General features: G+C 37.5%; 2 protein-coding genes and 2 pseudogenes across 10 annotated transcripts; 1 reads left to right on the top strand and 3 right to left on the bottom strand.

Annotated features, from left to right (window-relative positions):
- Positions 1 to 15544: 15544 nt before the first annotated feature.
- Positions 15545 to 16291, bottom strand: LOC112786920 (mitochondrial adenine nucleotide transporter ADNT1-like; annotated as a pseudogene).
- LOC112786107 (uncharacterized) lies at positions 16252 to 59072 on the bottom strand (annotated as a pseudogene).
- On the top strand, positions 58692 to 63297 carry LOC112784353 (pentatricopeptide repeat-containing protein At1g71490). Of its 8 annotated transcripts, none has more exons than XM_072230857.1 (5): positions 58743 to 59077; positions 59549 to 59658; positions 60294 to 60397; positions 60612 to 60833; positions 60926 to 63297. In XM_072230857.1, exons 4-5 carry the CDS (start codon positions 60749 to 60751, stop codon positions 62968 to 62970), a joined length of 2130 nt encoding a protein of 709 aa, XP_072086958.1. In that variant the 5' UTR covers positions 58743 to 59077; positions 59549 to 59658; positions 60294 to 60397; positions 60612 to 60748; the 3' UTR covers positions 62971 to 63297. The 8 variants fall into 8 exon arrangements, with proteins under 8 accessions (XP_025683310.1, XP_025683309.1, XP_072086958.1 ...); XM_025827521.3 differs by having other exon boundaries at positions 58756 to 59077; positions 60294 to 60386; XM_025827524.3 differs by having other exon boundaries at positions 58727 to 59077; positions 60612 to 63297.
- A 995-nt stretch (positions 63298 to 64292) lies between these two features.
- LOC112784355 (small GTPase LIP1) lies at positions 64293 to 67483 on the bottom strand. 2 transcript variants are annotated; one of them, XM_025827527.2, is made up of 7 exons: positions 67045 to 67483; positions 66621 to 66712; positions 66388 to 66529; positions 65585 to 65889; positions 65076 to 65183; positions 64845 to 64957; positions 64293 to 64681 (listed from the first exon to the last, which is right to left on the bottom strand). In XM_025827527.2, the coding sequence occupies exons 1-7, from the start codon at positions 67133 to 67135 to the stop codon at positions 64483 to 64485; spliced, it is 1050 nt and encodes a 349-aa protein (XP_025683312.1). In that variant the 5' UTR covers positions 67136 to 67483; the 3' UTR covers positions 64293 to 64482. The 2 variants fall into 2 exon arrangements, with proteins under 2 accessions (XP_025683312.1, XP_025683313.1); XM_025827528.2 differs by having other exon boundaries at positions 65039 to 65092.
- Between the last annotated feature and the right edge of the window lie 4606 nt (positions 67484 to 72089).

The raw sequence follows: 72089 nt of genomic DNA, 5'->3' as shown, positions 1-72089 counted from the left end.
GCGATTTCTAGGCTGCTTTTGACCCAGTTTTAGGCTCGAAAATACAGATTAGAGGCTGTAGAGTGGAGCAGAAAGGGGGGATCATTCACTTCTCATTCATTCACAATTTTAGGTTTTAGATGTAGAATTCTAGAGAGAGAGGCTCTCTCCTCTCTCTAGGTTTTAGGGTTTCTACTCCAATTTCTTCTTAGATTTAGATTTAATTTCTATTTTTATTTATAATTCCTTGCAATTTATTGTTCTAGCACCTTTGTTCTTCAATTCTATTTGTCATTTCCTTCACTTTGTTATCCTTATATTTATGCACTCTTGATACTTTGGATCTTTGTTAATGCAATTTATATGTTCATATTGTTATTGCCTTCTTCAGTTGTCATTGTTAATTTCTTTCAATTGGTAGTTGTTGGATTTTATTAATGTTGCAATTTTACCATGCTTTTATTTTGTACCTACCAAGTATTTGATAAAATGTTTGGTTGGATTTTAAATTAGATTTTTGAATTCTTAGCTTGGATTGAATAATTTGGAGACTCTTGAATTGTCAAAGTCTCTTTATTGGATGGTGATTGAAAGTTGCTAGTTGGCTTGAGCTTTGTAAACCCCGCTAAAATTAGTAAATAATTAGTCAATAAATTGAATTTTAATTAGAAAAATTAAAAATGTAAATCTAATATCAAAATAGGATAGAGCTCTTCGAAACGAGAATTTTGACACTAATTTCGAAAAATTTGACCCAAAATTGGGCCGGATGGGCCGAACCGGGCCCAAATCGGACCCGTGAGCCCAACCGGAGCCCATAACTTAAAATGGGCAGAAGCTAACTCTTTCACCTCATGGTTCTGGGGAGCCTTTCAGTGACCATTTGGCACCCAATTGAGCCTATGCACTACATATCACCCTCAGACGGATGGCCAATCAGAAAGAACAATCCAAACCTTGGAGGATATGCTGAGAGCTTATGTTTTGGATCAACCGGCGAGCTGGGATCGATATATGCCCCTAGTGGAGTTTGCTTATAACAACAGCTACCATGCGAGTATTGGAATGGCTCCGTACAAAGCTCTGTATGGAAGAAAATGCCAATCTCTGCTATGTTGGTACGAAGCTGGGGAGAGGAGCTTATTAGGACCTGAAATGATCGTTGAAACCACTGAGCAAATAAAGAAAATCTGTAGCCGAATGCTTGTAGCTCAAAGCCGTTAGAAGAGCTATGCTGACCAAAGGCAGAAGCCTTTGGATTTTAAGGAAGGAGAACACGTCTTCCTAAAGGTTACTCCAACCACCGGAATAGGGAGATCCATTAAGACTAAAAAGTTAAATCCCCGTTACATTGGACCATTTAAGATCCTGAAGAAAATTGGACCAGTAGCGTATAGGATCGCTTTACCACCACATCTTTCGAACCTGCATGACGTGTTTCACGTATCGCAGCTTCATAAATACATTTTTTATCCGAGTCATGTCCTAGAATCAGAATCGGTTCAAGTGAGAGAAGATCTGACGCTTCCGGTAACTCCAGTCAGGATTGATGACACCAGCATCAAGCGTTTACGCGGAAAAGAGGTTTCTTTGGTGAAAGTAGCTTGGAGTCGGGCTGGTATTGAAGAGCATACCTGGGAGCTTGAGTCAGAAATGTGGAAAGACTACCCACACCTCTTTTCAGGTAACTAACTCTGAATTTTGAGGACAAAGTTCTTAATTAGGTAGGTAGGATGTAAACCTCGCTAAAATTAGTAAATAATTAGTCAATAAATAGAATTTTAATTAGAAAAATTAAAAATGTAAATCTAATATCAAAATAGGATAGAGCTCTTCAAAACGAGAATTTTGACATTAATTTCGAAAAATTTGGCCCAAAATTGGGCCGAATGGGTCGAACCGGTTGAACCGGGTCCAAACCGGACCCCATAACTTAAAATGGGCAGAAGCTAACTCCTTCCCCATTCAGCAACAAGCACGCTAAACAGCAAGGGGAGGAGAGGAGAGCTCCCTAACCCTCACCACCACCATAAACCACCATAACTCTTTCACCTGAGCTCCGATCGCCGCACCGTTTGAGACCACGTGTCCAGCGCGTCGAGCTCTACATTTCTATCGGATAAATTTTACGGGTAAGCCATAATCCTATCTCAGATTCTCTACCCCCTTTTGATTTGTGAAATTGAGCCCTTGTAATGAGATTTTGCTAAATTTGGTGTTTTAGGTTCGATTTAGCTTGCGCAGCTTATCGGGTTTGAATTGCTTTGTGCGTAGGTGTGGTAAGGATCACCTAACCTAGCCAACTCTTGAATTTATTAGGTGAATTCTGAATTTTGGAATAAATGTGTGTAATATGTGTGAATATATATATATTGGATCAAACGTGGTGATCGGCCAAGGTATGGTTTAGGTTTCGCGCATTTAATATGTAAGGCTCTGTGAAAACTTAGGCTAGAGAACTATAGGATAAGTTGAAGTGGTTAAATATGTTAAATGATTAGTTTTTATGATATTGATGGATAAATTGATGTTGGGCATGTGTTGAGGAATATGGTGACTTTATGATGTCTTCTTGGTGTTTGGTTACAGTTGAGCAATTGACAATGTGGGTTGAATATATATATATATATATACTAGTATAATGATGATGGATGGAGAATTTATGATCATGGAAATATAATGATATGGTTTGAGCTTGAGTGGTGTTTACTTGATTTTGTTGGTATTGATATAATGAATAATGATGTGATGATGGTTGGAGAATTTATGATGATGACAATATATGTATATAGATTAATATGTGAATTTGTGATTAAAACTTGTAAAATTTGGATTGAAATGGGATGTTAATGAACTAAGAAAATGATAGGGTTGCAAGGTTTCTTGTGCTATTATTGAGAGTGAGTTATATTGATGGTTATGAATATGTTGAATTGAGTGGGAATGAGTTTTGAAAAGAAAATGAGGTTTTGAAGTCTTTGAAAAACTTAGTTTTTTGCCGAACTTCGGCGGTTCATAACTGGAGCTTCAAATTTTGGTTAGAAATGGAATTTATTTCAACTCAAAGATGGTTTTGCAAGATTTTGAACGGTATAAATTTTGTAAAAAAGGAATTTTGTAGAAAAAGTTATGGATGTCGGAAGTTTTTGTATGAATTATGTATTATGCAGGTGGATATAACAGCTTTTTGGGTATTATACAGCTTTCTGGATAATCTGGGTTTTTTTTAAGAACGTACGGCACGCGTACGCGTGGCGTGGAATTTTAAACTGCGCGTACGTGTGGCATGGAATTTTAAACTGCACGTGCACGAGTAGCCCCATGCGTACACGTAATGAACCAGCGTGTATGACCACGCATGCGCATGGCCCACGCGTACGCGTGACATGATGTTCTCACCTACGCGTATGCATGGTAAGGGAATGCGCGCGCGGGCTGACTTTTAAAACTCCTACGCGTACGCGTGGCCCACGCGTACGCGTGACTCCTGTTTCCTGCAAAACCGGATTTTTGTGTTTTGAACCAGATTTTAGACTTCTAAACCTCTATTTTCATTCTTTTAGTCATAAAGTATAATTCCAAGTCTAGTAGCTAGTTGAAGATAGGGAAATAAGGTAACTTAGGGATGAAGAAAGGGATAAACATGATGAGTATAAGAAAAATATGTAGATGTTAAATGAAGTTATGATGCCTGATGAGCGGATAATTTATACGCTTTTTGGCATTGTTTTTAGGTAGTTTTTAATATGTTTTAGTCACTTTTTATTATATTCTTATTAGTTTTTAGATAAAAATCATATTTCTGGATTTTACTATGATTTTGTGTATTTTTCTGTGATTTCAGGTAATTTCTGGCTGAAATTGAGGGACCTGAGCAAAAATCTGATTCAGAGGCTGAAAAAGGACTGCAGATGCTGTTGGATTCTGACCTTCCTTCACTCAAAGTGGATTTTCTGGAGCTACAGAAGTCCAAATGGCACGCTCTCAATTGCGTTGGAAAATAGATATCCAGGGCTTTCCAGCAATATATAATAGTCCATACTTTTCTCAGAGATAAATGACGCAAACTGGTGTTCAACGCCGGCTTCCTGCCCTATTCTGGAGTTAAACGCCAGAAACAGGTTGCAAAGCAGAGTTAAACGCCAAAAACAGGTTACAACCTGGCGTTTGACTCCAAAAACAGCCTAGGCACGTGTAAAGCTCAAGTCTCAGCCCCAGCACACACCAAGTGGGCCCTGAAATTGGATTTCTGCCCTATCTATCATAGTTTACTCATTTTCTGTAAACCTAGGTCACTAGTTTAGTATTTAAACAACTTTTAGAGATTTATTTTGTACCTCATGACATTTTTAGATCTGAACTTTGTACTCTTTGACGGCATGAGTCTCTAAACTCCATTGTTGGGGGTGAGGAGCTCTGCTGTGTCTCGATAAATTAATGCAATTATTTCTGTTTTCTATTCAAACACGCTTTTTTTTTATCTAAGATGCTCATTTGCACTTCAATATGATGGATGTGATTATCCGTGACATTCATCACCATTCTCAACCTATGAACGCATGCCTGACAACCACCTCCGTTCTACCTTCGATTGAAGGAGTATCTCTTGGATTCCTTAATCAGAATCTTCGTGGTATAAGCTAGAATCCATTGGCAGCATTCTTGAGAATCCGAAAAGTCTAAACCTTGTCTGTGGTATTCTGAGTAGGATTCAGGGATTGAATGACTATGACGAGCTTCAAACTCACAATGGTTGGGCGTAGTGACAGATGCAAAAGGATCAATGGATCCTATTCCTGCATGAGTGAGAACCGACAGATGATTAGCCGTGCGGTGACAGTGCACCTGGACCATTTTCACTGAGAGGACGGATGGTAGCCATTGACAACAGTGATCCACCAACACACAGCTTGCCATAGGAGGAACCTTGCATGCGTGAAGAAGAAGACAGGGGGAAAGCAGAGATTCAGAAGACAAAGCATCTCCAAAACTCCAACATATTCTCCATTACTGCATAATAAGTACTATTTAATTTATGCTTTTTACTCTTCATAAATATAATCACTCTTATCATTGATTTCCTGACTAAGAATTACAAAATAACCATAGCTTGCTTCAAGCCGACAATCTCCGTGGGATCGACCCTTACTCACGTAAGGTATTACTTGGACGACCCAGTGCACTTGTTGGTTAGTGGTACGAGTTGTGAAAAGTGTGATTCACAATTCGTGCACCAAGTTTTTGGCGCCTTTGCCGGGGATTGTTCGAGTTTGAACAACTGACGGTTCATCTTGTTGCTTAGATTAGGAAAATTTTGTCTTTTGGGTCAGAGTCTTTTATTTTCTTTTCAAAATTTTTCCAAAAAATTATTATTTTTCTTTATTAATCTTTAGAGTTTTCTGTTTGAGTCTAGTTGCATGTTTTAAGTTTGGTATCCTTTGTGTTTTTGTCATCAAAAAAAAATAAAAAATAAAAAATAAAAATAAGTTTTTCTCTGTTTAATCCTTGCATTTGTTGAATGTGTCTATGTTCTTGTGAATAGTTGCTCCTTTGAGTCTTTCTTTCTAAAATCTTTTCAAAAATAATTTTTCTTTGATTAAATCTTGTGTCAAGTTTTAAGTTTGGTGTTTCCTTGTGTTTAATTTTCGAAAATTTATTTTTGGTTTTCTAAAAATTTTAAGTTTGTTGTTCTTTTTTATGTTCTTGAGTCCTTTGAGTCTTTGTATTTTTGTTCTTCGTGTTCTTGTAAATCTTCAAGGTGTTCTTGAGTCTTGCTTGTGTTTTGATCTTAAAATTTTTATGTTTGGTGTTCCTTGGTGTTTTTCCTCCAAATTTTCGAAAATAAGGAGCATTAGATCTAAAAATTTTAAGTTTTGTGTCATTTTATTGTTTTTCTCTTTCCTCATTAAATTCAAAAAAATATCTTTTCTCTTTATTTTAAGTAATTTTCGAAATTTACATAAGAATTTCAGATTTTTATTTTTAAATTTCTACTCTATCTTATCTTAGTTTTAAAAAAAAAAATTTGAAATTCAAATCTTTTTCAAAAAAAAATCATACCTTTTTCAAAATTTATCTTATCTTATTTCAAATTTCAAATTTCAAATTTCTACTTCTAAATTTCAAAATTCAAATTTCAAAATTTAAAATTCAAAATCTAATTTTCAAATTTAAAAATCAAATCTTTTCAAAATTTAAATATTTTTCAAATCCTTATCTTATATTGTGGACTTTTCCAAAAATTCAAAATTCAAAATTTAAAATTTCAAAGTTCAAATTTCAAAATTCAAAATTCAAATTTCAAATTTCAAAATTTAAATTTCAAAACTTTTTAATTTAAATTCCTTATCTTCTCTTACCTAGCTTATCTTATCTTTTCTAATCTCAAATCTTAAAATCAAATCTTTTTCATATCTTTTCTTTTTTATTTATTTTATTTTATTTTCTTACAAGTATCTTTAATTTTAAGACATATCTTTTTCAAAACTTCCTAACCAATTTTCCTCTCTTCATTTTTTCGAAAATCCTCACCCACATTTTTTTCAAATATTTTTAATTAATTAATTTAGTTTTCAATTTTCTTTTATTTCTTTTTCTTCTAATTTTCAAAATTATAGTCAATTTTTTATTTATTTTATTTTAATTTTGGTTTTCAAAATATATTATATATATATTATTTGCAATTCACAACATCTCCCTTTCTCCATCATGGACCTAAGTGGAAATGAACAGTCCAGAAGGACTCTGGGGTCATATGCTAACCCCACTACTACTTCATATGGGAGTAGTATCTGTATACCCTCCATCGGAGTCAGTAGTTTTGAGTTGAATCCTCAGCTCATTATCATGGTGCAGCAAAGTTGCCAGTATTTCGGTCTTCCACGGGAAGAACCTACAGAGTTTCTGGTACAATTTTTACAAATTGCTGATACAGTACATAATAAGAAAGTAGATCAGGATGTCTACAGATTATTACTGTTTCCATTTTCTGTAAAAGACCAAGCTAAGAGGTGGTTAAATAACCAACCTAAGGCTAGCATAAGGACATGGAAACAACTGTCAGGAAATTTTCTGAATCAATATTTCCCTCCAAAACGAATGACACAATTAAGGCTGAACATCCAAGGCTTTAAATAAGGAGATAATGAATCTCTTTATGATGCCTGGGAGAGATACAGAGAGATGCTAAGAAAATGCCCCTCTGAAATATTTTCAGAGTGGGTGCAGTTAGACATCTTCTATTATGGGCTTACAGAGAAAGCTCAGATGTCTTTGGACCACTCAGCTGGTGGATCTATACACATGAGAAAGAAAATTGAAGAAGCTCAAGAGCTCATTGATACAGTTGCCAGAAATCAGCATCTGTACCTAAGTAGTGAGTCTTCCATGAAAGAAGAGGCTAAAACAGTAACTGCTGAACTCAATCCTGCAGAACAAGTTACTGAATTCAATCAGCAATTAGATTTTCTAACAAAACAGCTAGTCGAATTCAAGGAGATACTACAAGACACAAGAATGGCTAATATGAATATGAAAGTACAGTTGAAGCAAACAAAACAGCAGTTATCAAAACAAATAACAGAAGAGTGCCAAGCAATTCAATTAAGAAGTGGGAAAACATTAAATACCTCACTTCAGAGTAGCAGGAAGATAAGAAATGAACAAACTGCTACCCAAAATCCCTCTGAGGATAGTAAGAGCCCTGATGAGCGGATAATTTATACGCTTTTTGGCACTGTTTTTAGTATGTTTTTAGTATATTTTAGTTAGCTTTTATTATATTTTTATTAGTTTTTATTTAAAAATCACTTTTCTGAACTTTACTATGAGTTTGTGTGGTTTTCTGTGATTTCAAGTATTTTCTGGCTGAAATTGAGGGACCTGAGCAAAAATCTGATTCAGAGGCTGAAAAAGGACTGCAGATGCTGTTGGATTCTGACCTCCCTGCACTCGAAGTGGATTTTCTGGAGCTACAGAAACCCAATTGGCGCACTCTTAATTGCGTTGAAAAGTAAAAATCCTAGGCTTTCCATCAATATATAATAGTCCATACTTTGCCAAAGATTTGATGGCCCAAACTGGCGTTCCAAGTCAGCTTAATAATTCTGGCGTTTAACGCCAGAACTGGCATAAAAGCTGGAGTTAAACGCCCAAACTGGCACAAAAGCTGGCGTTTAACTCCAAGAAAAGTCTCTACACATAAGAACTTCAATGCTCAGCCCAAGTACACACCAAGTGAGCCCCGAAAGTGGATTTTTACACAAAACACCCTAGCTTACTCATTTGCTGTAACCCTAGGTCACTAGTTTACTATAAAAACTACTTTTAGTGATTCATCTTGGACCTCATGACACTTTACATGTTTCATATTGTATTCTCTACGGCATGAGTCTCTAAACCCCATTGTTGGGGGTGAGGAGCTCTGTTGTTCTTCATGAATTAATGCAATTACTACTGTTTTCCATTCTATCACGCTTGCTTCTATTCTAAGATATTCATTCGCACTTCAACCTGATGAATATGATGATCCGTGACACTCATCATCATTCTCACCTATGAACCCGTGCCTGACAACCACCTCCGTTCTACCTTAGATTGAATACATATCTCTTAGCCTCATGATTCAGATTAGAGTCTTCGTGGTATAAGCTAGAATTATTGGCGGCCATTCCTGAGATCCGGAACGTCTAAATCTTGTCTGTGGTATTCTGAGTAGGATCTGGGAAGGGATGACTGGAATGAGCTTCAAACTCGCGAGTGTTAGGTGTAGTGACAGACGCAAAAGGATCAATGGATCCTATTCCGACATGATCGAGAACCGACAGATGATTAGCCGTGCGGTGACAGCGCATTTGGAACATTTTCACTGAGAGGACGGGAAGTAGCCATTGACAATGGTGATGCCCAACATAAAGCTTGCCATGGAAGGAGCCTTGCGTGCATGAAGAAGAAGATAGTAGGAAAGCAGAGATTCAGAAGACAAAGCATCTCCAAAGCCTCAACCTATTCTTCATTACTGCATAACAAGTATTTATTTCATGTTCTTTTACTTTTTACAATTAAATCTGAGAATTATTGATATCCTGACTAAGAGTTACAAGATAACCATAGCTTGCTTCAAGCCGAAAATCTCCGTGGGATCGACCCTTACTCACGTAAGGTATTACTTGGACGACCCAGTGCACTTGCCGGTTAGTTGTGCGGAATTGCAAAAGTGTGATTGTGATTTTGTGCACCAAGTTTTTGGTGCCGTTGCCGGGGATTGTTAAAGTTTGGACAACTGACAGTTTATCTTGTTGCTTAGATTAGGAATATTTTATTTTCATTGGTTTAGAGTCTTTTATTTGAGTTTAGTTTCATATTTTAAGTTTGGTGCCAATTGCATGCTTTTACTTGCTTTTAATTTTTCGAATTTGCATGTTCTTAGTTGTTTCTTGATCTTTAAAAATTCTAAGTTTGGTGTCTTCTTTGTGTTTTCCTTCAAATTTTCGAAAATTTGTGTTTAATTTTCTAAAAATTTTAATTTTGGTGTCCCTTGTGCTTTTATTTACTTAAAAATTTTTTAAAAATTTGTTCTTAGTATTCATCTTGATCTTCAAAGTGTTCTTGGTGTTCATCTTGACATTCAAAATTTTCTTATTTGTTCTCTTTGTTTTAATCTAAAATTTCTAAGTTTAGTGTCATTTTTTTGTTTTTCTCTTTCCTCATTAAAATTCAAAAATCAAAAAAATATCTTTTCCTTATTTTACTCATAAATTTCAAAATTTTGCATTAAATTAGTCAAAGATTTTCAAAATCATATCTTTTTTTAGTCAAGTCAAAATTCTAATTTCAAAAATTGATCTTTTCAAATCTTTTTCAAAAATCAAATCTTTTTAATTTCTTCAATCATATCTTTTTTTTAATAAATTGCAATCATATCTTCTCAATCATATCTTTTTCAAAATAATTTTCAATCATATCTTTTTTTCTATAAATTGCAATCATATCTTCTCAATCATATCTTTTTAAAATAATTTTCAATCATATCTTTTTTATTGCTAATTTCCAAAATCTTTTTAATCAATTAATTAATTTAGTCTTCAATTTACTTTTATTTCATTTTCTTCTAATTTTCGAAAACCATATCCTGAATTTTTTTTTATCTTTTTAATTAATTGAATTATTTATTTATCTTTTTACTTTTCCTCTCAATTTTCGAAATTTTTATTTTATTTTTCATTTATTTTGTTTTATTTTTTTCGGTTACTTTTAAATAAAAAAAATTCATATCAATTCCCTTTTCTCCATCATGGACATAAGCGGAAATGAACAGTCCAAAAGGACTCTGGGGTCATATGCTAACCCCATTACAGCCGCATATGGGAATAGCATCTGTATACCTCCTATCAAAGCAAGCAGTTTTGAGCTAAATCCTCAGCTCATTATCATGGTGCAGCAAAATTGCCAGTATTCCGGTCTTCCACAGGAAGAACCTACTGAGTTTATGGCATAGTTCTTATAAATTGCTGACACAGTACGTGATAAAGAAGTGGATCAAGATGTCTACAGATTATTATTGTTTCCATTTACTGTAAAAGATCAAGCTAAGAGGTGGTTAAATAACCAACCCACAGTAAGCATAAAAACATGGAGACAATTAACAGACAAATTCCTGAATCAATTTTACCCTCCAAAAAGGATGACACAGCTAAGGCTGGACATCCAAGGCTTTAAACAAGAGGATCATGAATCTCTTTATAATGCCTGGGAGAGGTACAGAGGGATGCTAAGAAAATGCCCCTCTGAAATATTTTCAGAGTTGGTACAGGTAGACATCTTCTACTATGGACTTACAGAAAAAGCTCAGATGTCTCTAGACCACTCAGCTGGTGGATCTATACACATGAGAAAAACGATTGAAGAGGCTCAAGAACTCATAGATACGGTTGCTAAAAATCAATATTTGTACTCTAGCAGTGACTCCTACATAAAGGAAGAGGCCAGGGCAGTAACTACTGATCCTAATCCTCAAGAACAGATTATTGAGCTTAATCAGCAATTACTCCTTATGACAAAACAATTAGCAGAATTTAAAGAGATGCTCCAAGACACTAAAAATGCTAACAAGAATACGGAAGCACAATTAAATCAAACAAGACAGCAGCTATCTAAACAGATAACAGAAGAATGCCAAGCTGTTCAACTAAAGAGCGAAAAGACATTGAATAAAATAGCTCAAAGTAGCAGAAAGCCAAGAAAGGAACAACTAACAGAGGATAACCAAACCACTGCCCAAAATCCCTCTGAGGACAGTAAGAGCCCAGAGAGGAATAACTCTGGCGTTCAAACGCCAGAAAAGGGTGAAAGATTGGCGTTAAACACCCATCCAGCACCCAATCCTGGCATTCAAACGCCAATGAGGGATCAGACACCTGCAAGTGCTGATAGTAACCCCTCTAAGAAGGCTTCTCCAACCACCTCTGTAGGGAATAAACTTGCAGCAACTAAGGTTGAAGAATATAAAGCCAAGATGCCTTATCCTCAGAAACTCCGCCAAGCGGAGCAGGATAAACAATTTTCCCGCTTTGCAAACTATCTCAGGACTCTTGAAATAAAGATCCCATTTGCAGAGGCACTTGAGCAAATACCCTCTTATGCTAAGTTCATGAAAGAGATCTTAAGTCATAAGAAGGATTGGAGAGAAACTGAAAAAGTTTTTCTCACTGAAGAATGCAGTACAGTCATTCTGAAAAGCTTACCAGAGAAGCTTATAGAACCAGGAAGCTTTATAATACCGTGCACATTAGAGGGTGCTTGCACCAAGATAGCTCTATGTGACCTTGGAGCAAGTATCAACCTAATACCTGCATCCACTATCAGAAAGCTTGGCTTGACTGAAGAAGTCAAACCAATCTAGATATGTCTTCAACTTGCTTATGGCTCCATTAAATATCCATCAGGCATAATTGAGGACATGATTGTCAAGGTTGGGCCATTTTCCTTTCCCACTGACTTTGTAGTGCTGAAAATGGAGGAGCACAAGAGTGCGATTCTCATTCTATGAAGACCATTCCTAGCAACTAGACAAACCCTCATTAATGTCCAAAAAGGTGAAGTGACCCTGAGAGTCAATGAGGATGAGTTCAAGTTAAATGTTGTCAAAGCTATGCAGCATCCAGACGCATCAAATGACTGCATGAGCACTGATATTATTGACTCTTTGGTGGAAGAGATCAATATAACTGAAAGTCTCAAATCAGAGCTAGAGGACATCTTTAAAGATGTTCAGCCTGATCAGGAGGAATCAGAGGAAATAAAAAAAAGCTCTGAAAATTCCTCAGGAAAAGGAGAAACCTCCTAAACCCGAGCTCAAACCACTACCACCATCCCTGAAATATGCATTTCTGGGAGAAGGTGACACTTTTCCAATGATCATAAGCTCTGCTTTAAATCCACAGGAAGAGAAAGCCCTAATTCAAGTGCTAAGGACACACAAGACAGCTCTTGGGTGGTCCATAAGTGATCTTAAGAGAATTAGCCCAGCAAGATGCATGCACAAGATCCTATTGGAGGATGATGCTAAGCCAGTGGTTCAACCACAGAGGCGGCTAAATCCATCCATGAAGGAAGTGGTGCAAAAAGAGGTCACTAAGTTACTAGATGCTGGGATTATTTATCCTATTTTTGATAGCCCCTGGGTGAGCCCTGTCCATGTTGTCCCTAAGAAGGGAGGAATGACAGTGGTTCATAATGAAAAGAATGAACTGGTTCCTACAAGAACAGTTACAGGGTGGCATATGTGTATTGACTATAGAAGGCTCAATACAGCCACCAGAAAGGATCATTTTCCTTTACCATTCATAGACCAGATGCTAGAGAGACTAGCAGGTCATGAATATTACTGCTTTTTGGATGGCTATTTAGGATACAACCAAATTGCAGTAGATCCTCAGGACCAAGAGAAAACAGCATTCACATGTCCTTCTGGAGTATTTGCCTACAGAAGGATGCCATTTGTTCTATGCAATGCACCTGCAACCTTTCAGAGGTTCATGCTCTCTATCTTCTCTGATATGGTAGAAAAATTTCTGGAAGTCTTCATGGATGACTTTTCAGTATTTAGAGACTCATTCAGCTCCAGTCTTGACCATTTAGCACTTATTCTGAAAAGATGCCAAGAGACAAACCTAGTTTTAAACTGGAAAAAATGTCACTTCATGGTGACTGAAGGAATTGTCCTTGGGCATAAAATTTCAAACAAGGGAATAGAGGTGGATCAAGCTAAAGTGGAAGTAATTGAAAAATTACCACCACCTGCCAATGTAAAGGCAATCAGAAGCTTTCAGGGACATGCAGGATTCTACAGGAGGTTTATAAAGGATTTTTCAAAAATTGCAATACCTCTGAGCAATTTGCTAGCTGCTGACATGCCATTTGTATTTGACACAAAGTGTCTACAAGCGTTTGAAACCCTGAAAGCTAAGCTGGCCACAGCACCAGTCATCTCTGCACCAGACTAGACATTACCATTTGAACTAATGTGTGATGCTAGTGACCATGCCATTGGTGCAGTATTGGGACAGAGGCATAACAAGCTTCTGCACGTCATTTACTATGCTAGCCGTATTTTAAATGATGCACAGAAGAATTACACAACTATAGAAAAAGAGTTACTTGTAGTGGTTTATGCCATTGACAAGTTTAGATCCTATTTAGTAGGGTCAAAAGTGATTGTGTATACTGACCATGCTGCTCTTAAATACCTACTCACAAAGCAGGATTCAAAACCCATGCTCATAAGATGGGTGTTGCTTCTGCAAGAGTTTGATATAGAAATAAGAGACAGAAAAAGGGACAGAGAACCAGGTAGCCGATCACCTGTCCCGGATAGAACCAGTAGCAGGGGCGTCCCTCCCTCCTACTGAGATCTCTGAAACCTTTTCGAATGAGCAACTCTTCGCCATTCAGGAAGCACCACTACAAGAAAACACGTCTGTTGCCACGCTTTTTGAGCTACCGCCACGCTTTTGAAAGGGTGACCTATGAAAGGGTGGCGGTTGCTCTATTGCCACGCTTTTGGTGATCTATCGCCACGCTTTTTATTTTGCCACGCTTTTTACAGCTGGCCACCCGTTAAAGCGTGGCCATATGTGGGAGATAGGGCCACGCTTCAAAAGCGTGGCCATATGGGTAGAGATACGGCCACGCTTTTGAAGCGTGGCGATAGAGAGAGATACGGCCACGCTTTTAAAGCGTGGCGATAGGGAGAGATACGGCCACACTTTAAAAGCGTGGCGAAAGCCTTGTTAAATTAAAAAAAAATTCTTTTCCTTACTTGATCTTAATTACTACACAATATAAATTTTCAATCCTTTTTTATTACCAAATCTATAAATATAGTATGCAATTTTTATTGCAAGACAAATCAAACAATAATTAGTGACATAATTTTTGCTATAATTATTTTATACATTAATAAACTAATATTCAAATACAAAATAAATCTCGAGTTCAAATTCCAAAACTAAAAACGGTAGAAAAATACAGAAACAATACAACTTAAACACTAAGTCCTTTGTTGTTCTTTCTTCCTCTAGCCCTCTCAAACTTCCTTCCCTTAGATCGTACACAAGGCTTGGTATGGCTGTGAGGAACATCAGGACCAAGACCAAAATGTTTCACAGTTTCCCTGAAATGGCAAAATCAACAAGGGAACAAAAAACATGTTTAAGTTACAAAAGATAAAGTAAGACATAAGACAAGAAGAAGCAAGAGTGTAATACTCCAGAATCCCCAATTTTCGGCTGAATTAGGACATAGCAAAGCCAAACTTACAATCTGACTGGGCAGAACAAGTCCTTTTCCATCAACACATCATTTCTGATTATAGTAATCCATTGACTCCTCAGCAATTGGAAAGAATTGCAGCACATTTAACTTACCAAATATAAAAAAAACTGAGCAGCATAAAAGGAAAGATGGAGTAAATGTAAAGCAAGTTCATTAAATTTAGAAGAAAATGTTTAGATACTACTCACCTTCAAGAATAATAGAAGACTAGAAATCATCAACCTTGTTCATTCCAGCCTTACGACAACCACAACATTCTCAATATCTAACTTCAACCACGAGTATGTACTATGACAGAAAGAGATAACCAGTTGAAGTGGTGGGCAATTATGATCATCAAATGGAAAGCTAGCCACCTGAAGAGGGAATATTGCAGATGAAAGCAGCAGTTGGTTTGTAAAACAAATCTAAGTGCTAAAAAAACCTAAAACCCAAGTGAAACAGAAAGCTGACACATGTAGTCTAGGTGTTGGAAATTAATCAAGACATCTGCATAAACACTCCATTTCCTCGGAACATTTATGATCACATTAAAAGAAATAATGTTGTTAAGTAGAGTAATATTATATGGTCTAGTAATCAATAATTATTCCACGATTTCCCAGGATGAGAAACCACGTTAACAATATGGGCTATGATATGTAACACCTAAAAAAATAATAAATAAAATTATAACAACATGCATGGATTGGCTTCTCTAAAATGATACTCACACCTTCAATCTAAAGGTGCTTCAAAGGGGATAAGCAACAGTTTGGCCAACAGTTTCAGGTGCAACACCACATGCCAGGCGAGTTGTCACACTCAACTCAGAATCTTGCACTAGACCAAATGGATTGGATTTAACTAACCAATCTTTCAAAGACTTATAAACAGCAAAGTTTAGACCTACAATGGAACCTGGAAAATAGGAAAAACAATTAAAAATAAGAAAGCATTAATTCTAATAATAGCACTACAGCCACTACAGCAGGAGATGAGGGGGTGGAGAACTTTAGGGAGTTAATTATATCAGTTGCATGAATTGCCCAAGCACAATATTAAGATTTTTCATATTCGCCATTATGATCATGACTGTAATCATCAACTTTGTAAAGAAGTAAAAATGAAAAGATTACTCACAATTCCAATGACTAAAGGAAGCCAACCCTTATATAAAGCACGTGGGCCTTCTTCCCTAAGCACAGTTGTCAAAGCATGGAACATCCCTCTGTACTAGTAAGGGGACTTCTCTGTCTGCAAATACAACAAAAAGCATACTATAAATATTAAGAGCAGTAGAGCACAAAGAACACGAAGAAAACCAATGTTATATCTTCTCTCTATGTGATTTGCAAACCAAGCAATTGGTAAACAGAAAAATAAAGGTAAAGATGTACATGTACAGTTATCCTGCCTCGAACCATATCCATTGGATAAGTTGCAGACATGGCAATTATTCTAGCACATGCTCCAGCTCCAAGATGTAAAACAGGAGTCAGCTGAGATCCTCTGTCAAAATCATAAGAAAAACAGTTAGACAAACAGGATTTTATAACTGAACCCACCCCAGCCCCTTTCCTTTCTTTGATTGAGAAAAGTGCTACTTCTTATTAATTTTTATCGTTAAGTTTTTATAGGTACATCTGTAAAAATATCAATTAATGAGAAAGCAGTAACTGGATACCAAAACCTGCAATCCCTCTTACCCAACACCAAAAAACTAGATGGGGAAAGAAAACAATAAATACGGACATACCATTTCCAGTTTTTTGCTGATATAGCTGCAGTATAGATCTGAGAGAAAACAATAGTCAGTGAAACAGGACAGGGACACTTAAAAATATGTCAGATGCAATGAACAAAAAACTGAAACTTGTTAAATGAAACTGCTCCCTATATTCTGCAGTTCAAATCAGACACTACAAGAAACTTGGTGTATTACTAATTACTTACAATCGTTATTTGGATATACGTGAATAACCCCATCTTGCATTTCAAAGTTATGCTGCATTACAAAACAAATTAACATTCATTTAATCACAGAAGATAAAATTAGGATATCTACCTCTTCGATGATGGAAAAGTATAAAATAAATTCATAAAAATTCACATCAGACTTTCCTTCATGTGCATAAAAGAATGGTTGTGGGTTAGGCTTTGGAGTACTGGGGTCAGATATAACTTCTTTGTCCCATGGAGCAACCGCTTCTTTAAAAACATATCTTTTTCTCATTTCAAGGCACTCTTGAAGAACTACATAGACTTCCACAAACTGAAATCATTGCAGTTCATATAACAGTCCAGATTCTCTAATTAACCACCTAATTCAACTAAACTAAATTAGTTGAACTAAACAAGCTATTCTGAATGCTTGTTCTTTATAAACTAACAAATATTTAATTTAACCTTACCATCCTTTACATTGAGTAAAACCAAACAGAATGCTGATATCAATATATAGAAAAATTTTCTTAGGGCAAGAAAAAAAAGTAGGCTACAGTTTAGGGATTGTAAAAATATATAACAGCTAAAATATCAAAATTCAAAAGCTAAGATCACACAAAACAACATTCAAAATTAGGTATCCATTTTCAATTAACCAGGAAGGAACATGCGTGTTGAGCATGCGATTGACAGAGAGAACGAATCAGGGATTGAGATTCAATAGATCAAGACAGACAGAGAGCGAACAATTATTGCAAAAACGAAACAAGAAGCGAGCATTTGAAAGCGATTTAGAGGAAAATGAAAATGGAAAGGGAAAGCCCTAAAATAAAAAAATCAAGAAAATAAAAAAAATAGAAGCGTTGGAAGTGGAAAATCGATCATACCTTTGGAATCGGAGGGCTTAGAGGAGAAGAGATCATCGGGGAGATTCCCCTTGCCGTCGCCCATATTTGGTGTAGCTCGAAATTTAATTTGTGGACTTCGAACGTATGCACAGAGAGATCCAGAAGAAAGAATGGAAGAAGAACGAGAAAGAGAAAAAGAGTATAAAGACGAAGATGAAGATTAAGAAGATGAAGAAGATTGTGACACGATTAGGGTATAGAAGTGGTCTCAAAGGTGAAGGGAATGGGAGGAGCTCTTCCAGGGGTAGCCAGGGTGAAAGAGCGCGATGAGGAGGGTAGCTAGCTAGGGTGAAAGAGCGTCGTCAATGGGTTGGGGACCGGGTCATGGGCCGGGTCATTAGGGTTTTTTTAAAAAACTTTTTGGCCACATTTTGTAAGCGTGGCTGTAATGAAACCCTCTCGCCATGCTTTTAAAATGTCCCTGTCTCTCTCTATGGCCACGCTTTTGAAGTGTGGCAGAAAAAAACCTTTTGGCCACGCTTTTAAAGCGTGGCAAAATAGTACCAGGATATGGCCACGTTTTAAAAGCGTGGCCATAATGAAACCCTATCACCACGCTTTTAAAACGTTCCGCTTTCTCTCTATGGCGTGGCAGAAAAAAAATGTGGCCGTTTCTCTAATAAATGGCCACCCTTTCAAAAGCGTGGCCGTTGACCCTTTTCGCCACGTTTTTGAAGCGTGGCAAGAAAAAACGTGGCCAAATCTCTATTCAATCACCACCCTCATAAAAGCGTGGCAAAAAAAACGTGGCCATAGGCCATTTTTCTTGTAGTGCACCATGGTTTGTAGACAGGAAAGGGAAGAAGCATGAAAGGCTTCTCTCAATACAGAGTCAAATAAAACCCCCACATTCAAACTCTAAGTTTGGTGTTGGGAGGCCACAACCAAACTCTAAGTTTGGTGTTAAGAGGCATTCATCATGCTCTGAGTATCTGTGAGGCTCCATGAGAGCCCACTGTCAAGCTACTGACATTAAAGAAGGGCTTGTTGGGAGGCAACCCAATTTTACTTATCTATGTTAAATTTCTATTTTCCATTGTTATTTTATGATTTTTGTAGGTTGATGATCATGTGACGTCACAAAAATAATTGAAAAAGCAAAAACAAACTGAAAAACAGAATGAAAAATGGCACACCCTGGAGGAGAAGCCTACTGGCGTTTAAACGCCAGTAAAGGCAGCAGAATGGGCGTTAAACGCCCAGTCTGGCACCATTCTGGGCGTTTAACGCCAGAAATAGGCACCAGACTGGCGTTTAACGCCAGAAAAGGACAAGAAACTGGCGTTAAACGCCAGAAATGGGTAGCAACCTGGCATTTAACGCCAGGATTGGCAGCAGAGGGTGTTTTGCACGCCTAATTGGTGCAGGGATGAGAAATCCTTAACACCTCAGGATCTGTGGACCCCACAGGATCCCCACCAATCTCAACTCACTCTCTCTCACTTCTTCACACCTTTTCATAATACTCTTCCCAAAATAACCTATACCAATCACCTCCATTACTCCTCCAAAACCATCCTACAAACCACCTACACCCACCCACTCAAATTCAAACCATCACTCCTTCCTTTTCCACATCATAACCACCTAAAACCCCCCTTGGCCGAACAATTCACACACCTCCATCTCCCCTATCTCTTCTTCTTTTCCTCCTTTCTTTATTCTTTTGCTCGAGGACGAGCAAACCTTTTAAGTTTGGTGTGGAAAAGCTCAGCTTTTTTGTTTTTCCATAACCATTTATGGCACCTAAGGCCGGAGAAACCTCTAGAAAGAGGAAAGGAAAGGCAATTGCTTCCACCTTCGAGTCATGGGAGCTGGAGAGATTCATCTCAAAGGTCCATCAAGACCACCTCTATGAAGTTGTGGCCAAGACTCCTCATTGAAGAGAACAAGCCCATCACTAAGAAAATGATAGAGCAAACAAGAGAGCCCACTCATGGACCTCAACAAGAGCATGAGGAAATTTCTCATCATGAAATCCCTGGGATGCCTCAAGGGATGTATTTTACTCCACAAAATTATTGGGAGCGAATCAACACCTCCCTAGGAGAATTAAGTTCCAATATGGGACAACTAAGGGTGGAACACCAAGAGCATTCCATCCTCCTCCATGAAATTAGAGAAGACCAAAGAGTTATGAGAGAGGAGCAACAAAGGTAAGGAAGAGACATTGAGGATCTCAAGCACTCCATAAGATCTTCAAAAGGAAGAACTAGCCGCCATCACTAAGGTGGACCCGTTCTTTAATTTTCTTGTTCTTTATTTTCTGTTTTTCGAATTTTTATGCTTTATGTTTATTTATGTTTGTGTCTTATTACATGATTATTAGTGTCTAAGTGTCTATGCCTTAAAGCTATGAGAATGAATCCGTCACCTTTCTTAAATGAAAAATGTTTTTAATTGAAAAAGAAAAAGAAGTACATGAATTTTGAATTTTAAAACAGTTTAATTATTTTGATGTGGTGGCAATACTTTATGTTTTTCTGAATGAATGCTTGAACAGTGCATATTTTTGAAATTGTTGTTTATGAATGTTAAAATTGTTGGCTCTTGAAAGAATGGGGGAAAAGGAGAAATGTTATTGATGATCTGAAAAATCATAAAAATGATTCTTGAAGCAAGAAAAAGTAGTGAAAAGCTTGCAAAAAAAAAATATATGCTAAAAAAAAGGGAGGCGTAAAAAAAAGAAAGAGAAAAAAAAGAAAAAGCAAGCAGAAAAAGCCAATAGCCCTTTAAACCAAAAGGCAAGGGTAAAATAAAAAAGGATCCAAGGCTTTGAGCATCAGTGGATAGGAGGGTCCACAGGAATAAAATCCTGGCCTAAGCGGCTAAACTAAGTTGTCCCTAACCATGTGCTTGTGGCGTGAAAGTGTCAAGTAAAAACTTGAGACTGAGCGGTTAAAGTCATGGTCCAAAGGAAAAAGAGTGTGCTTAAGAGCTCTGGACACCTCTAATTGGGGACTTTAGCAAAGCTGAGTCACAATCTGAAAAGGTTCACCCAGTTATATGTCTGTGGCGTTTATGTATCCGGTGGTAATACTGGAAAACAAAATACTTAGGGTCACGGCCAAGACTCATAAAGTAGCTGTGTTCAAGAATCAACATACTTAACTAGGAGAATCAATAACACTATCTGGATTTTGAGTTCCTATAGAAGCCAATCATTCTGAACTTCAAAGGATAAAGTGAGATGCCAAAACTGTTCAGAGGCAAAAAGCTAAAAGCCCCGCTCATCTAATTAATACTGATCTTCATAGATGTTTTTGGAATTCATTTTATATTCTCTTCTTTTTATCCTATTTGATTTTCAGTTGCTTAGGGACAGGCAACAATTTAAGTTTGGTGTTGTGATGAGCGGATAATTTATACGCTTTTTGGCACTATTTTTAGTATATTTTTAGTATATTTTAGTTAGTTTTTATTATATTTTTATTAGTTTTTATTTAAAAATCACTTTTCTGGACTTTACTATGAGTTTGTATGGTTTTTTTTGATTTCAGGTATTTTCTGGCTGAAATTGAGGGACCTGAGCAAAAATCTAATTCAGAGGCTGAAAAAGGACTGCAGATCCTGTTGGATTCTGACCTCCCTGCACTCAAAGTGGATTTTCTGGAGCAATAGAAACCCAATTGGCGCCCTCTCAATTGCGTTGAAAAGTAGACATCCTAGGCTTTCCATCAATATATAATAGTTCATACTTTGCCCAAGATTTGATGGCCCAAACCGGCATTCCAAGTCAGCTTAATAATTCTGGCGTTTAACGCCATAACTGGCATAAAAGCTGGAGTTAAACGCCCAAACTGGCACAAAAGCTGACGTTTAACTCCAAGAAAAATCTCTACACATGAAAACTTCAATGCTCAGCCCAAGTACACACCAAGTGGGCTCCGGAAGTGGATTTTTACACAAAACACCCTAGCTTACTCATTTGCTGTAACCCTAGGTCACTAGTTTACTATAAAAACTACTTTTAGTGATTCATCTTGGACCTCATGACACTTTACATATTTCATATTGTATTTTCTATGGCATGAGTCTCTAAACCCCATTGTTGGGGGTGAGGAGCTCTGCTGTTCTTCATGAATTAATGCAATTACTACTGTTTTCCATTCTATCACGCTTGCTTCTATTCTAAGATATTCATTCGCACTTCAACCTGATGAATGTGATGATCCGTGACACTCATCATCATTCTTACCTATGAACGCGTGCCTGACAACCACCTCTGTTCTACCTTAGATTGAATGCATATCTCTTAGCCTCATGATTCAGATCAGAGTCTTCGTGGTATAAGCTAGAATTATTGGCGGCCATTCCTGAGATCCGGAACGTCTAAACCTTGTCTGTGGTATTCTGAGTAGGATCTAGGAAGGGATGACTGGGACGAGCTTCAAACTCGCGAGTGTTGGGCGTAGTGACAGACGCAAAAGGATCAATGGATCCTATTCCGACATGATCGAGAACCGACAGATGATTAGCCGTGCGGTGACAGCGCATTTGGAACATTTTCACTGAAAGGACGGGAAGTAGCCATTGACAACGGTGATGCCCAACATAAAGCTTGCCATGGAAGGAGCCTTGCGTGCATGAAGAAGAAGATAGTAGGAAAGCAGAGAATCAGAAGACAAAGCATCTCCAAAGCCTCAACCTGTTCTTCATTACTGCATAACAAGTATTTATTTCATGTTCTTTTACTTTTTACAATTAAATCTGAGAATTATTGATATCCTGACTAAGAGTTACAAGATAACCATAGCTTGCTTCAAGCCGATAATCTCCGTGGGATCAACCCTTACTCACGTAAGGTATTACTTGGATGACCCAGTGCACTTGCTGGTTAGTTGTGCGGAATTACAAAAGTGTGATTGTGATTTCGTACACCAAGCCCAGAGAGGAATAATTCTGGCGCTCAAACGCCAGAAAAGGGTGAAGAGCTGGCGTTAAACGCCAAACCCATGCTCAGTTCTAGCGTTCAAACGCCACAAATAGGTAAGGAGTTGGCGTTAAACACCCAATGGAAGCTCAGTTCTGGCGTTCAAACGCCAGAAATAGGTAAGGAGTTAGCGTCCAACGCCAATCCAGCTTCCAACCCTGGCATTCAAATGCCAGTGAGGGATCAGACACACACACGTGCTAATAACAACCCCTCTAAAAAGGCTTCTCCAACCACCTCTGTAGGAAATAAACCTGCAGCAACCAAGGTTGAGGAATACAAAGCCAAGATACCTTATCCTCAAAAACTCCGCCAAGAGGAGCAGGATAAGCAATTTGCTCGCTTTGCAGACTATCTGCGAACTCTTGAAATAAAGATTCCGTTTGCAGAGGCACTTGAGCAAATACCATCTTATGCCAAGTTCGTGAAAGAGATCTTGAGTCATAAGAAAGATTGGAGAGAAACTGAAAGAGTTCTCCTCACTGAAGAATGTAGTGCAGTCATTCTGAAAAGCTTCCCAGAAAAGCTTAAAGATCCCGGGAGCTTTATGATACCATGCATATTAGAGGGTAATTGCACTAAGACAGCTTTATGTGATCTTGGGGCAAGCATCAACCTAATACCTGCATCCACTGTCAGAAAGCTTGGTTTAACTGAAGAAGTTAAACCAACCCGGATATGTCTCCAACTTGCTGATGGCTCCATTAAATACCCATCAGGCGTAATTGATGCGGGCAGAAATTGGCGAATTAAAAATTGTTAATTTATATACGTTGCAAGTATAGTTCTTAACTCGCCAGAAATATGCCTATCAATTTAAAAAGGTGTCACAGAAAATTGAAATTAAAATACTGGGAGTATGAGTCCCAGGTCGTCTCCCAACGAGTTGCAGAAAAGTGTGCTATTTTATTAATCAGATGTTTTCAAAAAGGTTTGAGTTGAGTAAACAGGAAATTAAATTGGTGAATTTGAATAATGTAAATAAAAGCCTTGACTGGGAGTTGGTTAGTTGGAATCCCTATTATTGTTGGAATACTCTCAAGATTAATTGACAATTAAAGGTTGTCCTGTTTAGTCATCCTTTACTAGGTAAGGAAAAGTCAAACAAGTTGGAATGCTACGTCTGTTCACAAGTTGCAATCCACTTAATTAAAAGAGATTGGTGTTAGTGACTAGAAGGCAATCCAACCATAAACCCAATTACAATCTTTCTTTTAAGCTTTCCAACTCAAGGGTTCCTTTCAATCAACTCCCCATCAAGTTAGGGAACTGCTCCCTCATTGTGAATGTAAAATTCATAGCATATGAAAAGGAATTAAAGAAAGACATTGTAAATAAAAATCAAAATAGTCAATTAAAAATAAAAGTGGTCCTTGTATTAAATAATCCTAAAAATATTCCAATGGTAAAATTAAACAAAGCAAAGAACATGGAAGAGTAAAGCCAAGTAAAGAAAATGAACTAGAATGACGAAGTCTTGATGAGGTAATAACTCTTCTCAGTGTTCCAATGCCAAAAAGTAAGAGAAAATTTAATCCTAAGAACTATGAATGTATGGAGAGAAAACCTAGAGGAGGAGTAAAACTAGATCTAAAACTAAAACTGTGTAGAATGAATGTTGTTTTTGGTTTCTGCATGTTCTCTGGCTCTAGTCTGCTGTTCTAGGCCAAAAACTGGGTCAAAATAAGGTCCAAAATCGCCCCTAGCGAATTCTGCAAATTATGCAGATCGCGCATGTCACGCGATCGCGTCATCCATGCGGACGCGTCATTCGCGTTTTCCCATGCCACGCGTTCGCGTCGTCCATGCCTCCGCGTCGCTTGTGCTTTTCCATTCCGCGCGGTCGCGTGAGCCATGCGGCTGCATCACTTCTCGCTAGTTATCTCCTCAATTTCTTGTGTTCCTTCAATTTTTGCTAGCTTCCTTTCCAATCTCCAACTCATTCATGCCCTATAAAGCCTGAAACACTTAACACACAGATCACGGCATTGAATGGAATAAAAGAGAATTAAAATGCATAATTAAAAGTCTCTAGGAAGCAGTTTTCAATCATGTAATAATTTCAGGAAGGAAATATAAATACATGCCAAATTAATGAATAAGTGGGTAAAGATCATGATAAAATCACACAATTAAACACAATATAAACCATAAAATAGTGGTTTATCAACCTCCCCACACTTAAACATTAGCATGTCCTCATTCTTAATTGAAGGAGATAAAATAAATAAGTATGAACATGTAGAAACCCATGCAATGCAATGCAATCCTATATATTTGAATGCAACTATATGATTCTTGCCTACTTGATCAAAAGTAAATAGGCTCTTCAAAACAATTGCAAATCAAATTCCACTAATTCTATCATTATACAGTAAGACAGATAAAAGTGCAAGAAGATAGCTCATGAAAGCAGGGAACATGGAAATTCAAGCATTGAACCCTCACTGATAATGTATGTACGCTCTAATCTCTCTAGTGTATAGGGTAATCACTCTATCCTTCTCTAATCATGCTCTCTAACTTTTGTTTTTCTCCTAACCAATCAACAACAGTTAATATACCAATGCAAATATCATGAGGTCTTTTCAAGGTTGTAATGGGGCCAAGGTAGGGGTAGAGATACATATATGGTTAAGTGAGCTTATAAATTGAATCTTTAATTAGCCAAAGCTTTAACCTAACCTATATATATTTAGTGTAACCTTAGAATTCATACCTAGCTACCCAGAATTCCCCTTTACATTCCATACTCATGTATCAACTTTTTATTTTAATTTTATCATATGTGCATTGATCTTCGAATTCTTAATTCAGCATTGGGGTAATTCTGTCTCCTTATTTATTTATTGATTTATATATATATATATATAGACATAAAAATAAACATAACTTATCAATGCACATAGATTTTTAATTCTTATAGTTTCACATGAGTGGGTATCCAAATTCCCATTGTATTATCATGACACATTCCCTTAATAACTTTTGTTCCCACAATTTCCCATACTTAACTAGCATACACAATTCTATCTTAAGCTAACCAAAGATTCAATTTGGGATATACAATTATTTTTCCGCTTAAGGCTAGTAATGTGGTGAAATATAGAACAAATGGGATTTAAAGGCTCAAAGTGGTTAACAAAGGTAATTGAAAAGAGTAGGCTTAATTTGGATAAGTGAGTTTAAACAAATAATGGCCTCAATCATATGCAAGCATACAAATATAATAAATATTGGACATATAGGATAAAACAAAATATAGATTACAATCATAGAGAAGTAAATACACAAGAATAAAATAATTATGGTTAAATAATGTAACCATGCCTAAAGGCTTAAATCTTCACAGGTTATGTGTTCTTTAGCTCAAAAATCATGTTCCAAATACAACTTCAAGCAGATTTATCATAAATTTTTTTTTTTAAATTAGTGAAATTTTGTTCCAAAGATAGAGTCTTAGAAGAAACTTATTGTCTTTTCAATCAAGTAGAGCATGCATGCAACTAATCTATTACTATGCAATTTATCCTATTCTATAAAAGAAAGAAAATCTAACTAAAATATCCTAATTTATTGGTGCTAGGGAAGAGAAATTACCTCCGGAAGTCAGGTACTGACCGACCTCCCCACACTTAAGGCTTTGCACCGTCCTCGGTGCCATCTGTCAGGAACAGGGGTGGGCTGGTAGCAGCATCTCCACAGTCGGGACCATCATGGCTCCCTGTGCTAGTAAAGGAAGTGGAGTACGGGGTGTCTGAGTCCTTGAAGTGTCCCTTGAGTAGCTCCTTGAGGTGTTTGAATCAGCGCTCGTTACGGTGCTCTCTTAACTTCACTTTCTGTTCTTGCCGATCCAACCTTTCGATTATCTGCTGGAGCAGTTCGTCTGTTGTAGGTGCTTGTGGTGTTGAAGAAGGAATGTCTTCAACCGGTATAGTAGGAAGGCTTGTAGTGGCTGCTGGAAGTCTGAGGTATTTCCCGTTAGGGACATACTGATCATCCCGTGGAAGCATGGCCTTGGTGTCCCCAGCTCTGTAGGAGACTCTGGCTGCTGAGACAAGATCTGAGACTAAAGCGGGAAAAGGTAGGTTGCCCGCAATTTGTACGTGTCCCATGGCATTCCGAATATGTCTTGGTAGATTCAGAGGTTGGTCTGTAAGGATGCACCATAGTAGAACGGCCATGTCCGCAGTGAAGGAGGACTCGTGAGTGCTCGGAAAGACGTAATGGGACATGATCTGTGCCCATATGCGAGCCTCCAAGGTAAGTGCTGAAGCCAATATTCCCTTAGGGCGGGTACGATGGTATCCGTAGATCCAACGGCTGCCAGGTAGTGTGATAACTCTGAGAACAGCTTCCCAGTCAAATTGGTACATCTGGCGCTTGAGTGCGGCTTCTTGAAAGGCGTCCAATCCTTCTGGAATAGGGGGAAGACCTAAAGCTTTTTGAATGGCCTCTTCTGTAATGGGTACTTGCTTCTGACGAACAAAGACAGACTGCAGGGTAGGCAGGTAGAAGTTAGAGTAGAACTCGACTACCCAAGAAAGATTGACCTGCCTTGGTTGTCTCTGTAGGAAACCCCATTGTCTTTGTTCAATTTGTGGCTCAACAAAAGTAGCAATATTGGGCGGGAGGATAAGAAGGTGTTCGTTGTTGTAGCTCCTTTCAGCCAGGATGGGGAACATCTGCTCACAGTAGCGATTGGAAAATCGCACAGTGTCCTTTGCTTGAAAGGCTTTCTCCTTTTCATCAACCTTTATGATCCTCTTAACTCTTTTTGTTGAGGGCTTGACAGCAGTCGAAGAAGGCTCTGCCACTAGTGCTCTTTTAGTTCCTCTTCTTGCTGGTGGTTTGGGAGTAGCTTTCTCTTTTCCTTTCTTGGTGGCCATCCTAAAAAAGGGAAGAGAAAGTAAATTAAATTCAAAGAGATAGAGCAATGAAGAGAACAGAAAAGGATGGTTATAAATGCACATTAAAAGTTAAATGACGTTAACACGCGCTCATGAGTATATGTGAAAAATCATTAATGGAAAATAGTTAGTGCATATGATGACAAGTGAATGCAAGGTGTTTATTGGCATGCTGGCAAAGGGCATGAGCAGCATAGATCAAGCATCACTCGTAACAAACCATCACGTTTGTATTGACAATTAATTTCAATTAATACAATAGTAAAGGGAGTTTATGAAAAGCAGCATTGAATAGTAGAATAACATAGAGAAGTGCATAATGTCATATGGGCTTTTTCACAAACACAGCATGCATGGTAGATAAGGTATAGAAAGTATTAAAGTGAACATGCAAGCAACCCTTTAAAAATTTATATATAATTGTCAAACAAGTGCAATAATCCACAAGCATATAATGAGGAATAATGACTCAAATAAAATTCTAACACCATGTAAAAAGGAAAGAAGAAGAAAGAAAATATGGATAATGAAAAGAAAAAGGAAAGAAAAGAAAATAACATATAAAATAATAAGGATGATAGAAAAGGAAAGAGGGAAGAAGAAAATAAAACCTTGTTAATGGAGGTGAAAAAGAGATAGAGAAAAGGGAGATAGAAGGAAGAAGGGAGAAGGAAGAAATAAGGAGGGAAAAGAAAAATTAGGATTTGGAGAGGAAAAAGATAAGATATTTTGGCAATTAAGTTTGAGCTGTGCGGTGCAAGCGACGCGGCCGCGTGGGGCACGCGTTCGCACGATTGCACTTTAGTTCAGGTGACGCGGTCGCGTCGGTCACGCGGTCGCGTCGGTCACGCGGTCGCGTGACCCATGTTGTGCTTCTGGCGCGAGTGCAGCCTCGCGCCTGCACAACTCTGTGTTCGAATTGATATATTTGCCAAATTTGGGGTGACGCGATCGCGTGGGGTATGCGATCGCGTGAATGGGCTTCAGAAGGGAACCACACGGACGCGTGGGCCATGCGTTCGTGTGGGTAGAATTGTGCGTTCAGCACCAATCCAGCACCACTCTCGCACAATAATTCATTGTGCACCCTTTTTACGTCGAAAATCAGGGCACGCGGCTGCGTGGATCACGCGGTCGCGTGGGAGGCCATTATGCCCATACGACGCAGACGCATCAGCGACGCGGTTGCGTGGGTTGATTAGTGCCACTGGCACGCCTCCAGCCACGCTCCAGCGTGACTCTCTGTTCGTTTTTATTTTTCTCCCCTCTCCTTGCGACGCGGACGCGTCACTGATGCAGTCGCATCGCGTGGCTTTTTTTTTTTTAAATATGCAGATGCAGATGCACGAAAGTACTGATAAAGAGAAGAGTTATTGAATATGAAAAACTAAAAAATAAAGAAAAGAACGATCATACCATGGTGGGTTGTCTCCCACCTACCACTTTGCTTTAACGTCCGTAAGTTGGACGCTCCACTAGCTCAATCTTCTGCTATGTGGGGATTTTCCAAGAGGAAGATCTCAAGCTCCTTGTTTTTCTGCATCTTCTCACCATGGTATAGCTTCAGGCATTGTCCATTAACTTTGATAAGTTCAGAACTTGAAGGATGACTTAGGTGATAAACTCCGTACGGTTCGGCCTTCTCTACTCTGTATGGACCTTCCCATCTTGATCTCAACTTACCTGGCATGAGCCTCAGTCGAGATTTGTAAAGGAGGACTAAATCCCCAAGTTGGAACTCTTTTTTCTTGATGTGCTGATCATGTACAGTCTTCATCTTTTCCTTGTATATTATTGATTTCTCATAAGCTTCTAGGCGAAGGCTCTCCAGTTCTTGCAGTTGCAACTTCCTTTCAGCTCCGGCTTTCTCAATTCCCATATTGCACTCATTGACTGCCCAAAAGGCTCTGTGCTCTACTTCAACTGGGAGATGGCAAGCTTTTCCATAAACTAAGCAGAAAGGACTCATCCCAATGGGTGTTTTGTATGTTGTTCTGTATGCCCAGAGTGCATCTTGTAGCCTGGTGCTCCAGTCTTTTCGATGAGGTTTGACTATCTTCTGCAAGATACGCTTTATCTCTCTGTTTGACATCTCGGTTTGCCCATTGGTCTGAGGATGGTATGCTGTTGCAACCTTATGAATTATCCCATGCTTCTTCATTAATCCTGTTAGTCTCCTGTTAGTTCTATTTTAAAGAACTGAAGATTGATTGTTTAGAAGTTAGAATAAATTCTCGTTGCAAGTATAGTTACTAAACCAAGCAATCAACCTTTCTTACAAATGTTTTGGTTGTCACAAGTAACAAACCCCTAAATAAATTGATAACCGAAGTATTTAACCTCGGGTCGTCTTCTCAAGGAACTGCAGGGAAGTATGTTCTTATTATTGGTTATGAGTTTGTAAATTGGGGTTTTGGAGTTTGGACAATGGGTACAGATATATTTATAAATTAAAGCAATAAAAATAAATAAGAGATTTCATGTAATTAAATTAAAAGCCTTGACCCGGAGAAGATTAATCGGAAGTTCTATCCTTGTTGAATTTTTCTCAAGATCAATTGATAATTGAAGGTTGCTTCTACTTAGTTATCCTTTACCAAGTAAAGTAAAAGAAAGTCAAGTAAGTTGGAAGTCTACTTATATTCACAAGTCCCAATCCTCACTCTTGTGTTTGGATTAGCGTTAGTGACTAGAGAGCCAGCCAACAATAAACCCAATTACAATTTAGCTCTTGAGTAATTCAACTCAAGGGTCTCCAAATATCAATCAACTCTAAAATCAAGTTAGGATCCAACTTAGAACATCAAACAATAGAAGAAGTGATAAGTCTGAAATAACTCAATTATATTAAATAAAATATTCAAATCTTAACATAGAAAAGTTTATAAATTAAATTGGAAAAATAAATAAAAGGAACATTGAACCTGTGATTGAAGTTGTAAGTTGAAATAATAAAGTTGAAATCCTAATTCCTTTAAGAGGAATCCTAATCCTAAAACCTAAGAGAGAGGAGAGAACTTCTCTATCTAAAACTACATCTAATCCTAAAATTGTGAATATGAAAGTTTGTGTCCATGAATGAATGGATTCCCATACTTTATAGCCTCTAATCTGTGTTTTCTGGGCCGCAAACTGGGTCAGAAACAGCCCAGAATTCGCTGGTTGCGAATTCAAATACGCTGATTTTTCGTCACTGCGACGCGGCCGCGTGGAGCACGCGTTCGCGTCACCTAGCGTCAGAGAAACTATGGCATATTATATATCAAATCGAAGCCCCGGACATTAGCTTTCCAACGCAACTAGAACCGCATCATTTGAACCTCTGTAGCTAAAGTTATAGCCCTTTGAGTGCAAAGAGGTCAGGCCGGACAGCTTAGCAATTTCTCCAACTTCTTGTATTCCTTCCACTTTTGCATGCTTCCTTTCCATCCTCTGAGCCATTCCTGCCCTGTAATCTCTGAAATCACTTAACACACATATCAAGGCATCTAATTGTAATAAGAGAGGATTTAAACATAGGGAACTTAAGGCCAAAGAAGCATGTTTTCAATCAAAGCACATAATTAGGAAGGCAAATGTAAAACCATGCAAATAGTATGAATAAGTGGGTAAAGAGTTGATAAAATCCACTCAATTGAGCACAAGATAAACCATAAAATAGTGGTTTATCAACCTCCCCACACTTAAACATTAGCATGTCCTCATGCTAAGCTCAAGAGAAGCTATAAAGGAATGAAGAGGAAAGTAAGAATATATGAAATGCAACCTATCTATATGAATGCAACTACATACAAAATGTTTCTACCTACTTAGTTAAAAGTAAATAAGTTCTCCAAGAATAAATATGAACTAGATTTCACTAATTCAAATCATAAAAATGAAGTATAAATAGGCTTGTAGAATAAAATAGCTCATGAAAGCCGGGAACAAAGAATCGAGCATCGAACCCTCACTAAGAGTGTATGCACTCTAATCACTCAAGTGTTTTAGGTTCGATTCTCTCAATTCTCTACTAACTTTGCTTTCTAAGCCTTGCTCTTCATCTAACAATCAACATAAATTTAATGCACAGATACGCATATCAAGAGGTCTTTTAAGGGTTGTAATGGGGTTAGGGTCAAGGTAGGATTGTATTTGGCCAAGTGGACTAAAATCTGAATCCTTAATTAACTTAAACTTTCCACCTAACTTAGGACAATCCATGTAATCATAATACAATATCTAACCATCCATTAACCATGTTTTTCACATATTCATGCATTCTAATTTTAAGTATCGTACATATGCATTGCTTTCACCACTTACTTTGGGGCATTTTGTCCCCTTTTATTTATTTGCTCTTCTTTTTTTTCTCTTTTTTTTTCTTCTTTTTCTATTTTTATTTTCTTAAAACTTTTTTTTCCTCAATGCATATGATTAATTTATTGAATGCATGAACATATTCTCAACATTCTTTCACATTTTCAGAAAATTCTAACATACTCAATTATCAAACCAAATGTTTCCAACCCATTTTCCCCACACTTAAATCATAAACACTCTCACTAGTCTAAGCTAACCAAGGATTCACATTAAGGACATTATTATTTTTCGCTTAGAGTTAATGATGTGCTAAAGTAAAGAACAAAGAGGTATAATAGGCTCAACATTGGTTTGCAAAGGATAATAAAAGGGTAAGGCCATATGGGTATGTAAGCTCAGTGAAACAAAGGCCTCAATCATGTAAGTGTATGCATACATCAAATAATGGAAATACAGAATTATGCAAGACAAAGATCACAATTTTAGAGAGAAAAATACACACTAAAACAGAATATTGGTTGATAAAATGCAACCAATTTAAATAAGCTCAAAATCTCACTGGTTTTGTGTGTTCGAGCTCTAAACCATGTTCCAGTATAATATTTCTTCAAACAAGTGTAATATTAAATTTTATTCAAATTAGTGAAGTACTTTAAAAAGTTTCTTGAAAAAGAAAATATTACTTCAACCAAGTGGTAAAATATGCACAAAATCAAATAAATATGAAATCAAACATGCAAATACAACAACTAACAAGGAAAATAATCCATGGGTGTTGAGATAGAAGAGTACTAACCCACGGAGATCGGTATCGACCTCCCCACACTTAAAGATTGCACCGTTCTCGGTGCATGCTAAGATGTGCGAGTGGACGGGTTGCTTCAACTGACGCTTTTCTCATCAAGAAATGTGCAGATGGACTTGTTTGTCTTTCCTTTTAGAAGTTTCTCCCTTTTTCTGTCTTCAGTGGCCAGCCTGAAAGAAGAGAAAAAGAAGAACAGTAACCCAGAAATAAAGATAAAATAAAATATGGTTGGGTTAATGCCAGATAATGAGGGTCTCAATTACATGGTAGCTACAACATGCAAATGAGAAAATAGTAGAAGTACATGGCAAATCAAGAGTGCAAAAATTTGTAAAAATAGGGAAGAGAGTGTGGGTAAAGAGAGATAATATAAATTCATGTCAATGCAAAAGTAATACAGGTATAAAAGATTGATATAAATAATATTACCTATCCAGAATAAAATAAGTCACTAAGCATCCAGAATAAATCAAGAGAAGATGCAACAGTTTAAAAATTTGAACACCAAAGGAAAAAAAGAATGAATTTAGAAAAGAAAATAAAAATGTACACTAAATTAAAATGCAATGAATGAAATATGCAAATAAATTAAGTAAAATAAAAAGAAAGATAAGAAGAATGAGAAGGGAAAGGAGGAGAGAAGAAGAAAGTAAGAAAGGAGAGAGAAAGAAGAGAAGATAGAAGAAATTAGGAGTAGAGAAGAAAAGATAAGATAGTTAGCACTAATATGGATAAGTTGTGGGACGCAGGCGACGCGGTCGCGTGGGTGACTCGGTCGTGCGGCGCGCGATAAGGTTGGGTGATGCGGACGCATGGGGCACGCGATCGCGTGACTCGATTTGTGCTAGTGGCGCGAGGGCAGCCTCGCGCTCGCACAACTCTCTGTTCAAAATCTTATTTTGCTAAATTTTGGGTGACGCAGTCGCGTGGGTGACACGATCGCGTGAATGGCCTTATTTCCAATATGACGCGGACGCGTGAGGCACGCGTTTGCGTGGGAGGGCTTGGGCTTCCAGCACGAGTCCAGCCCAATTCCAGCTCAACTTTCGGCCATACACCATTTTTACGTCGATTTACAAGGCCACGCGGTCGCGTGGGTGACGCGGACGCGTGGGGAAGCTATTTTTCAAATGACGCGGTCGCGTGGGTCAAAGTATGCTAAAGGCGCGCCTCCAGCCACGCTCTCGCATGACTCTCTGTTCAATTCTTTTCTTCCCAATGCACTAGTGACGCGGACGCGTCAGCGACGCTGCCGTGTCGTGTGCGTGTTTTTTTTATGCAATTATGCAGTATGCAATACTAATGTAGATGCTATGAATAATTCCAGGTTCAATTAAAATAAAATAAAAATAAACAACATGAAATAAAATTGAAAAAGAAACGATCATACCATGGTGGGTTGTCTCCCACCTAGAACTTTGCTTTAACGTCCGTAAGTTGGACGCTCCACTAGCTCAATCTTCTGTTATGTGGGGATCTTCCAAGAGGAAGATCTCAAGCTCCTTGTTTTTCTGCATCTTCTTGCCATGGTATAGCTTCAGGCATTGTCCATTAACTTTGATAAGTTCAGAACTTGAAGGATGACTTAGGTGATAAACTCCGTACGGTTCGGCCTTCTCTACTCTGTATGGACCTTCCCATCTTGATCTCAACTTACCTGGCATGAGCCTCAGTCGAGATTTGTAAAGGAGGACTAAATCCCCAAGTTGGAACTCTTTTTTCTTGATGTGCTGATCATGTATAGCCTTCATCTTTTCCTTGTAAATTCTTGAGTTCTCATAAGCTTCTAGGCGAAGACTCTCCAGTTCTTGCAGTTGTAACTTCCTTTTAGCTCCGGCTTTCTCAATTCCCATATTGCACTCCTTGACTGCCCAAAAGGCTCTGTGCTCTACTTCAACTGGGAGATGGCAAGCTTTTCCATAAACTAAGTGGAAAGGACTCATCCCAATGGGTGTTTTGTATGTTGTTCTGTATGCCCAGAGTGCATCTTGTAGCCTGGTACTCCAGTCTTTTCGATGAGGTTTGACTATCTTCTGCAAGATACGCTTTATCTCTCTGTTTGACACCTCGGCTTGCCCATTGGTCTGAGGATGGTATGCTATCGCAACCTTATGAATTATCCCATGCTTCTTCATTAATCCTGTTAGTCTCCTGTTACAAAAATGGGTTCCTTGATCGCTCACGATTGCTCGCGGTGATCCAAAGCAGCAAATAATATGGTTTCTCACAAAGGAAACAATAGTGTTAGCATCATCAGTGCGGGTAGGAATTGCTTCCACCCATTTGGAAACGTAATCCACAGCTAACAATATATAAAAATAACCATTAGAATTTGGAAATGGACCCATGAAGGTAATGCCCCAAACATCAAAAATTTCACAAAAAAGCATAATTTGTTGAGGCATCTCATCCCTCCTGGATATATTATCAAATTTTTGGCATGGGAGACAAGATTTACAAAACTCAGCAGCATCTCTAAAAAGAGTAGGCCACCAGAATCCACAGTCTAAGATCTTTCTAGCTGTTTGTTGAGGGCCAAAATGCCCTCCACTCTCAGATGAGTGACAGGCCTCTAAAATGGACTGGAATTTTGATTGAGACACACAACGTCTAATTACCTTATCAGCGCCACATCTCCATAAATATGGGTCATCCCATATATAATATTTAGACTCGCTTTTCAGCTTGTCTCTTTGATGCTTAGAAAAGTTTGGAGGAAATGTGCGGGTAACTAGATAATTAGCTACAGGTGCATACCAAGGGAATACCTCAGATACCGCTTGCAAGTTATCAAATGGAAAATTATCATCTATAGTAGTAGAATCATCCTTAATGTGCTCAAGGCGACTCAAGCGGTCTGCCACTAAATTCTGGTTACCACTCCTATCCTTTATTTCTAAATCAAATTCTTGTAATAGCAGGATCCAACGTATAAGCCTTGGTTTGGACTCCTTTTTAGATAATAGATACTTTAAAGCTGCATGGTCCGAATACACTACTACTCTAGTACCAAGTAAATAAGCTCGGAATTTATCCAGAGCAAAAATAATAGCAAGAAGCTCTTTCTCAGTAGTAGTATAATTGGACTGGGCAGCGTCTAAAGTCTTAGACGCATAAGCTATAACAAAAGGATCCTTACCTTCACGCTGAGCCAGCGCTGCTCCTACTGCATGGTTGGAAGCATCGCACATGATTTCAAACGGCTGGCTCCAGACTGGTCCTCTCACAATTGGGGCTTGAGTCAGGGCGGCCTTCAGCTTATCAAACGCTTGTTTGCAATCCTCACTGAACTCGAACTCAATATCCTTCTGCAGTAATCTGGATAAGGGAAGTGCTACCTTACTAAAGTCCTTAATAAATCTCCTATAAAAACCTGCATGGCCAAGGAACGAACGGACTTCCCTCACAAAGGAGAGGTAAGGTAAACTAGAAATAATATTCACATTTGCTGGGTCTACAGAAATGCCATTATTAGATACCACATGTCCTAATACAATCCCTTTTTTTACCATAAAATGGCATTTTTCAAAATTTAATACAAGGTTTGTATTAACACATCTATCTAATACTCTAGATAATCCATCTAAGCAAAGGCTAAAAGAATCACCATAAACGCTAAAATCGTCCATAAAAACCTCCATACAGTCTTCAATAAGATCAGAGAAAAGACTCATTATGCACCTTTGGAAAGTAGCTGGTGCATTGCACAAGCCAAAGGGCATTCTCTTGTAAGCATAAGTCCCAAAAGGACATGTAAAAGTGGTCTTTTCCTGATCCTCAGGAGCTATATGAATCTGGAAATAACCTGTGTAACCATCTAAAAAACAATAATGTGATTTACCTGACAGGCGATCCAGCATTTGATCAATGAATGGAAGTGGGTAGTGATCCTTACGGGTGGCTTGGTTGAGACGCCTGTAATCAATGCAGACTCTCCAAGCATTCTGAACCCTAGTTGCTATGAGCTCTCCATGCTCATTCTTCACTGTAGTGACTCCAGACTTCTTAGGCACCACTTGTACTGGGCTAACCCATTCACTGTCTGAAATAGGATAGATTATACCTGCTTCCAACAGTCTGGTCACTTCCTTTTTGACAACTTCCAAGATAGTGGGATTTAATCTTCTTTGGGGTTGACGGACAGGTCTTGCTCCCTCTTCTAAAAATATTCTGTGCTCACATACTTGAGGGTTGATGCCTACTATGTCTGCCAAACTCCACCCAATTGCTTTCTTGTGCCTCCTCAGTACATCAAGTAACTGCTCTTCTTGTTGAGAAGTGAGTTCCCTTGCAATGATAACTGGAAACTTCTGCTCATCTTCAAGATAAGCATATTTGAGATGTGGAGGAAGAGGTTTCAACTCTAACTTCTGATCATGGCCAGGCTCTGGATTGTCTGGAGCTTGTGAAAATGCCAAAGTGCCCTCATTGTCAGTCAAGAGGGTCCCCACACTTGGACCTTGTCCAGTGTGCCATTCTTCTAATTCTTCCTTGTGAACTTTGGCTACAGTTTCATCTATGACATCACACTGGAAGATAGAATGATCTTCTGGAGGGTTGTTTATGACTCCATTCAAATTGAAGATTACTATTCGGCCATCTATTTCAAAAGAGTATGTTCCTGAAAAAGCATCCAATTTGAATTTTGATGTTTTCAGGAATGGTCTTCCAAGTAGGATTGATGATGGCTTATCTGAGTCATTATGGAGCATCTCCAAGATATAAAAATCAGTGGGAAATGTAAGCCCTTTAATGTTCACCAAAACATCTTCAGCAACTCCAGCCACTGTAATAATGCTTTTATCTGCTAACACAAAACGAGCTGCCGACCTTTTTAAGGGAGGGAGCCTCAAAATATCATATATAGACAAAGGCATTATACTAACACATGCTCCTAAATCACACATGCAATCATAAATTACGACTCCACCAATAGTACAACTAACTATACAAGGACCTGGATCACTACACTTTTCAAGTAATCCTCCCATTAAAGCAGATATGGAACTACCTAAAGGAATAGTTTCTAATTTATTAATTTTATCTTTATGTATACATAAATCTTTTAGAAACTTTGCATATTTAGGTACCTATTGAATAACATCAAAAAGAGGAACAGTTACCTCAACCTTTTTTAATATTTCTACCATTTTGGGATCGGGTTCCAGCTGCTTCCTGGGCTTCCTTGCAAGTTGTGGAAATAGAATGGGAAAGGTGTTTTCTGCAGTGTTTGCGCCTTTTGGTACTTCCTCCTGTGGTTGGGCTTCTTCTTTTTCAGCTATGTTCTGTATGTCCTCTTCCTCTTCGACATCTTCTATTTCTACTACCTCTTCAGCTAAGGCGTGTTCTGGTGGGCTTGGCTCCTCCTGATTTCTCACCTGTAGTGTGGTTCCGGACCTTAGGGTGATGGCATTAATGCCTCCCTTTGGATTGGGTAATGGTTGAGAGGGAATTCCAGTGGAGCTCAAAGGTTGGTTACTGGAGTTATTCATTGATCCAGTCTGTGAGGCGAGAGCTTGTACAGCAGAGGTCAGACCATTTAGAGTGGCACTAAGGTTGTTTTCCATGGCCTGTTGTCTCCTATCAATAGATTGTAGTAACTCATCATTAGGAGATGAAGAAGGATAAGTAATTTGAGAGGTCTACTGTTGGGTATTCTATGGTCCTTGGGATTGCCTCAGTGAGGTGCTCTATAAGGTTGGTTCTGCTGCCTGTTGTTGTTATTATTCCACCTCTGATTTCCCTGATTGTCTCTGCCTCCTCTGTTATTGTTGTCCTTCCAATTCTGGTTAGAATTGTCCTGCCATCCATGGTTATAATTTCCACCTTGATTGTACCCCTGGTTGGGGCGGTCATAGAAGTTATGAGTGGATGCCACCATGTTGTCTTCCTGCTGGAGCTGCGGGCATTCATCAGTATAATGGCTATAATCAGCACAAATTCTGCAGACTCTCTGTGGGACTAACTGTTGGCTTTGCTGTGCTGGAGAAGGTTGAGCTTGCTGAACTTGTTGTTGATTCAATTGCATCTGCTTCAGCAAGTTGGTCATTTCACAGACACTCTGAGCTAGAGCAGCAGTCTCTCTGCTAGAGGATACTTCTGCAACGGCTTTTGAACGGCCTTGTTTCTGCCTATGGTTCCTAGTAGATTCAGCTAAGTCGCTGATCAATTGCCATGCCTCATCAGTGGTCTTGTACTTCTTCATAGACCCATTGCTAGCACTTTCCAATGTGGTCTTATCTTAGGGCCTCATACCCTGTGTGATATAGCTGAGTAATACTATCTTGTCAATCATGTGGTGGGGGCATGCTTCCAGAAGATTATTGAAGCGTTCCCAGTATTCAAAGAGAGTCTCGTTGTCATCTTGAACAATCTTGGAAATGTCTTTCCTCAGTTTATCAGTAACTTCAGATGGAAAAAATTTCTCCAAAAACTCTTTTCTGAGCGTATCCCAGTTGGATACATTTGCTAGGGGTTGAGTGTAGTACCACTCTCTTGCTTTTCCCTTAAGAGAAAACGGAAAAGCTTTTAGCAAAATTGAAGTTTCATCAGCACCATCACGCCTGACAGTAGAACAGGCTGCTTGGAAATCTCTCAAGTGCTTGATAGGCTCTTGAGCAGGTAAGCCATGAAACTTGGAAATCAAATTGAGCAGTGCGGTCTTTATTTCAAAATCTGTAGCCACTGCTGGGTGATGTGCTTGAAACGGTTGCATTGTAAAATTAGGGGCTCCTTCCTCCTGGATGGTAACTCTCCTAGCTGCCATATCTTCTGCACGTGAATCAACCGAATCAGTAGAACGGGGCTGGTTTCTTCTTCAACTGACGTTTCAGATCTGCCCTCAGAGAGGACTAACTGATGCCGAGCTCGCCTTATTCGTGAAATAGTCCTTTCAATTTCAGGATCGAATATTGGCAAGCTTGGATCAGGAAGTGAACGCATCATTTGACGAAAGAAACATGCAGCTCATAGTAGCAAAATAAAATAAAATGCAAACAAATAAATTCTAATTAATAACTTTAGCACTCTATTGCAACTCCTCGGTAATGGTGCCAAAAATTGATGCGGGCAGAAATTGGGGAATTAAAAATTGTTAATTTATATACGTTGCAAGTATAGTTCTTAACTCGCCAGAAATCTGCCTATCAATTTAAAAAGGTGTCACAGAAAATTGAAATTAAAATACTGGGAGTATGAGTCCCAGGTCGTCTCCCAACGAGTTGCAGAAAAGTGTACTATTTTATTAATCAGATGTTTTTAAAAAGGTTTAAGTTGAGTAAACAGGAAATTAAATTGGTGAATATGAATAATGTAAATAAAAGCCTTGACTGGGAGTTGGTTAGTTGGAATCCCTATTATTGTTGGAATACTCTCAAGATTAATTGACAATTAAAGGTTGTCCTGTTTAGTCATCCTTTACTAGGTAAGGAAAAGTCAAACAAGTTGGAATGCTACGTCTGTTCACAAGTTGCAATCCACTTAATTAAAAGAGATTGGTGTTAGTGACTAGAAGGCAATCCAACCATAAACCCAATTACAATCTTTCTTTTAAGCTTTCCAACTCAAGGGTTCCTTTCAATCAACTCCCCATCAAGTTAGGAAACTACTCGCTCATTGTGAATGTAAAATTCATAGCATATGAAAAGGAATTAAAGAAAGACATTGTAAATAAAAATCAAAATAGTCAATTAAAAATAAAAGTGGTCCTTGTATTAAATAATCCTAAAAATATTCCAATGGTAAAATTAAACAAAGCAAAGAACATGGAAGAGTAAAGTCAAGTAAAGAAAACGAACTAGAATGACGAAGTCTTGATGAGGTAATAACTCTTCTCAGTGTTCCAATGCCAAAAAGTAAGAGAAAATTTAATCCTAAGAACTATAAATGTATGGAGAGAAAACCTAGAGGAGGAGTAAAACTAGATCTAAAACTAAAACTGTGTAGAATGAATGTTGTTTTTGGTTTCTGCATGTTCTCTGGCTCTAGTCTGCTGTTCTGGGTCAAAAATTGGGTCAAAATAGGGTCCAAAATCGCCCCCAGCGAATTCTGCAGATTATGCAGATCGCGCATGTCACGCGATCGCGTCATCCATGCGGACGCGTCATTCGCGTTTTTCCATGCCACGTGTTCGCGTCGTCCACGCTTCCGCATCGCTTGTGCTTTTCCATTCCGCGCGGTCGCGTGAGCCATGCGGCCACATCACTGCGATTTCTCCTCTTCCGCGCGGTCGCGTGAGCCATGCGGTCGCGTCACTTCTCACTGGTTATCTCCTCAATTTCTTGTGTTCCTTCCATTTTTGCTAACTTCCTTTCTAATATCCAACTCATTCATGCCCTATAAAGCCTGAAACGCTTAACACATAGATCACGGCATCGAATGGAATAAAAGAGAATTAAAATGCATAATTAAAAGTCTCTAGGAAGCAGTTTTCAATCATGTAATAATTTCAGGAAGAAAATATAAATGCATGCCAAATTAATGAATAAGTGGGTAAAGATCATGATAAAATCACACAATTAAACACAATATAAACCATAAAATAGTGGTTTATCAGTGATTGAAGACATGATTATCAGGGTTGGGCCATTCGCCTTCCCCACTGACTTTGTAGTGCTGGAAATGGAGGAGCACAAGAGTGCTACTCTCATTCTAGGAAGACCTTTCCTAGCAACTGGACGAACTCTCATTGATGTCCAAAAGGGGGAAGTAACCCTAAGAGTCAATGAGGATGAGTTTAAGTTGAATGCTGTCAAGGCCATGCAGCATCCAGACACACCAAAAGACTGCATGAAAGTTGATCTTATTGACTCTTTGGTAGAGGAGATCAACATGGTTGAGAGTCTCGAATCAGAGCTGGAAGACATCTTTAAAGATGTTCAGCCTGATCTGGAGGATTCAGAGGAATTGAAAGAGCCTCTGAAACTTCCTCAGGAAGAGGAAAAACCTCCTAAACCCGAGCTCAAACCATTACCACCATCCCTGAAATATGCATTTCTGGGAGAAGGTGACACTTTTCCGGTGATCATAAGCTCTGCTTTAAATCCCCTGGAAGAGGAAGCGCTACTTCAAGTGCTAAGGACATACAAGATAGCTCTTGGGTGGTCCATAAGTGATCTTAAGGGTATCAGCCCAGCAAGATGCATGCACAAGATCCTATTGGAGGATGATGCTAAGCCAGTGGTTCAACCACAGAGGCGGCTAAATCCAGCCATGAAGGAAGTGGTGCAGAAAGAGGTCACCAAGTTACTGGAGGCTGGGATTATTTATCCTATTTCTGATAGCCCCTGGGTGAGCCCTGTCCAAGTTGTCCCCAAAAAGGGAGGCATGACAGTGGTTCATAGTGAAAAAAATGAACTGGTTCCTACAAGAACAGTTACAGGGTGGCGCATGTGTATTTACTACAGAAGGCTCAATACTGCCACCAGAAATGATCATTTTTCTTTACCATTCATAGACCAGATGCTAGAAAGACTAGCAGGTCATGATTATTACTGCTTTTTGAATGGCTATTCAAGCTACAACCAAATTGCAGTAGATCCACAGGATCAAGAGAAAATAGCATTCACATGTCCATCTGGAGTATTTGCCTACGGAAGGATGCCATTTGGTCTGTGCAATGCATCTGCAACCTTTCAGAGGTGCATGCTCTCTATCTTCTCTGATATAGTAGAGAAATTTCTGGAAGTCTTCATGGATGACTTTTCAGTCTTTGGAGACTCATTCAGCTCCTGCCTTGACCATTTAGCACTTGTTCTAAAAAGATGCCAAGAGACCAACCTAGTTTTAAACTGGGAAAAATGTCACTTTATGGTGACTGAAGGAATTGTCCTTGGGCATAAAATTTCAAACAAGGGAATAGAGGTGGATTAAGCTAAAGTGGAAGTAATTAAAAAATTACCACCACCTGCCAATGTTAAGGCAATCAGAAGCTTTCTGGGGCATGCAGGATTCTATAGGAGGTTTATAAAGGATTTTTCAAAAATTGCAAAACCTCTGAGCAATCTGCTAGCTGCTGACACGCCATTTGTGTTTGACACAGAGTGTCTGCAGGCGTTTAAAACTCTGAAAGCTAAGCTGGTCACAGCACCAGTTATTTCTACACCAGACTGGACATTACCATTTGAACTAATGTGTGATCCCAGTGACCATGCCATTGGTGCAGTACTAGGACAGAGGCATAACAAGCTTCTGCATGTCATTTATTATGCTAGCCGCGTTTTAAATGATGCCCAGAAAAATTACACAACCACAGAAAAAGAATTGCTTGCAGTGGTTTATGCCATTGACAAGTTTAGATCATACTTAGTAGGATCAAAAGTGATTGTATATACTGACCATGCTGCTCTTAAATATCTACTCACAAAAGATTCAAAATCCAGGCTCATAAGATGGGTGTTGCTTCTCAAGAGTTTGATATAGAAATAAGAGACAAAAAAGGGACAGAGAACCAAGTGGCTGATCATCTGTCCCGGATAGAGCCAGTAGAAGGGACGTCTTTCCCCTCTATTGAGATCTCTGAAACCTTTCTGGATGAGCAACTGTTTGCCATCCAGGAAACACCATGGTTTGCAGACATTGCAAACTATAAAGCTGCAAGATTCATACCCAAGGAGTACAGCAAGCAACAAAAGAAAAAATTAATTACTGATGCAAAGTACTACCTGTGGGATGAACTATATCTCTTTAAGAGATGTGTAGACGGAATAATCCGTAGGTGTGTACCTAGAGAAGAAGCACAGAAGATCCTATGGCATTGTCATGGATCACAATATGGAGGACATTTCGGAGGTGAGCGAACAGCCACAAAAGTCCTCCAATGTGGCTTCTACTGGCCTACTCTCTATAAAGACTCCCGAGAGTTTGTGCGTAACTGTGACAGCTGCCAGAGAGCTGGTAATCTACCTCACAGTTACGCCATGCCTCAGCAAGAAATCTTAGAGATTGAGTTGTTTGACGTATGGGGTATTGACTTCATAGGGCCTTTCCCACCATCATACTCAAACACTTATATTCTGGTGGTAGTCGACTATGTATCCAAATGGGTAGAGGCCATTGCCACACCCACTAATGATACTAAGACAGTGCTGAAGTTCCTCCAAAAACATATCTTCAGCAGGTTTGGTGTCCCTAGAGCACTAATTAGTGATGGGGGCACTCACTTCTGCAACAAACAGCTTTACTCTGCTATGGTCCGGTATGGAATTAGTCACAAGGTGGCAACTCCGTATCATCCACAAACAAATGGGCAAGCTGAAGTCTCTAATAGAGAAATAAAAAGAATCCTGGAATGGACTGTAAGTACCCGTAGAAAGGATTGGGCGAGAAGCTTGGATGATGCTCTGTGGGCTTACAAAACAGCATTCAAGACTCCTATAGGGACCTCTCCATACCAGCTTGTGTATGGTAAGGCATGTCATCTACCCATGGAACTGGAGCATAAGGCCTACTGGGCAACCAGATTCCTAAACTTTGATGCCAAATTAGCTGGAGAAAAAAGATTGCTCCAGCTGAATGAGCTAGAGGAATTCAGACTCACTGCTTTCGAAAAAGCCAAGCTTTACAAAGAGAAAGCAAAAAGATGGCATGACAGAAAGCTGTCATCTAGAGTCTTTGAACCAGGACAGAAAGTTCTGTTGTTTAACTCTAGGCTCAGGCTATTCCCCGGGAAACTGAAATCCTGGTGGAGGGGACCATATGTGATTATAAGTGTGTCACCATATGGCTATGTGGAGCTTCAAGATATTGATTCTGATAAGAAGTTCATTGTTAATGGACAGAGAATCAAGCATTATCTTGAACGCAATATTGAGCAAGAGTGCTCAAGGCTGAGGCTAGATTAAAAGCTCAGCAAGGTCCAGCTAAAGACAATAAAGAAGCGCTTATTGGGAGGCAACCCAATTTTTCCTTATCTATGTTAATTTTCTGTTTTTCCATTTTCATTTTATGTTTTCTTTAGGATGATGATCATGTGGAGTCACAGAAATCAAAGCAAAGTCAAAAACAGCATTAAAACAGCTCACCCTGGAAGAAGAGCTTACTGGCGTTTAAACGCCAGTAAGAAGCATCAGACTAGCGTTTAACGCCAGAAAAAAGCATCAAGCTGGCGTTAAACGCCAGAAACAAGCACCAAGTTGGCGTTCAACACCAAGAAAGGGGAAAAGCTGGCGTTTAACGCCAGAAACAAGCAGCAGTCTGGCGTTAAACGCCAGGATTGCACACTAAGGGCGTTTTGCATGCCTCAATGGAGCAGGGATGCTAAGTCCTTGACCCCACAGGATCCCCACCTACCTCACCATTCCAATTCAAACCATTCCCCTCCCAAACCCACCCATTCACACACCTCCTTCTCCTCCACTTCTCCTTCTACTCCCTTCTATCTACTTTTGCTCGAGGACGAGCAAACCTTTTTAAGTTTGGTGTGGAAAAAAAGCGTTGCTTTTTGTTTTTTCATAACCATTTATGGCACCTAAGGCCGGAGAAACCTCTAGAAAGAGGAAAAGGAAGGCAGTTGCTTCCATCCCCGAGTCATGAGAGATGGAGAGGTTCATCTCAAGGGTCCATAGTTCAGTGGTAGAGCATTTGACTGCAGATCAAAGAGCCATGAGGGAGGAGCAACAAAGGCAAGGAAGAGACATAGAGGAGCTCAAGAGCACCACTGGTTCTTCAAGAGGAAGAAGACGCCACCCTCACTAAGGTGGACCCGTTCCTTAATCTCCTTGTCTATTTGTTTTTCTGTTTTTCGATTTATATGCTTTATGTTTTATCTATGTTTGTATCTTTATTACATGATCATTAGTGTCTAGTGTCTATGTCTTAAAGATATGAATGTCCTATGAATCCATCACCTTTCTTAAATGAAAAATGTTTTCTAAAAAAGAAAAAGAAGTACATAAATTTCAAATTTTAAAATAGTTTAATTATTTTGATGTGGTGGCAATACTTTTTGTTTCCTGAATGAATGCTTGAACAGTGCATATTTTTGAATTTGTTGTTTATGAATGTTAAAATTGTTGGCTCTTGAAAGAATAATGGAAAAGGAGAAATGTTATTAATAATCTAAAAAATCAAAAAAATGATTCTTGAAGCAAGAAAAAGCAGTGAAGAACAAAGCTTGCAGAAAAAAAAAAGAAAAATGGTGAAAAAAAAGAAAAGAAAAAGAAAAAGCAAGCAGAAAAAGCCAAGAGCTCTTAAAACCAAAAGGCAAGAGCAAAAAGCCAATAGCCCTTAAAACCAAAAGGCAAGGGTAATAAAAAGGATCCAAGGCTTTGAGCATCAGTGGATAGGAGGGCCCAAAGGAATAAAATCCTGGCCTAAGCGGCTAAACCAAGCTGTCCCTAACCATGTGCTTGTGTCGTGTAGGTGTCAATTGAAAACTTGAGACTGGGCGGTTAAAGTCGAGGTTCAAAGCAAAAACAGAGTGTGCTTAAGAACCCTGGACACCTCTAATTGGGGACTTTACCAAAGCTGAGTCACAATCTGAAAAGGTTCACCCAGTTATGTGTCTGTGGCATTTATGTATCCGGTGGTAATACTGGAAAACAAAATGCTTAGGGTCACGGCCAAGACTCATAAAGTAACTGTGTTCAAGAATCAACATACTAAACTAGGAGAATCAATAACACTATCTGAATTCTGAGTTCCTATAGATGCCAATCATTCTGAACTTCAAAGGATAAAGTGAGATGCCAAAACTCTTCAGAAGCAAAAAGCCAATAACCCCGCTCATCTAATTAAGACTGATCTTCATAGATGTTTTTGGAATTCATTGTATCTTCTCTTCTTTTTATCCTAATTTGTTTTTAGTTGCTTGGGGACAAGCAACAATTTAAGTTTGGTGTTGTGATGAGCGGATAATTTATATGCTTTTTGGCATTGTTTTTAGGTAGTTTTTAATATGTTTTAGTCACTTTTTATTATATTCTTATTAGTTTTTAAATAAAAATCACATTTCTGGACTTTACTATGAGTTTGTGTGTTTTTCTGTGATTTCAGGTAATTTCTGGCTGAAATTGAGGGACCTGAGCAAAAATCTGATTCAGAGGCTGAAAAAGGACTGTAGATGCTGTTGGATTCTGACCTCCATGCACTCAAAGTGGATTTTCTTGAGATATAGGAGTCCAAATGGCGCGCTCTCAATTGCGTTGGAAAATAGACATCCAGAGCTTCCCAACAATATATAATAGTCCATACTTTGCTTGAAGATAAATGACACAAAATGGCATTCAACGCCAGCTTCCTGCCCTATTCTGGAGTTAAACGCCAGAAACAGGTTGCAAAGTAGAGTTAAACGCCAGAAACAGGTTACAACCTAGCGTTTGACTCCAAAAACATCCTAGGCATGTGTAAAGCTCAAGTCTCAACTCCAGCACACACCAAGTGGGCCCTGGAAGTGGATTTCTGCACTATCTATCATAGTTTACTCATTTTCTGTAAACCTAGGTCACTAGTTTAGTATTTAAACAACTTTTAGAGATTTATTTTGTACCTCATGACATTTTTAGATCTGACCTTTGTACTCTTTGATGGCATGAGTCTCTAAACTCCATTGTTGGGGGTGAGGAGCTCTGCTGTGTCTCGATGAATTAATGCAATTATTTCTGTTTTCTATTCAAACACGCTTGTTTCTATCTAAGATGTTCATTCACACTTCAATATGATGGATGTGATGATCCTTGATATTCATCACTATTCTCAACCTATGAACGCGTGCCTGACAACCACCTCCATTCTACCTTCGATTGAATGAGTATCTCTTAGATTCCTTAATCAGAATCTTCGTGGTATAAGCTAGAATCCATTGGCAGCATTCTTGAGAATCCGAAAAGTCTAAACCTTGTCTGTGGTATTCCGAGTAGGATTCAGGGATTGAATGACTGTGACGAGCTTCAAACTCACAAGGGTTGGGTGTAGTGACAGACCTAAAAGGATCAATGGATCCTATTCCAGCATGAGTGAGAACCGACAGATGATTAGCCGTGCGGTGACAGCGCACCTGGACCATTTTCAGTGAGAGGACGGATGGTAGCCATTGACAACGGTGATCCACCAACACACAGCTTGCCATAGGAGGAACCTTGCATGCGTGAAGAAGAAGACAGGGGGAAAGCAGAGATTCAGAAGACAAAGCATCTCCAAAATTCTAATATATTCTCCATTACTGCATAATAAGTACTATTTAATTTATGCTTTTTACTCTTCATAAATATAATCACTCTTATCATTGATTTCCTGACTAAGAATTACAAAATAACCATAGCTTGCTTCAAGCCGACAATCTCCATGGGATCGACCCTTACTCACGTAAGGTATTACTTGGACGACCCAGTGCACTTGCTGGTTAGTGGTACGAGTTGTGAAAAGTGTGATTCACAATGCGTGCACCAATTCCATGGCTATGATAAATGATTATATAAAAATTATGAATATTAAACGGCTTATGAATTAATGATATCTGAGATACGAGTTTCCTTGGGTAACAAAACCGTGGCTTGCCACCACGCGTTCTAGGTTGAAACTCGATACTCTGTTGACCCTACGTCGTAAGGGTGACCGGGCACGTATAAATTTCCGGAAATTGATATCCCCTATTGAGTGATATATAAATGAATGAATGATTGTATAAATGATGAATGAATGAGAAATCTATGCATAGACTCATGGGATGCGCGATGAGGGACAATTTAAGGTTTTCAGACTTGTCGGGATGGCTGGATAACGGACAGATGAGCCTCATCAGCCATAGAACAGGCATACATCATGTGCATTTGTTTGTTTTGTCTGCTATGCATTACCTAGGATTGCCTAACTGAATATATATCATGCTACCTGTTATATTTGCTACTTGCATTATCTGTTTCCTACTTGTGCGTGAAAATGTTTGATTGCTTGTCTCTGCTGAATCAAGGTGATGGAGGAGTGGAGGAAGGGTGGATTTGTTTGATGTTAATGTTAGGATTTAGAGTAGGCAGGTTTAGAACCTTTTAGGTCACCTACCCTCTTTTATGGCTTCTGCTTAGAGTTTAAGTTTTATAAATGTATGTTGGAATTCTAGGATTGCCTCTGGCATTCTCAGGACCTTATATATTATAGAGTAATTATCCAAATCAGTCCCCAAAAATTTTAAAATCGGACATTTTAGTCCCCAAGAAAAATTAATACATAGATTAATCCCAAGGTTTTGTTCTGGCAAACAAATCAGTCCCCATTTCATTTTTTGGCAAAGTAATTACCCAGATTAGTCCCCAAAGATTTTTAAAATGGACATTTTAGTCTCCAAGAAAAATTAATGTACAAATCAATTCCCAACGTTTCTCTCTGTTGGACATACTAGTCCTTCGTCCGAAAATAAAATAAAATAAAATAATAATAATAATAATAATAATAATAATAATTATTATTATTAATTGTACAATAATACTGTACTATATTTTTTTTCATTTTTTGGACAAAAATAATGATAAATTTATTCGTTAGATTCTTATATATATAGTCACTCAATAATAATAATAATAATAATAATAATAACAATAATAATAATAAAATTATTAGAGACTATTCTACAAGAAATTTAAGGTTAAAACTATTTGATATTTTTGTATTTAATATAATTAAAAGATGTGCTATGTAAAAGAAAATATGTTTATATTAAAAAATATGTATTAAAAGAAAATATTTTAATTTGGATTTATATTAAATATATATTTTTTTAATACAAACATATTTTTTAAAATAGTACATTTTTTTATTATATTAAATACAAAAATATCAAATAGTTTTAACCTTGAATTTCTTGTAAAATAAGCTCTAATAATTTTATTATTATTATTATTATTATTATTATTGAGTGACTATATATATATAAGAATATAATGAATAAATTTATCATTATTTTTATTTAAAAAATACAAAAAACTATAGTACAATATTATTATGTAATTAATAATAATAATAATAATAATAATAATAATAATAATAATAATAATAATAATAATCAATAAAATTATTAGAGATTATTTTAAAATAAATTCAATGTTAAAACTATTTGATATTTTTATATTTAATATAGTCAAAAGATGTACTATTTTAAAAAATATGTTTGTATTAAAAAATATATATATATTTAATATAAATACAAATTAAAATATTTTTTTAATATATATTTTTTAATACAAACATATATATATTTTACATAGGACATCTTTTGATTATATTAAATACAAAAATATCAAACGATTTTAACTTTAAATTTTTTGTAAAATAATCTTTAATAATTTTATTATTATTATTATTATTATTATTATTATTATTATTATTATTATTATTATTATTATTATTATTGAGTGATTATATATTATTATTATTATTATTATTTAATAATTTAATAAATAAATTTATCATTATTTTTGTCTAAAAAAATACAAAAAATATAGTACAATATTATTGTGGAATTAATAATAATTATTATTTTATTTTATTTTATTTTTGGACGGAGGACTATTATGCCTAACAGAGAGAAACGTTGGGGATTGATTTGTACATTAGTTTTTCTTGGGGACTAAAATGTCCGTTTTTAAAATCTTTGGGGACTGATCTGGGTAATTACTCTACCAGAAAATGAACTGGGGACTGATTTGTCTGCCGGGGTAAAACCTTGGGGATTGATCTGTGTATTAATTTTTCTTGGGGACTAAAATGTCCGATTCTAAAATTCTTGGGGACTGATTTGGGTAATTACTCTATATTATATGTGTGGCACATTTACCATGCTGAGAACCCCTAGTTCTCATCCCATACTGTGTTATTGTTTTCAGATGCAGGTCAAGAGACTCCTCACTAAGCGTCTGAATTCCTAAAGCGGAGTAGTCCCTGGGTTATTTTGGATTATCAGTTTATGTATATATATGTGCTTAGCTACTTAACTTTCTCTCCAAAAAACTTGATTATTTTGTTCCTCATAGAGGTTAAAGGAGAGTTAGGGGCTTATTTCTGTATTTTGGGTAGTTTGGGATACTTGTATATATATGTAAATATTCTCCGGCCAGTCTTGACTGCGCAGGCTGAGTTAGGAGCTAGTTTCACTGTATTCTTGGCCCTCTTTCACTCGTTCGCTTATTCATATCTATAACCTTTAGGTTTCTTAGCACGCAAGTAATTCCGCTCTCTGAGTGTTGCGCTTTTTATTTTGCGATTTTGCTTTACCCGTTTTCAAGACTTCTAGTATATTATATTTTTTCACCATTATACATATGTATTTACTGATTAGAGGTCCGTAACACCACACTACCTCTGTTCTACGCCTTAAGCGTAAAGCTCTGTGTAGTAGGGTGTTACAAGCTTCACTAACTCTAGTCTTTGATTAGAACTTGTGAACTCAAGTTGATTTGCTCACTTGACTTTCCTTCAATTGTTAGAGGTTAACTAAGTGAGAGCAATTTGCAATTACCATCACAGTTGACAATGATAATAAGGATAGGAATTCCGATTCTCAACCCTTGCTAGGACTTTTCTTAGTTGTTAGTTATTTTCTTGTTATTTACATTCCTTGCTTATTAAACTCAAAATCCAAAAAGATACAATCTCACAACCCATAATAAATACACTTCCCTACAATTTCTTGAGAGACTACCCGAGGTTTAAATACTTCAGTTAATTTCATTGGGTTTGTATTTGTGACAAACAATTTAAACATTGACCGAGGATAATTTGTTGGTTCAGAATTATACTTGCAACACGATATTTTTGTGAAAATTTTTACCAATATTTTTCTTCCGTCAATGCCTAATAATCCAGCCACCAAAAACATGTCAAAACACTACGTAACCACTCAATTTTCAAGTAACAAATAACTATCCATCAATCAGTCATCAATAACATAATTATTTCATAATAAATTTACCAAATTTTACCTCTTCGTTTTAGCTTACAAAAACCAGTTTTTCTCTCAGCGATTTCTAGCTCGCTCATTTCCTTTCTCAAGCTGGGATTGAGGGATTCTTGCCCCTATAGACGTTTAAGCAAGAGTTTCATAAGAAATCGGGTACGGTTGTGAAGAGGAAGAAGAGACGAATACTTTAATCGATTTAGAATCTTTATTGGAGTTTTAGAATCAAAAGAGTCGAATATGGAAGCTTAAGGAGACTAAGGGAATTTGCTTAAATTTTGCTCTCTTTTTCTTTTCTTGGAAGCTCGTAAAAACTAGAAGAGATTGGAAGAAGAAAGTGGCTCTCAAGATTACATGCGAAGAAAGAGAAACAAGCAGGAAGTGGCCAAAATCAAAATGAGCCAAATTCTGAGGTGATTACTCACCGGCCTTAACTAATAAAATATATTTTAAGGAGATAATTATTAAAACTAAATGTATTAGATTATAAATAGTTATACTACTAGAATAAATATATGAGCTACTAGTATAAATTATACTAGTAACAAGAGTGCCGACATTAATTCGTGCCAGTAGATTTTTGGACCGAATATTATATTATTATCATAAAATATTTCTATAATAAATTATTAATATACTAAAATAGTATTATCTTAAAATAATATTATAATAAAATATTATTATTTATTTTTTTCTATATATTCGAAATTGGCTCATCAAACAAAGTCTACTATGTTACTCGAATTTTGCAAATTCTTAACGTATGAAGCTCGAGAAGTCCGTTACTAAAATCTAAGTTGTCACATAGGTCACCGGAAAATTTTTTCTACTAGATCTTTAAAGAATCTGTCCTTGACAACCTAGTTTAAAGGGCTAAAAATTGAAAGAACTAACACTAAAGAATTACCTTAGGTTGGATCCTTTAAATTTGTTCACGCAACAAGCAAATCAAATCACTCACCTTACTTGATCATACATAAAAAAATATGCATAAAGCAACCACGAAAATTTTTAAATAGATTCTAATAGATTAACCTAAAAATGGGTCAAATCTTCCTATATATGACTTTAAAATTAAAGATATAATAACTAAAAGATATGATAACTAATTTAAATTAAAAGATCCTAAAATTATGATAATTAATTTAAATCAGTTATTGGATTAAATCATATAGATTAAAATTTAAAATTCCTAAATAATACTAAGCAAATCAGAACTAAATCAAATTTTCTAACAAATTCTAGTAACAAAACAAACTAAATATAGACCTAATAAATTTGAATTTAAATATTAAATTTTGTAACTCCCATTAAACCAAAAAAGTATTAGGGAGCTTCTTGCTGTCCTGATTTATTCCAATAGACTTTATGCGCACGCTACCATTTTAGCACCATTATTTTTAAGACGAATTTTTGGTCTCTTTGATATCCAAGACCAATATGATATAATTCTTCTAATATTTAGATTTTTAAACCTGGCTAGATTACGATTTTGCTCTTTAATTTTAAAATACTAAAAATATTCTCTTGAGAATATATCAAAATTTAGTTCTTAAAAGTTTACTACCATATTTGGAGTGTTTGTTTATCATCATGGCATTAGTATGGATGCAAGAAATGGTTTTAATGTGATAACTTTTTATATAGCAGCTTGTAATTTCCATATCTGGAGTGTTTGTTTCTCAGCATTAGTATGGATGCAAGAAATGGTTTTAATGTGATAACTTTTTATATAGCAGCTTGTAACTTTTTACAGGAGAGTGTGTAATCTATTTAGAAAAGATAGAAAATTATATTCTTTTCGAAAATAACAGAATTAATAAGCCTTTATTTTTTTTTTCTCTTTGTGTTTTAGTATAGTATAATGTTTTTATACCTTCATGTGATAAACATTACTTGAGTTTTCATGTGACCTTTAAGATTGGTGACCTAGCGTTGAGTTAGCGCCATAGTGTTAGAGAATTGTGTCTCACATCTTTTGAATATTTGTTAAGATTTGTGTTCTTACATATAGAATTTGGGCTTTCTTACTATTCTTTTGCTTTAAAATGGTTATGTGAGGCTTACTTAATAGTGTATCCTAGATTCATTGCTTGTTCCTTCTATCTTCCATCAAGAAAGAATGTGAGTTAAATAATTTATGAGGAATGCTAGGGGCCAACAATTTTTGTGATTTGTAGCCATCAAATAGCCATCAATGATAGTTTTAATGGTGTGAGATTGGTGTGAGATTTCATCCAATGACTCACTTTTTTTTGCTAGTTACATGTTGGCCAAAATTTAACAAAGTTGCTAGTTCCTAGACTTTTCCAATAATTCATTGCTTGTTCCTTCTATCTTTCATAAAAAAAAATGTGGTTAAATAATATTTTTTTCCTTCGTTACATCTATTCATTGTGATGCAAATAAATTATTAGTGGCTCTAAATTTGTACTTGTACTCCTGGAAAATGCTGAGAATGTTTTAAAGGAATAATCTATGATTTGTATTTCATGAGTGGTTGGAATTTAAAATATTTTGACGGTTAATCTTTAGTTTGCCATTAAAGCCTCCCTATTTTTAAGTATCTCCTATTATCAACATTGCAGTTTAGAGTGCTTTGATAAATTAATGTTTTGACTCTTATCAACTATGCTATGTTATATTAAAAATTACGCATCAAATTAACCACTTGTATAATATATATATATATATATTGAAATAAAAAATAAAAAATATTATGTATATAAAAAATTAAATATCAAATTAATCACCATATATTTGTATATAAAAATATATTTGATTTCACATATTTTTAATATATATGTTATATATATATATATATATATTTTAACATATATTCTATATAAATAACTAATTTAAATGCTGAATTTTACATATACCTAACATAATACATTGAAAATATGTGAAAAATAACGCATAATATTTTTATTATCCTATAGCAATTTGTTAAAAATGTATTTGTCTAATACATATATTAAAAATTCATGTTTGCTTCTATATAATAACATTTATAGAGTGAACTGTCTATCTGACTTTATTCTTTTTTATGAAGAGCAACGCGATCCTTGACAAAAAAAAAGTCACTTCGATCACTGTTCCTTATCTCTATAAGACCGTAAAGTATCTGACACGTTAAGCTAGTGAAGTTGACGTTAAGCGTCAATATCAATAGTTTAAAACGAACAGGGGTTGATTTGTCCTAAACCCAAATTAGTCAGGGGTATCCCATTCATTTAGGTGAAACGACATCATTTTACGTCAAATTTGTTAGGAACCTATTTGTCAAGAGCTTATTTGTCCTAAAAATTAAAAAAAAAAGCAATATTTTTTAAATTAATTTTTTATTGTTGTAATATTTATTATATTAATATTTTTTTCAATATTTTTTTATTTATGGTATAATAAATATAAACTAATTAATAATACTTGATATATTATTACAGATATTAAATAAATGAAAAATAATTGGGAGAATTAAATAGTAAACCTAATTATCCTCCTAATTTTATAAAATTGACTCTTGTCAAATTTTTTTATATCTCATGAATAAGTATTTTTCTCTCTTAATTATCAATTTTTTATTCCTATTTCTACTCATTTATTTGGTTTTATATCCTTTTTTATTTTTTCAAATTCTCTCTATATTTTTCTAAACTTACAAATATGAAATAATGACTTATTATCTTTTAAGTCGAAAAAATTAAAATTTATTTATGTGCTATAATCAACCTCCTAAATCAACCACAAAAATCATTTGACAGATAATTTATCGAGGTTATTAAAACATTAAAATGAAAACAAAAATTTTTATTTTTACGTAGTTTTGTTTCAAAGTTAATTGGTGCACTACACTTGTGGTTTTACTTTTTGTTATTCAATTTTCGTTGATTTGGTTTTTTTGGTTAAATATAAGAGATGATCACTTTATATTATATATAATATGCAACTCTTAAAGTTCATCATAAGTGATCATTTTTAAATTATTATGACATTCTTAAATTTAATGTACAAAAAATTTTAATTAATTTACATATATTATTATTATTATTATTATTATTATTATTATTATTATTATTATTATAATATATTAAATAATGTATTTATTAATTTTTACTTTATTGTTTAAATTATTTAGATTATAAAATGAATAATACATCACAAGATTATTATTATTAATTTATTAATTATATTTCAATTTTTACTTATATACTTAAAAATTTATTGAAAATTATTTATTTAGTTTTATAATAAATGATATTTTTAAATTTAAATTATTTATTCATTAGTTCATACGTATTACACCATATATTTAAGAATTTGTTAAAAAAATATCAATATAATAAAAATTAAATTTAAAAATATATTATTTCAAAAATTTTTAGAATAAATATATGTCAGACTAATTTGACGTTAAAACGACGTCAATTTATCCAAATAAATAAAATAAATACACTCATGAGTCCTGGCCCATTTAAATTTTGGAACAAATTGGTCCAGTCTTCTTTTAACTATCTACGTAAGCACTTAACGTGCATCTCACTAACCTACCAGATCAAAAACTTTTTGTTAGTGTTTGACAACAAAACTCAGGGCTTGTTTGAATAGGTTCATAAGTGACTTTTTTTAACTTTTTAACTTATGAAAAGGTCTAGTATTAATGTTTGATATAATTTTCAAAACAAAATTACAACTTTTCAAAAAGCTATTTTGATGCTTAAGGAGAAGTTAAAAAAAATGACTTCTCTCATAATAAAAAGTTTTTTTATCACTTTTCTCTTAAAATAAGTACTTTTAGAACTAAAAAACTAAACACAAAATAACTTATTTATAAGCTACTTTTAATATAAGCATTTATTGTTTAAACTATTTTTTTAAAGAGTAACTTAATTAAGTTGTTTACCTAAATTGGACCTTAAAGAAGGGCGCATTGTTTCACCGCAGAAATAAGAAACAAGGGCCAATGATTTATGAAAAGAATAAAGAACGAATTGATAGTTCACTTTAAATTCATAAGTATTGATATAATAAAGTATGAACAAATAAAAATACGACATGTAAATTATATTATTCATATCAATATTTATTTATTTTTTTTAAATATATATCATTTCATTATTTTTACTAAAACATACATCCTTATAATTTAATAAAAATGAAAAATATTTTTTATGTTAAACAAAAATTACTTCTTTAAATTAATTAAATTTTAAAATTACTAACTTTAATTTTATATATTTAAATTTCAAATAATCTAAAAAACACAAAACAAAAATACATAAAAAAAATTTGAGTAAAGGACAAATCCGTCCCTAACTTTTTTTTTGCGGATATTTTCGTCCCCGAGAATTGAAAAATACTTTAATGTCCCTGACCCCTCGAAAAAGTGGACATATTTATCCCTCTGTTAGAGTCGTTCCGTTTGCCCTGACGGAAAACGGTGACGTGGCTCCCGTGGCGCTGACCTAGCCGTTACGGACTGCCACGTTGGATGGGCTTTTGAAAAGAGGACATATTAGTCCTCAGGGACCAAAACGTCGCCGTTTCTCCCCCACCCCAAATCTATAAAATCCTGTAACCTCAGAAAACACTTGTCTTTCACCCACACTATAGTGACCTCAGAAAACAACATCATGATGAACAAGAACATATCATTAACAAGAACAACACATGTGAAAGTGAAAGAAATATAGAGATTGAAAGAGAGGATAACATTGACTACTCACCACACCACTCACCATCCATCAAGCTGTGCCAAAACCCATATGATTAACAAGAACAACACATGAATTCTTTCATAGGAATTGGAATGTAGTGTGTTGTGTTGTGTTGAGTTGTGTACTTCAACAAATTGGGAGCAAAGTTGAGTTGAGTTTGACCACTATTAACACTAAATCTACTAGTAATTGCACTTGAGCTCGCTGCAACAACAACCAAACTTGTACACTCCATTAGGATTTAGGACATGATGGACGAGAGTAAGTGAAAAACTCAAAAACCAAGCAACCAATAATGCAATCCCATTATCATTACAAAGCTTATTAGTCTCTCCAACTTGGAGAATTTTGCTTTCTTTTAATCACAACCAACATTATGAATTTCCAAGCTGCATTTGCACTTGTACACAGCAAACACTGATGATCAAGGTCCTCAAAACCGCTTCCAGCCTCAATCTGCAGCAATTCATCATCATCATAATAAATAACTTAAAACAAATCCTAATTGAATTCATGGACTTCTCCACTCAAAAAACTAAAAACAAAAGAGCCCTAAACCTAAAATTTTCCGGGCCCTCCCAACTTAGAAGCCAGCAAATTCAGATGTCCAGGAAGGTAATTTCCCAACCTCGCCGCCGAAGCTTCTCCTACGGCTTGTTGCTGCTGCTGATGCCGATGGTGAACGAACAAAGAAGCTTGTTGCTGTTGAGACACCGACACCGTCGCCAACTGCACAACCATCTCCAGCAGAGGAGCAGCCGCTGCAAAACTTCAAATTTGACCAAAATCGGGCCTGGCCAGGAGGACCCAGAGCCCCGCGGGAGCTCCAGGGCCCACTTAGGACCCACGGCGGGCCCCACGGAGACGCTGTCATCCTTGGCGGAAGCGTCGTCGTCGGTACGTATGCGCTTGCCGAATATGAAGGGAGTGAGACCCAGCAAGGACTTGTGGTCGAGCGAAGACGCTGCGGAGGTTGAGGAAGGAGAAGAGAGAGAGCCAGCACCGCCGCGTACGGAGACGGAAACGGAGGAGAAGCTGGTGGGAGTGGTTCTAGTTCTGGTAGCGGCGATGATTGAGGGCTCGGCCTGGCGGAGGAGCCACTCGATGGTCTGGCCGTCAGACTTGGGGCCGACCTCCGTCGAATGCCATGAGTCGGAATACTCTTTTTCTTCCTTCATCCGCTTCACCTTCACACTGTATTTGAAGGATTAGAGCTCACAGGACTTCATAGATTGGGGGTGGGGGAGCAACGGCGACGTTTTGGTCCCTAGGGACTAATATGTCCTCTTTTCAAAAGCCCATCCAACGTGGCAGTCCGTAACGGTTAGGTCAGCGCTACGGGAGCCACGTCACCGTTTTCCGTCAGGGCAAACAGAGCGACTCTAACGGAGGGATAAATATATCCACTTTTTTGGGGGTTAGGGACATATTAAAGTATTTTCCAATACTCGAAAACGAAAATGTCCATAAAAGAAAGGTCAAGGACGAATTTGTCCTTTACTCAAAAAATTTAGGTCCCATAATATCATCTCAGTAGTCTTGATGCTCTCAACCCTAATCTCCATTCATATCCAAAAAGAAGAAATACATCTGAGAATTTGTTCGTCATCTTCTCTAGGTTTTCCCTCCCTCTAAACTCTGAACTCCGACTGAAATCACCAAATCGGAGTGTTGGTTGCGTTACCGTGAACCTTGAGGCCTGCTGCGGTGCCGCCTGTGGGTGTTGCGTGATTGCGACTGCGCTACCGTAAGTGCATCTCTGTATCTCTCGACTGCGACTGCGACTGCATTGGAAGGTTGCTGACTTACTGTCGCTGCTGCTTTGTGTCGTTCCTGGTTGCTGCTGCCTGCTGCCCTCTTCTCCTCCCCTGTTGTGTCATTTTAGGTAAGCCATAAATCTCTTTTTCTCCCTCTGTTATTTGATTTCACTCCATCATCTCTCTGTTCAATATCTCAATTCTCAAGGCTCAAGTATTCAATGTTGAGAAACCAAATACCTCTGCTACAAAGTGAACGATATGCTCTGTGAATGATGATTTTAAATTTTAAATTTTAAATTATGGTGGTGCTTAGGATTCTAATTCATGTGTGGTTTGTTACTTGTCATTTTGGATTTTGGAAGTTGTTGTACTTGTTAATTATTTGATTGTATCGCTTGTTGATTTGCTTTCCTTGTTAGTAGTTTAGTTATTTTATATGCTGAATTTATTTTAATGTCATATAAACATGTGAGTTGTGAATTTATTTTTCTTTTAAAATATTTGTATTCTTTATTGTGCTTTTGAATGCTAAACTGTTCTAAGGTTCAATTTGCTCTTGAATCAACCTGTTTTGTGTTTGCTTCACTCTGATATAGGAAGAAAACTGTGCTGTGTTCTTGATCGGTGAAGAGCACTGTGCTGTGTTCTTGCATAATTATAGAAAGTGTACTCTTCAAGCCCTTGGATTATTTTCACTGCTGATCAGGTACCTTTTATGTATATTTTTGTACATTTTGGTAACTGAATTTGCAAATTGCCACACCTCAGTCAAGTTCTAGTGACCATCTTAAACTTTAATTTTTCAACCGGTTCGTTCATTAATCATCCCAACCATTCATTTACTATAGCATCAATTGATCAAAGATATGGATTATTGAGATTATAATAAAGTAGTAACTAGGCAACACTATGTTATGCACTTTGCATATTGACATCTTCTGTCAGAATTTTCAGAGTAGGGTCCAGTTGGTTATGGTTTGCTTTCATGGCTTAAATTTGTATAGCAATCCAAATCAATAGTGACCTCAATTTTGAGGGACCTCAATGTAAACTTGCATGATTGATACTAGTTACAGTCACTCTCACTCTCACCACAGGGCATGTTTGGGTTTAGGATCTTAAATATGTGTCTTGGATGATGTGAGCATTTAATTTCCTTGGTCATGCTGGGGTTCAAACAAGCATTAGTAAGATAATGGGTTATGGTTTATGAAGTATTATCCTACAACTTAAGATCTCGGTATTTTATCCAGGTGAAGCTTTATATTCATTTTGAGTTGAATGAAGTCTCAAATATAACATATATCAGAAAGGTATGTTGAACTTCGTTTACATATACAGGTAATGGAATATGTGACTGGGGCAGGAGCAGCAGCATTGCTGCAATCAGCAGTGTTTGCAAAGGCAGGGCAACCTGAAGTTCAATGGATAAAGGTTTGCAACATGTATGGGAAATTCTGCAACCAAGTGGGAGAAGGGGTAGCTTCTGTTGTGGGAAATTCTACGAAAATATGTTAAATATGCTAAGAGATATAATCCAACTTTGGTTGTATTTTAGTTTTGAATTATGAAAGCTTACTATTTACTATTTAGGAGTCACTATTTACTATCCCTTTACGATTCTATGACTTGCAATTTTCCGTTTGTCTTCCATTTCAGGTAAAATATACGACATCTCACTTCTCCATCGGCACTGCATCTTCCACACTTGGGTACTCCCTCCATATTCACAACTTAAAATTATTGAGCTCGACAACCCTGTTACAGAACCAAATCCATCAAATGTTGTTCAAGACATGTGCTTGCTCCTTATTGGCCATGACAGTTTATGCCATCTTCTACAACTATACCCACAAAACTCTTACTCTCACGAGTTCAGAGGTTCCTACCTAAACCATGGAAACAACCTACCAAACAGTTTGACAAACACTTTGCCTTCACTGATGCATCTATGGTTGGTGTTCTTGTTGCAGCTCTCAAGGACTTTGTTAACCAAGCCAACTTGTCTAACGCATTCAAAACCTTCTTTCAAATACAGCAACATGCAGCACCATCACTTTCTACTGCTTCTTCTTCCTATATCTTGTTACACCCCATTAGTTCTCTTCTCTTGGGTTGCACTAACCTTAAATCATTGCCACAGGGTAAGCAGCTTCATGCCCAAGTCATTTCATTGGGTCTTGATCAACACCCTATTTTGGTTTCAAGGCTCACTAATTTTTACACTAGTTTCACTCTCCTTGCTGATGCTAATGTTGTTGTTGAGAGCTCCACTAGTTTGGATCCATTGCCTTGGAATATGGTTATATCTTCCTATGTTAGAAATGGGCTCTTTATGGAGGGTCTTTCCGCATATAAGAAAATGGTGAATAAGAGGATTGAACCTGATGATTTCACTTACCCTTCTGTTCTAAAGGCTTGTGGGGAATTGTTAGATTTTGCTACTGGTGTGGAGGTTCACAAGTCTATTGAGGCTAGCTCAATTGGGTGGAGCTTGTTTGTGCACAATGCATTGGTCTCTATGTATGGTAGGTTCGGGGAATTGAAGGTTGCTCGCCAAATATTTGATAAAATGCACCACAGGGATGATGTTTCTTGGAACACTATGATCAATTGTTATGCTTCAAGGGGGATGTGGGAGGAAGCGTTTTGGCTATTTGGATGCATGCAAGAGGAGGGTGTTGAAATGAATGTGATCATTTGGAATACTATTGCTGGAGGGTGCTTGCATTCAGGAAATTTTAGTGGGGCACTTAAGATGCTTTCTCAGATGAGAACTAAAATTCATTTGGACAATGTTGCGGTGGTTGTTGGATTGAATGCATGTTCCCACATTGGAGCCCTTAAATTGGGAAAGGAGATTCATGGTCATGCTGTAAGAACATGCTTAGATGCATTTGAAAATGTAAGAAATGCATTAGTTACAATGTATTCCAGATGTTGTGACCTCAGGCATGCATATATAATGTTCCACAGAATGGAAGACAAGGGTTTAGTTACTTGGAACGCGATGCTTTCTGGATATGCACACATGGATCGATCTGAGGAAGTCTCACACCTTTTCAGAGAAATGTTACACAAGGGTGTTGAACCAAATTTTGTAACCATTGCAAGTGTTCTTCCCCTTTGTGCTCGCATAGCGAATCTGCAACATGGCAGGGAGTTTCATGGCTACATCATGAAGTGTGAAGAGTTTGATAAGTATTTATTATTGTGGAACGCTCTGGTGGACATGTATGCGAGGTCTGGCAAAGTCTTAGAAGCCAGAAGAGTGTTTGATTCGCTGAGTGCAAGAGATGAAGTCACATATACTTCCATGATCTTGGGGTACGGTATGAAGGGAGAAGGACAAACTGCTCTAAAACTATTTGAAGAGATGTGCAAGTTGAAGATTAAACCAGACCATGTAACAATAGTTGCAGTTCTAACAGCTTGCAGCCATTCTGGTCTTGTATCTCAGGGTCAGTTACTCTTTAAACAGATGACAGATGTTCATGGGATGATACCGCGCATCGAGCACTTTGCTTGCATGGTTGATCTCTATGGAAGGGCTGGCCATCTGAACAAAGCAAGGGATGTTATTACTGGGATGCCATGCAAGCCAACTTCTGCAATGTGGGCGACACTCATTGGAGCTTGTCGAATCCATGGAAACACAATGATGGGGGAATGGGCTGCAGGAAAATTGATGGAAATGAAACCTGATCACTCGGGTTATTATGTGTTGATTGCGAACATGTATGCAGCCGCTGGTTGTTGGAGCAAGCTTGCTGAAGTGAGGAGTTACATGAAGAACATAGGTGTGAGAAAGGCACCAGGCTGTGCTTGGGTTGATGTTGGCAATGAGTTTTCTCCATTTGTGGTGGGAGACACTTCCAACCCTCGTGCTTATGAGCTCTACCCTTTAATGGATGGACTCAATGAAGTAATGAAAGATGCTGGTTATGTAAGTAATGAGGAGACTGTTTCACCCGAGGAACATTTTGAAGAGTTGAATGTTGTAGGGAGTGTATACTAAATTAATGTGCCACATAAGCATGTTTTGGAGAGAGATCATTGACAGAGAGGTTAACAGTCTAGTAAAATTAAATATCAAGGATCGAAATAGGTATTTTTTTTCAAGTAGTGTTTTGAAGAAATTATATCGGGATGGATATTCAATAAAAATCAAAGAAAGATTTGAAATATGTTACATATTTGTAACTTCATGTATACGGCTATACGCCAGTAGAGAAATAGATTTAAGAAAGAAATATATGTATGTATTTATATACATCAATCTCCGTGAGATTAAGTACGATGCATGGCCAAAGAACGATGAATTATCTGACTTTCTGCATTCCTATATTTTTCGTGAATATATGTCTAATCTTTTTTCGTTGAAGAAAGAATTAATATGGAATATACGCTGATCGATGGAATTATACGCTTTTATTAGCAAACTTGAACGCCACGTATGCGAGAGCACAATAGTTTTCATACGCATATGGTTTGGTCAATTAAAAAATATTGTTAATTTATTTGTTTATATATATGCAGATCAATACGAGGGATCAAGAAAAGGCGGGTAAATATAACACCACTATGTCATGGTTGGGGAACTCTATGCCTAAGGAATGGGAAGAGAAGACAAAGCAATTGAATGTGAAGTGGGAACAAGTACAAAGAAAACACAGCAAAAGTGAACTAGAGAATAGCGGTTACGAGGATTCACGTTTCATGTTCCAGGATGGGATAGTACCTTACCCATCCCAACTAGATGGCAATAAGGATGGTTCTTATGGCTCAACTTCATTGTTCTCATTCCAAGATTTGCTTATTGAAAGGCAGAGGAAGGAACTAATGCAAAGAGTTCATGTTTTCACAAATCAAGTCATGCATGCTCCAACAGACTCCTCCAAACGCTTGCCAGTGTTTAAGGACATAGCTCCAAACTAGCATTTGTTGGTTAGATGGCTATTAATTCATAACCCTTTTAGGTATATTCCAAATTCGTTAATTCATCGTTCAGCATAATTTGATCCTTTAATTGACTCGTGCTAATGAAAAGAAGTGTTGGTTTGTTGACAGTTATTGTTGCTAATTAGGATTTGACAGGATTATAAAAAAATTACATCAGATGGTGGAAATATTTTATTCTCTGCTTATGCTTTAATTTTTGCCATTTTGATTAGGTCATTGACAGATGATGTGTTACATAGTCAAATTTAGTATAACTAAGCTATTGTTTATATTCTTTAATTTTATAATTTTAATGACGATTATGACCTTATTTTCTAATTTTATCAATATTAATAATTATATCCATTAAGAAGTAGCTGATCACATAAAAGTAAAAAATATTTGAAAGTGTAATGCTACTCATAAATTCTTTACTTTGATTTCATGTACAAGGGTAACTAGCAGTTTTTTGAGGCCAATCCTTCACACCTTTTTTTTTTTTTGTTTGGGGGGGAGAGCAAAATGGAGAATTGGAACAAACGTATACCATCATTCCATTCAAGAATATGTCTATTAGCCATGACTATCCTCATACATTAATATATGATCGCTTCGTTCTTGTTGCGGCAGTGTTTTCAGACGAGTCGGACAAAGAAAACCTTGGGAAACTATGGTTTTCTGATACTGAAACTGGCCACTGAGGATATAGTGTGGGTGGAGGAGTGAGATTGCGTTGAGCTGGAAGAGGTGGCAGCATGTTATATGTGTTGTAAGGATCACTGCTTAGACTGCCATCAAATATTAACTTTGTGAGAGAGACATCAACAATAAATGAGAAAGAAAACCAACCAATGATAAATTGGTAGGTAACAAACATCCACTACACGTTACCACTAATGCTTAATTACTCTGTCAGCATTCAAAAATTATTACAAGGCCAAGATAACAGACCTTGTAGTATAAGAATGATCATCTTCATCAATACGCTGTGTATTCCTCTGAACTGGAGAAACAGACCATGATGGTGCAGGTAATTCATCAGAGAAATATCTTCTCCTGATCAACTAAAACAGAGAGGAACCAGAAAAGTTAGATGATGACCCATAAATTAAAGAAATGATACATAAATTGAAGGCCATACTGACCATATGGAAAAATTTCATCAGTGCCTCCTTGTCATACCTTGCTTCTTTTGCTGCCTACAGATGTCCAACAAAGTAAATCCCAGCTAGTAAGTGAAGAATGAATTAGGTAGCAGTTGTACGGCACATCGGGAAAACAGGAATATTTCTATATCAATAATCAAGATGACAAAATAATTTTAATGCTCCATCCTTTCAATTAGATTCAAAAGTGAATTAAAGCTATATGTTTTATTCCTATACAAGACTAGTGTGATGACAAGAAAGTAAAATGTAAGTTAATCAAGTCATCCATTAAGCAAACTGAAGTAAGCATTTTAGTCATCTGAACATGTGAAATGTAGTTCGGTAAAACCTAAAAAATATTTATAAGCAAAGCATCAGCCAGCTATATTACAAAAAGAAGCAAGACTAAAACTTTGATTGCCACAATGCTAGCTAGTTCAAACTCCCAATTAATTAACATTACTTCCTGTACAATTCATGAGGTAGAATAGCATCCTCGGGATAGCAAGTGACTGATATAGAAAAACTACTCAAGACACTTACTGCAATAAGGCTGCCACCACCAGGAAAGCTCTCTGTCAGAGGAAGGTCCTCACTGGATGGAAGCAAACCCTGCTTCTCAACCCACTGGCGTGCAACATCAACGAGATTGCCACTGCTTCCTCTAGTACCCTCTTTTGCAGCAATATCAGATTTGTTGCCAATAACAATATATGGGACAGGAAGCCCACTGGGGCCCAAGGATCCTGAAGGAGCTGAAAATGTCCCTGTTGCAGAAATCTCAGCTGCCCATTTCTGCAAGCTACTCTTTGTTCTTCTTTGTGAGAGATCGTGAACAAAAATTACACCTTCAAACGAAATTGAAGCAAGATTCCTAAATTAGAACAGAAATCATACAACCAACTTCCAAAACATACTTACTTTTAAAGCTTTTCTGATTTTGATTGTAAAATTTCTACCAAAGCAAAAAGTTATAAATAAGTTATGGATACAATTCAAAAGGAAAAATAGCAGTAGAGGATACGGTTGAAATAAAAGGGTACGTGACATTCAGTCAGCTAACTACTGATGATTTCTTAAAAAGGCTGAAAAACTAAACCTAAAACGTTCATGATAATTACTTTGATCAGATTCCATCTTTCAAGTTCAGACTTGAAAAAGGTCATGTTTAACTATCAAAAACTCCCTTCTCCCTCTTTTTTCATTCTATTCTACCTGGTCCAATATATCATATTTTTGGATACTTGCTGGTATTTAGATTGAAGATACATACCACAACTTGTTACAAATGTATAATTCGTAGATATAAAAATAAGTAAGAATAAAAGAGAAGCTCTGTTACTCACCATTAATCTGTGAATAAAAGAGAGACCTGCAATCTTTGTACCGATCGTGCCCTGACACATCCCAGAATTCAACGAAGAAATCTCTCTTAGAATCACCTGCAAGGCTACTTGAGGAGGTTCCAGAATTTCCATAATAAGTGTGCTGGAAAAGAAACAACGAACATCCAGTGAAGTCTTGAACCACAGAAACAATAACAATTTTTCTTATGTGATGAAGATTATTAGGTTTCTACCTTCACACCAACTGTACAACCGATTGTCTGTTGAGGGCGACTGATGGAAGAACCATTAACTATCAAGTGAACAAGAGAAGTTTTCCCAACACCTAAATGAACATGATATATGTTATGCTAAAATCTTTCCAAAGTGAATTCATTGTTGTTTGATCCTTTCAGGCATGCCTAAACCGATGCAACATGTAAAACTAAGCAAAAAACTCTATTTCTATTTAAGTTTCCATAACCCTTTGCAGAACACACCAATACACCATACCATATACCATTTATACAAAGTATCGGTGACCATGGTGAAGTAAAAGTAGTACTTTTTCTCTACAAGTGCGGCATCTACCCGATTCTCACTGCAAACTCAAAGAAGAAAGTTGGGGAATACAAAGACCAACGAATAGGAAGAAGGAAGGCAGCAGAGTGATGGTACCTGAGTCACCAACAACGGCCACTCTGACCTGGCCAAATGGGGGACCACCATTGAGGTCTCTGTTGTTCGTTTCGCGGTCCCTCCGGAACATTCTTTTGTTGCTTCTTCTTCTGTAGAGCGCAGACCCGGTTAACGGAATCAACTCCGAAAGCAAAAACACCTCAGAGACAAAAACGCAAACACCTTGGCTGCTAGGGATTCAACCACCGAAGAAGCTCCAGTAGAAATTTGAATCCATGAGATGCAACGGTTATTGTGGTAAAATCGAAGAAAGAAGCTGACACGTAATAGATGTCATTTTTGTGAAGTGAAGTGAGGTGAGGGTTAAGGAAGGTTGAAGACGACGCCACAAGCTTGGATGCGATCACGTTCTTGTTCTCGCCACCTCCGATCCGTGCACATCACGCGACCACTCAATTGTCAATTGTCAATAGTCAATAGTTATTACTCATTAGTCAATAGTTTATATTCTACCTTTTTTTTTTATATTTTTTTTTTAGTTTTCCACGGTATTCACTAACCCGATAGGTTAAAGACGGTCCATTTAGGAGTCAGTCGCTAAGCGGATAAATGAGCTTAGTACTCGACCAACCCAAGTTGGTTATTGTAACAGCCCAGACCACCCGATAACACAATATTGTCCGCTTTGGCACACAAGCCTCACGGTTTTGCCTTTGACGATAGAAATGATAGCCAAAACCTCTCGCACTAACTCGTCAAAACGCATCATGTTAGGGAGAGGTATCCACATCCTTATAAGGCATGCTTCGTTCCCCTCCCCAACCGACGTGGGACCTTACAGTTATAGTCTATACTCTATACTATACTCATTTTTGCTTTTTATTTCGGTCTTGTCTTCCTTTACCTAAAAAAAGTTGATAATGGATCGGCATTGACCATAATGGGTGTTACCACGAATGCTAACATACATACTATGGTGCAATGCTAGATGAAAGCTTACAAATGAAGCAAAATTGTCGTCATTATAACAAGTTTTGAAGAATATCGTTGCGAACCCCACTTCCAAGTCCAACAGCCCAACCATAGGATGGCATGAAGCTCCTAGCTCCATATCAGTCCATAGCCCAAGAACTCCTGCCAGCTCAACTCAATCTTAATGAGTTTTTGAAATTGAAAATCCACAGTCTCCTAACTGCCTAGGAGTTAAGATAAGCAATCGAACATATAAAAAAAGGAGATACGAGCTCCTCCAAGTACGTTACACACACCTACTTCATTAACCCTATCTTTGAGACCCATTCTGACTTAATTATCGGAGTGTCTTTGCAAGTCACTTTCCACCTTCCATACAACCAAATTAGAGGCCACGAAGGTCACCAGCTCAGATAACAGTGAATCCCGATATTTCAGATAACTCACAAACATTGGCACCATTTGTAGGGATCCGCAGTTAGAAAACTTAATAGCTTACGCACCAATTGATGACCAATACCCACCTGAAGAGATTGGAGAATATAATCCCTTTGAAAACCACCAAGCACTAAAGGGGATGAGGTTTCCAAGCATGGTCCACACGGCGTTGACATCCAGTCATCAGCCATGAAACAGTCCAAACTCGCACCCCGAAGCCGGATCTCGTCCCTTCGGAGGAACAGGATCCAACAATGCTCGAATCATTCAAGAACTGCGACATAGATTGTAGAAACATTTTGACAAGCTGACAGATATGCGTTATGATGTAACCAAGGACCCTCCAGGAGCATCTGACCTCTTTTGAAGCACAGATGAATCTAGAAGGCATTTTTTACGCGGTGTGTTGTCGAGCTTTTCAAGTAACCCTTGTGGGCCTCGCAATCAAGTGGTTTAATTGCCTATCACAAGGATCCATCGCGTACTTCTCAGTCATCTCCCAGAAGTCCTTGGCCCAATTCACAACACGGATCGCCAAGACAAAACACCCCATAAATCTTCTAGGGGTAACTCAGAGAAATGACGAGTCGACAAGGAAATATTTGGACCGATTTAGTGATGAATGCTTGGAGATAGACGATCTTACGGACTCTGTTGCTAGCCTTTGTCTGACCAACGGGCTGACGAACGAAGATTTCCAAAAGAACCTTACCACAAAGCCTATTTCGACCATGCATTAGATCTAAGTAAACGACCAATAAATAGAACGCACTTAACCCGGATCAACGACCAAGCAAGCCTCCCGATCCCCACGAGTTTGGAAGTTCACAAATTACACGCCCTTAACCGGCTTGATAGCAGAAGTCTATCAGCAAATAGCAGACCGAGGCATTATACCAAAGGCTCGACAACTAAAGGAATGGACTGGGGGAACAAATCCTTGTATTGTGACTATCATTGAGGCTATGGGCACAAAACTCAAGATTTTATCGATCTCAAGGATGCCCTCAAACAGGCCATCAGGGACAGAAAGCTCCCCGAGTTTGCGAAAATCATATGTGAACCGAGAAGATCTACCTGTGAGAGATTACCCAAATCAAAAGAAGGACAAAACCCCACAACCATCAGAATAGCTCCAAGAGAGGAGACTGACCCTAGCCCCACCATCGTCGTCAATGTCATAACTGGAGATCATGCGAGAAGTCCAAATCCTCGTAGAAGAAAGAGCTCAAGATCATTGCGACAACTACTTTGGAACATCTGCAGCCACCCACATTCCCTAGCATTAACTTCAGCCCACAGGACTGCAAGTTCAGCGACCTAGCAGACGACCCACCTATGGTCATCGCGGCTAGGTTTGGAATGGGTCTCGTGAAAAGAATCTTAGTGGACACAGGCACCGACTCCAACATACTATTTCAGAACGCCTTCGATGCTCTTGGGTTAAAAGATGCAGACCTCTAAACTCACCAACCCAACATAGTGGGTTTAGGAGACTTCTTCATAAAACTAGATAGGGCTGTCACAATACTAATTTGTATTGGTGCCAGAAACAAAAAGAGATCGACCATGGCCAATTTCGTCATCCTCATAGACTCTACCGCATACAATGTCATTTTGGGAAGGAAAACCATAAACAACTTCTATGTGGTAGTTTTACCAAGTTCTTGATAATGAAGTATTGAGCTGATGACGGGACCATTGGAACTATTCATGGCGATGTTGAATTGGCAATTGCCTGCAATAATGCCAACTTGTCCCTGCAAAAGAAATCTCACGATGCGGCAGGAATCTTCGTGGCTGACCTGGACGGGAAGCTCGAAGAACGCTCCCTGCCCCCTCCTAAAACCTCAAGGGGACCTCAAGAAGGTATAGATCGGGGATACTGAGGAGAAGTACACCTTCCTCAACCGACACCTACATTACAAGGTCAGGAGCCCTTTAATAGTCACTCTCAAATAAAATAGAGATTTTTTCGCATGGACCTTGTCTGACATGCCAGGAATAGACCCCGAGTTAATACCCCATAGGCTGTCAATAAAGCCGGAAGCTAAGCCCACAGCACAGGAAAGGCAAAAAATACTGGCCAGCAGGGTAGCCAAAGTCAAGAAATAGACAACTAACTTCTTGCATACTGGGTTTATTAGGGAGCTCTCCTTCTTGACTTGGCTATCAAACGTATTGCTTGTCAAAAAGTCGAATGGGGAGTAGAGAATGTGCATGGACTACTCGAATCTTAACAAATCTTGTCCCAAAAACTCTTTCCTACTGCCAAGCATTGACAATCTGGTAGACTCGTATTGGGGGTTCAAGTTCCTAAGTTTCATGGATGCTTACTTGGGGTACAACCAGATACCGATGCACCGATTTGACGAAGAAAAAATGATGTTCATTACAGCAGGCGAGATATATTGCTACACAATCATACACTTCAGCCTAAAAAATGCCAGAGCCACATACTAGTGGCTTATGATGAAGATTTTCCATGACCAACTTGGAAAATTAGTGAAAGTTTACATCGACAACATGTTAGTCAAAACCATAAACACAGAATCCCTAATAGAAGACTTGTGGCTGGTATTGGAAGCCTTTTGCAATCACCGAATACGATTAAAACTGGTAAAATATGCCTTCACAATGGAAGTTTGAAGAAAATCCAGACAAATACGACACAATTATCCGAATGCCAGCTCGGGTTCCTTAAAAGACGTTTAGAGGTTGACGGGATGACTTACTGCCCTTTCCCGATTCCTAGGAGCTTCAGCCCACAAAACGTTGCCCTTTTTCAACCTAATGAAGAAGGGAATCGCATTCCAATGGCGAAGGAATGTGAAGAAGCTTTTCTTCACTTCAAGAAACTCCTCTCGGAACCCGATATGTTAAGCAAGCTGGTAGAAGGAGAACCCTTATTCTTATACTTGGCAATAATGGATGAAGCCATGGGAGCGGCACTCATCCAAGAACAGAAGTGGATCTACTTCATCAGCAAAGTATTTCAAAACATGGAATTACGATACTCATGGCTTGAAAAGTTGGCTTTCGCCTTACTTATGTCTTCTAGGTAACTAAGGCAATACTTCCAGAGCCACCAAATCATAGTCCGCACAAATAAAGTAATCAGACAAGTCCTGCAAAAACCAGACCTAACGGGAAGAACGATGAGATGGTGCATAGAACTCTCGCAATTTGACATAGAATACTAGCCAAGGATGCTGGTGCACAAATCGCCCCACTTTTGTATAGCTGTACCAGCAAGTGCACTGGGTCGTCCAAGTAATACTTGAGCGAGCCAGGGTCGATCCTACGAGGATTGTGGCTTGAAGGAAACTATGGTTATCTTGCAGGTCTTAGTTAGGCAGATCAGAAGGTTGTTGGATTAAGTATATGGAGTTGGATGAAGTATCATGAAACTGTAAAAGGAATAAGTGATAGGATTAGAATTGAGAGTCGGAGTTGCTTTGTCTTTTTGAAGTAACTCTGGTACTACTGTCTTCTTTGCTTGTGAATGATCTTCTTCAATGGCAGGCTGTATGTGATTGACACTAGTTTGAGCAGCTGCCAATACTCCTCCGGATCTGAACCCCAGGTTTAGTGTAGATCTATCTCTACTTAAGGGTAAAGTTCCTGCAGGCCATTCTCCTTAATGATCCTACTAAAATGCCACAGACAAGGTC

The sequence above is a fragment of the Arachis hypogaea genome, chromosome 20, assembly GCF_003086295.3.
Source record: "Arachis hypogaea cultivar Tifrunner chromosome 20, arahy.Tifrunner.gnm2.J5K5, whole genome shotgun sequence".
In the NCBI taxonomy this organism is placed as follows: Eukaryota; Viridiplantae; Streptophyta; class Magnoliopsida; order Fabales; family Fabaceae; genus Arachis; species Arachis hypogaea.
The sequence above is the reverse complement of the archived record's forward strand: the minus strand, read 5'-3'. Positions and strand labels throughout refer to the sequence as shown.

Bases quoted from the DNA above. Each gene is read 5' to 3' on its own strand.
- LOC112784355 (XM_025827527.2), bottom strand. From the start codon at position 67,135: ATGTTCCGGAGGGACCGCGAAACGAACAACAGAGACCTCAATGGTGGT. The intron at 65,184-65,584 runs GTAAGTGTCTTG...TTATTGATATAG, and splicing joins GTGGTGGCAGCCTTATTGCA to AAATATTCCTGTTTTCCCGA. The intron at 64,958-65,075 runs GTATGACAAGGA...TCTCTGTTTTAG, and splicing joins TAGGCAGCAAAAGAAGCAAG to TTGATCAGGAGAAGATATTT.
- LOC112784353 (XM_025827521.3), top strand. The intron at 60,834-60,925 runs GTTCCTACCTAA...TTCTTGTTGCAG, and splicing joins TTACTCTCACGAGTTCAGAG to CTCTCAAGGACTTTGTTAAC.